Below are 72089 nucleotides of genomic sequence, written 5' to 3'. Positions count from 1 at the left end.
TTGACAAGGTAGATTGAGAGGTTGGTTCCTCTTGTGGGATAGTCCAGGACTTAGGGCATAATATCAGAGTAAGGGTTTGCACATTTAAAACAGGGATGAGGAGGAATTTCTTTTCTCAGAGAGTAGTAAATCTGTGGAACTCTTTACCGCAGAGAACTGTAGAAGCTGGGTCATTAAGTATATTCAAGGCTGAGATAGATTTTTAATCAGTAAGGGAATCAAGGGTTATGGGTAAAAGGCAGGAAAATAGAGTTGAGGATTATCAGATCAGCCATGATCTTATTGAATGACGGAGCAGACTCGATGAGCCGAATGGCCTACTTCTGCTCCTATGTCTTATGATCTTATGGACCTTGGTTCAGGAGACCAGGATATCGAATCGGTTTGGGCAGAGATGAGGAACAGTAGGGAAAGAAGTCACAAGTGGGAGTAGTCTACAGGCCCCCAAACAGTAACCACAATGTAGGACAAAGTATACAAAAGATATTGGGTGCTTGTGATAAAGGGACAGTAATAATCATGGCTGACTTTAATCTACATATAAACTGGAAAAATCAGATTGGCAGCAGCAGTCTGGATGAGGAGTTCATAGAATGCTTTTGAGATAGTATCTTAGAGCAGCACTTTCTGGAACCAGCCAGAGAGCAGGTTATATTAGACTTGGTATTGTGTAATGTGACAGGATTAATTAATGACCTCAGGGTGAAAGCACCCCCAGGAAGCAACAACCACAATATGATTGAATTTTACATCAGGATGAAAAGGAGAAGAGTGGGTCAAAGGCTAATATTTTAAAACTTAAGTGAGGGCAACTATGTGGGCATGAAAGCTGAGCTAGCTGAACTTAACTGGGATACTAGGCTAGGATCAATAAGGAAGCAATAAAGAAGTGGCAGACATTTAAGGGGATATTTCAGAATACTCAGAATAAGCATATTCCTACTATAAAGAAAAATTCTAAAGGGAGGACCCACCATCCATGGTTAGCTAAAGAAGTTAGGGAAAGCATCAAACTTAAGGAAAAAGCATATAACTGCGCAAAGATGAGTGGCACGTCAGATGATTGGTCAGAATATAAAGAATGGCAGAGAATGACTAAAAGGTTAATCAGGAGAAAGAAATAGAGCATGAGAGGAAGCTAACTAGAAATGTAAAAACTGATAGCAAGAGTTTTGACAGGTATTTAAACAGGAGAAGAGTAGGTAAACTGAGTGTTGGTCCTCCAGAGAGTGAGAATGGGGAGTTAATTATAGATAATAAGGAAATGGCAGATGAAATTAACAAATATTTTGCTTCTGTTTTTACTATCAAGAATATAAGAAACATTCTAGTAATAGCTATAAATCAGGAGGTGGAGGGGAGAGAGGAACTTGGTGAAATTACAATCACTAGAGCAAATTGATGGAGCTGAGGGCTGACACGTCTCCGGGTCCAAATGGATTTCATCCTAGGGTCTTAAAATTGGTGGCTAATGAGGTAATAGATGCGTTGGTGTTAATTTTCCAAAATTTCCTAGATTCTGGAGAGGTTCCATCAGACTGGAAATTAGCCAATACAATCCCTCTATTCAAGAAGGGAAGGAGGCAGAAAACAGGAAACTATAAGCCAGTTGGCTTGGCATCTGTCTTGGGGAAGGTGTTAGAGTTGATTATTAAAAAGGGCACTTAGAAAATTTGGACACTTAGGAGAACACAAGGTAATTGGGAAGAGTCAGCATGGTTTTGTGAAAGGGAAATCATGTTTAATCAATTCATTAGAGCTCTTCAAAGGAGTAACATGGGCCATGGATAAAGGGGAGCCAGTAAACTCACTGTACTTAGATTTCCAGAAGGCATTTCATAAGGAGCTACATCAAAGGTTATTGCAGGAAAAAGAGATCATAGTGTAAGGGGTAACACAGCATGGATAGAAGATTTGTTGGCTGGCAGAAAACAGACAGTATGGATAAATGGGCCTTTGTCTGGTTGGCAGGATGTAACTAGTGGAGCCCTGCAGGGGTCTGTGCTGGGACCTCAACATTTTACAATTTACATCAATGACTTAGTTGAGGCGAGCTAAATGGTAGCTAAATTTGCAGATGACACAAAGTTAGGTAGGAAAGTATGTCATGAAGAAGACTTGAGTTTGCAGATGGATATAGATAGGTTGAGTGAGCGGGCAAAAATCTGGCAGATGGAGTATAAGGTGGGAAAATTTGAAGTTGTTCACTTTGTCAGGAAGAATAAAAAAGCAGAGTATTACTTAAATAGAGAACGACTGCAGAATTCCAAGATGTGGAGGTGTTCTTGTGCATGAGTTACAAAAAGTAAGTACAAAATGCAGGTACAGCGTGTAATCAAGAAGGCTAATGGAATGCTATCCTTTATTATGAGAGGAATTGAACATAAAAGTAAGGATGTTATGCTTCAGTTATACAGGCCATTTGTGAGACCACATCTTGAATATTGTGTGCAGGTTTGGTCTCCTTTTTTAAGGAAGGATGAAAATGCTTTGGAGGCGGTTCAGAGGAGGTTTACTAGATTGATATCTGGAATGAGTGGGTTATCTTAAGAACATAGGTTGGACATGCTGGGCTTGTTTCTACTGCAGTTTGGAAGAGTGAGGGGTGACTTGATTGAAGTATATAAGATCCTGAATGCTCATGACATGGTGGACGTGGAAAGGATGTTTCCTCTTATGGATGAGTCCAGAACTAGGGGGCACTATTTTAAAATTAGGGGTCTCCCTTATAGGACAGAGATGAGGAGAATTTTTTTCTCTCAGAGGGTTGTGTGACTTTGGAACTCTGCCTCAGAAGGGAGTGGAAGCAGGATCACTGAATATTTTTAAGGCAGGGATAGATTCTTGTTAGGCAAAGGAATCAAAGGTTATCAGGGGTAGATGGGAATGTAGAACTCAAAACACAAACAGATCAGCCGTGATCTTATTGAATGGCCGAGCAGGTTCAAGGGGCCAAATGGCCTACTCCTGCTCCTCGTTCATATGTTCGTATGTTCTAAGTGGAAATAGCCCAGAGCAAGAATGAAGTCAAGAGCAATTGGGTGACTGGACAAGCTGCAGTTGTTCATTAAAAGCAGGAGCTCAGAATCTTGGCACTGGCAGGTTTACATTTAGAAGCCATCAGCCCCTCCTGGAATAATCTCACTCCCTCCCTAAACATTTTCCCTCATCTGTATTCCAACAAGTGTAGTCTTACCAGCAGCACATCCAAGCGCCTGGCCAAAGCAATCTCATTGCAGTCAGTCATGTGAAGGGGCATGAGTGATAGTGTGTGCCTTGAAATGGACATTGTGCTGTCCAGGGTTTCAGTGGGCTATAGATGTTGACACTGGTACCTTTAATCCACAGTCACTCACAGATCTTGCCGAATTCAACAGCAAAGCGCAAAAATGTGTCCAGTTCTGGCTGGGCCATGTATAGACTGTCCGTGGACATGATATAAAAAAAAACTCACTAGTAATCGACAGAAATTGGACGTGTGGAGTCTGATGCTCCCTCATGTCTTCTTCTTGATGTTGCATAGAGGGGACCTTCAGGGATGCTGCATTTATTGATGCCTGCATAATCATATACAGGTAGGAGATAAGGTGGAGAAGATTGTGATGGCTGCACCAGGCTTGCCTAAGGTAGGAGCTACAGTCTCATGAGCAAGGGGCAGCAGGGCTCCCTCCAAATACAAAGGAAACGCAGTGAGTAGGGTCCTCCCAAGACCAAGGGTCTACAGATCACTCATGTCTTTTTTGCAGCGAAAGACAGTGTCGCTGGCGCCTCTGCATGTCCATGGATCTGGTGGCTCACCATTTGCCAGTTGACGCTGCGGGGACTAAGAGGACATCCATTGCCAGTGGCCCTGAAAGTGATCACTGCACTGAACTTCAATGCGAGTGGCTCTTTCCAGGACACCACTGGGGACCCCTGAGGCATTTCTCAACGTTCCACCCACAGGTGAATACAGGAGATAACAGTCACCTTTTTGTCAAGGCCTACAATTACATGCACTTTGCTAGAGACCAAGCTAGCCAGAGCACCAGGCTTTGCAGCTATTCAGTTATTTCCGGATTCCCACAGGTGCAGGGTGTCATCAACTGCACTCATACATACGAGTTAGGAGCCGGAGTAGGTCACTCGGCCCCTCAAGCCTGCTCAACCATTCAATAAGAGCATGGCTAATCTGAATGTAACCTCAACCCCACATTCCTGCCTACCCTCGATAACCTTTCACCCCCTTGTTAATCAAGAATCTATCTAGCTCTGCCTTAAAAATATTCAAAGGCTGTTTCCACCGCCTATTGAAGAAGAGAGTTCCAAAGACTGAACCCTCTGTGAGAAAAAATTTCTCCTCATCTCTATCTTAAACGAGCAGCCCTTTATTTTTAAACAGTGACCCCTTGTTGTAGATTCTCCCACAAGAGGAAACATCGTCTCCACATCCACTCTGTCAAGACCTGTCAGGATCTTAAAGGTTTCAATTAAGTCGCCTCTTACTCTTCCAAATTCCAGTGGATACAAGCCTAGCCTGTCCAACCTTTCCTCATAAGACAACCCGCCCATTCCTGGTATTAGTCTAGAAAACCTTCTCATCTTTCTTTAATTAAGGAGACCAGTACAGTACACAATACTCCAGATGTGGTCTCACCAATGCCCTGTACAACTGAAGCATGTGGCCATAAGAGCTCCCTGGCAGGAACACTCCAATACACCTGATCAAACGCCTCCCACTGCAAGTTCCTCTCCAGCCCTGAGCAGATGTCCTGAAACCTGGCCCCAGGCCAGCAACACAATCTTCTGGATTCTCACTTTCTGCTGCAGAGAACAGTGTTAATCCACCTCACTATACTGTTCCATACTACGACGACATTCCTGTTTACTCCCCCTGCTTGAACGGCTTCCTGTACCATGGTGCCATGCCAGCCTTCTTATCCACCTTGCAGACCTCGCTTTTGTCCACACAGGTTGTGAGCACCTCAAACCTATTTGACAACTGCAAAGTCTGAGGGTCCTCCACTACTGTCTGCTCAGTCCCTTTACCTGCCTCACTCATGCTCACATTCTCCTGTACCTCACTGCTGACCAAAACAGACAACGCTATTCTAAGAGGTGTGACCGTCTTCTGAAACAAAGTGTCCAGGTAATTCTCTCCATCCCTTATGTTGTGCAGTGTCTGCAGTTCGCCTTTCAGATCAATAATCCTGATCCAGAATTCCTCTAGCTGCTCACATTTTCTGCAGATGTGTTTGTCTTGGATCGCCTTGGTGTCCTAAACTTCCAACATCCCACAGCTGCAACATAACACCTGCCATTGTTACTTATGTTATTTAATTAATTTAATTTAATTACTTTCTTAATTAACTTAGAGTAATCCCTATGTATGCTACAATTTACTGTGCTTATTAAATGCTAGTACCACTGACAACTAAAAGCTACACACTTCTTAACCACACAGCTATGTGTTTTAGGTGTTTATTTTAGTTATTTTATTTTAATTTTAAACCTCTCGTTCCTTTTATTTATAGATCTATCCTAACTCCCGTGTCCTAAGCTAGCTATTAACACACTGTCGCTAACACTAAGCACTAAGAACAGATCTTAAATCACTTGCCAGATACTAACCAAACAGCTAGCTTCTTTCCCTGTAGTAGATCAAGAACCAATTCCGACAGGGTGGAAAAGTTAGAAAAAGCAAAGGAGCACCTCCCTCCTAACTCCCTCAACTCACCAAACTCCCAGCACTCCATTGAGGTCGCACTCCAGAATGAAAAGCTTTTGTGTGATTTCCGCAATTTGCATGCACAATGGGCCAAAGGGCATCCAGTCATTATCATGAGTAAATTCTTGTTAATCAGTATGCCACATCTGAGATTGGAACAATGAATTAGGTCAGGTGACACATGCCATTCAAACCTCCAACCTCTGTAGGATTGAGATGTATAGTCTCAGGGATGGCATCGTAATCACTTCGATGTGCCTCAGATACAAGACTGCATCAGCAACAAGGCTAGTAAGGCAAAAGGTACTTGAGACCATTATAGTGGCTTTAGGTTGAAGATTGTGAGCTTCACTGATTTTACCCATTATTCATAATTGAATCTATAATTTCACAGAGAGAATGACAAAACAGTAATGGAGCCTGGGCTCATGCTGCCTTCTTGAGAGTTCTAGTGGAATGGAGGAGGAGAAAAAGGGACAGACGCCACTGAGCGCAGCCTCGGGACAAGGTCCTGCCTGAAGTCCAGGGGAGCCCCAGCAACAACATGAGGAGCAGGAGGATAGACCCAGACCTTGAAGATGACTTGCTAGACCAAAGGTTGACTGAAGAAGACTCTCCTATCTGTATATGAGCGAGACACAATGCCGTACATGTTTGAGCTTGTCCCAAGCTCTGGTGGAATTCATCTACCACATTCTTCAGGAGGAATTAACATCCCGTGGAGTGGGCGACCTTGAAGGTCACCGCTGCGTTCAATTTCTTTGCCTGCGAATCGATACAGGGATCCACAGGGGACCTATGCAGGATCTCGCAGTCCGCCACACATAGATGCATCAAGGTGTGTCAAAGGTGCCCTCTATAGCAAGGCTTATCAATATGTGAGATTTACAGCTACCTCAAGCTTCCCTAGAGTTCAGGGTGCAATTGACTGCACCCATGTGGCTTTGAGGGCTCCATGGCAGCAGTCCCTAATGTTTACCAACCATAAAGTGTCCCTATCAATGTCCAATGTTCAACTGGTGTGCGATCATCAGAAGGGCATAATGCACATTTGTGCCAGGTACCTTGGCAGTTCCCATGGCTTATTCCCTCACAGGTGCCTCACATATTCGAAGGTCCTGAGCATCTACAAGGTGACTGCTTAGGGATAAGGGATACCCACTCAAACGATGGCTCACGACACCCATGTGTTGGCCTCAGAGCGCCTCAAAGGAGAGGTACAATGCAGCTCATTGCTCCACATGATCTATAATAGAGTAGATCATTGGCATCCTGAATGTGCACTTCCAATGTTTAAACTGTTCATGTGGGGCTCTGCCGTAAACTCCAGATAGGGTACCCCGCATCATCAGGGGTGACTCTTGCCAGAGGGGGAATTGGAGGAGGATGAGAGCTCCTCGTAGGATGAAGAGCAGGACAGCCAGGAACCTGAAGAGGGAGATGAGGGATGATACCATCGAGGAAGTTCAACATGGAAGACATGTCCGGGACACGTTAATTGCCACCAGATTCCAGGAGGAGTAAAGTGAAGGCAAGGGGAGATAGCAACATCGCTCCTATCCTTTAATATCATTCAATTGCATTGAAAGGGATGTCCAACCAATCGTATCGAGAGCAAGTTCAGCATTCAGACTTGGACCTTCGTGCCTCATGATTCACCAGACCATGATCTCTAAGAAGGTTAGCGGTACACCCTATTTGCGCTCGCTCTGGGTAGTGAAAGTCGACACAACAGTGAGAACACTGTGTCAACTAACTTAATGCAGCCGTCGTTAGATTAATGAGAAACTACAGCGGCCAGTGAGATGAGGACATGGTTGGGGATATCACACTCCCGTCCAGGTCTTGTCCTTTGCCATCCCACTGAGGGGATACAACTGCTGCTAACCCTTCAAGGCTGCTGAGCTGTCCTGAGACAATGGTGCGTCATGAGCAAAAAGGGTTATAAATGCCTTGAGCACACATTTCCTTAAGGATTTTAACACATTTCCCTGACACCACACAAGGGTCCAGAAACTTTCTCCAGTGAGGTTGACATCACATGAATGTGAATCTCATAAAGGGAGACTATCACTGAGTGGTATGATGGCTAAACCTTGCAATAAAAGGGTGCATATGTAAAGAATCACAATGCCTTTAGTTGACCAAGCCATTCACATTAACATCAAATGTATTAACAGATGTGCAATATTAATACAGTGTTGCACACCTGTGACCCAAAAGTGAGTTCAATATTTCTTAATTTTCCTAATCCTCCCCACCACGCCTAGGTGCAGCCCTGACATCCACCGCAGAGGAGGAGGCAGCCTGCTGACTGCTAATTCTTGATGTCTGTAATGACCTTGGCGGATGTCCTCTGGTGGCCCAAGGCCTGGAGGGCCCTAACCTGATAAGGGTCTCCTGCTCAGAGACAGATGCACCCTCCTCGGCTTGAGCAGCTGAAGTGGATGGGATCACAGGCAGAGGGGATTCTAAGCAGATGGATACTCTTGGAGTGTACTGAGTGGAAGCCCCAGGGTGTCCAGCTGACGTTCATCCTCCCTGTGGGTGCCTGAGGGCCCCTCCCTGACTTCTTGAGGAGAAGGGGCACCTGGAGGAAGGTGAAGATGCCCCTCTCACCTAGACTTTGATGGTACCCAGCAGTGTGTGTGGCCATGAAGTCCAGGACCAAACGCAAATCCAGCAAAACCTGTCATCAACCTTCCCATGGTGACCTCGAGGAGCTGGCATGTCAGACACATGACAACAGACAGAACGCGGATGGACTGCTCCATCTTTCACGTGCTGAGTGACTCTCGCATCTCTGCCTGATGTTCCACTGCCTGTCTTTGCATCTCCAGCATTATCTCAGCAGCTAGTCTGACTCAAACTCAGCAGGTGCCTGATTTCCAGCAGTCCTCCAAGTTCCAGAGATCTGGGTTGTCCATGCCTCCGACTTCTGCAGAGATATGTCAGTGAGGTGTTCTCCAGAATAAAGGATCTGGGTGAATGCAGTGACAACTCTTCTTTGGTGGCTTCCTCCGCTTCCTCCTCTGAGGTGGTCTAGGGGCTGGGATTTATGTTGGCCCTCTGTCTGTGCCTAGAGCTATTGGTGTCCATAACAGAGAGAAGATAGTTTTGGTCCATGAGCAGGCATAGATTGCATGACACTTGCTGTGAATGGCAGGATGTGATGAACTCATGGAGGTGTGATCCATACTATTTTCCTGGGATAAGCCAATCTCTCCTCCCTCACAGGAGTGATCCCTGCCCTCTGCAGCCAGCTCAATGACATCCTCCTTGAATTGGTGAGGGGTGTAATGTTGGCTGTCCCTCTTCTGGCTTGGGATCTTTCCCTTCTGTTGTGGGCCAGCTTGGACTGCATGAAGACAAAAGAAAGGAATGTGATGAGAAGGGATAGAACAGAGGTTTGGAAACATCATGCCCGTTGTTTGTGGTGAGCCCTGCCCAGAAAGGGCTGAGGACGAAGTGTGTGCAACAGGTGGTGATGTGAAAATATCCGTGAGACAATCAGTGGTGATATGTATCCGCTGCTAATGTTTTGTGAGATCCCTGAAGAGAGTAGCCATTTCAGTACATGATGTCATGATGAGAGTTTGATATTGGAGGGAGTTGAAGGATGACTTACCCTGGCCGAGCAGATGAGATCATTCATCCTCTTCTTGCATTGGATGGCATTTTGGGTATGGTGACCAGCCGCGCTAACCTCCTCTGCTGTGGCCTCCCAGGCCAGAGAGGTGAGGCTGGTGTGCTTCTTTGAGCCATCTCTGGGGTAAAGGACATCCCTTTGCTGCCCTACTTCTCTGATCAAGGCCTGGAGGGTGTCATGGCAGAAGTGGGAGCAGCCTTCTTCTGCTGGCTGGCAGTCATCCCTGAGACCCTCCTGGAGACAGCTGGGCTGGAGAGCATGAAATATGTGTGCGCAAGTGGTGTTTAAATATGGTGGCTGAACCTTCGACCGCATTAGATAATGGTGGGGTGGACGAATCAGTTCCCGACCCACTATATGATTCGGAGAAATACTTGCCTATGCATAATTAATGAACTTCCGAGCACGGAATCAGGCATGATTTCCCACCATTCCAACCAGCGGGATATATGCCATGGAACCTGCCTGCCATGGCACTTAGCTTCATAAATGGAAAATTCCACCCATTATGTCTAGTCATGTTGTATCTTTAGTTGGAAGGATAAAAAGTCTGAAGTACAGCATCATTTCACTGGATTTAGAGTAATGTTACCTTTAAAATTTTATTGTTGCATGTGACCAATTGTTTTTGGTGCAGGGTAATTTTTTTTTGTGTGGCCATGCATTTGTGCAATTTAACATGGAACAAGACCTGAGCAGTATCTTCCAGGCTGCTGAGCAGCTGCGCGTGTGTGCAGTTTAACTGGAACATTGGTTTATAGCTCTGCCAATCTTTGTAAATTCTGAGAAATCTGTTGATCACTATTCAAATTTTCCACAGTCTAATCAAGATTCAAATTAGATTTGATTAGGAATTGTTGTTAATCTATCTGGAATTGTGCTGTTTCACAACACTATATTTGTTATTCTTATCACGAGCAATATGGCCAGAATTTTACCAGCCCCTACTCAATAGGCTGGGAAAAGGGAAAGCTGGGTGCAGAAGGGCGTTGGAGCTATGCCTGAAGATTCCCACTGTCATGCCAAATTGCCAGTGTTGGGAAAGCTGGCAGATTGGTAACCTGCCTGGAAGCCCATTTAACCACACAAGTGGACAATTAAGGGCCTCTTCCTGCCACAATGGACTTTTTGATTGAGATGGAGGGTCCCATGGCTACCGGAGGAGAATGCCTAGTGAAATTTGGTGGCTGCCCCATGGGCACTGGGGGAGTGTCCTCCATTTTGGGCACCCTGAGTGACCCTACTGTCACTGTGACAATCACCACCCCTGTGGCAACTGCGCCACCTACACATCATGATCATTGCCCCTCAACTGATTGCTAGAGCCTTCCAGCCTCTTCCCTATTGTCTCCCAACTCCATTTATCCATCAGCCATTGAGGTGCTCTCTCCTCCCAGCTGCAACCGCGGCACTGGTCACCGCTAATGGTGGTGCAGCTGAGCTACTGGCCCTGTGCCAGATTGGACCGGCAACTCTTGGGGACAGACCACAGGAAATATGCTTCACTGAGTCCTGTTGTTGGCTGAAGCAGGGTCGCCTCCCACTTAGGCCATGACAGTAGGACTGGAGCCTTCATGGTAAAATTCCAGACTATTTGTTCAAATTGTTTTCCAAATTTATTTTAGGTAAAATCTAAAATTTTCCATAAAATTATTGATTCTATTTTTGTCCTTTGTCTTTGTTTTTAAAGTTATCTGAACCATATACGGAATCGGTATCTGTTTAGTGGTGGTGAATACTGCATGAATGCAGAGATACGTGCAAGGCTAGGTCTGTTATTTATGTCAAAGTGGACTTTGGAAAATTTGTGTCAGATTCAGTCCGATATAGTGAAACCTCTGCTTCTGTATTGGTGAGTACAGATCATAAGAAATAGGAGCTACAGTAGCCCATTTGGCCCTTCGAACAATTTGGCTGACCTTCGAGCACAAATCCACCTTCCCTCGCTACCCCATATACTTTAATTCCCTTTGTAGACAAAAAAATATCGATCTCTATCTTGCACCCATGGATCTCTAGGGTAGGGAACTCCAAAGATGTAGAACCCTTTTGAGTGAAGAAATAGCTCACATTTCAATCCTAATGGTTGACTTCTTATTCTGATACTAACACCTCCTGTTCTAATTCCTCAGCCCTAGGTTAAACATTTCCTTACCATTTACCCTTCGAGCCCATTAAGAATTTTTAAAATTTCAATTACTTCACCTCACATTCCTCTAAATATATTTAAAAATAGAAATAGATGAAAGGAAGAGCACGTGTTTAAAAGAGCGGGAGCTACGAGTCAGATTTAGGAAGATCGGGATCTGAGAGTCAGGTGATTTAGAAAGATGAGGAGCTGAGAGTCAGAGAGGTGATTTAGAAAGATGAGCTGAGAGTCAGAGTGGTGATTTAGTAAGATCAGGATTTGAGAGTCAGAGCGATGGTTTAGAAAGATGAGAAGCTGAGAGTCAGAATGGTGATTTAGAAAGATCAGCAGTTTAGAGTCAAAGTAATGATTTGGAAAGAGCAGGAGAGCCAGAACCCAGATGAAAATCAAGGTGTACCATCACAGGAAAGCAATTAAATAATTGGTTGGTGATTATTTACTTTTTCGCTTTCTAAACTAGGACATGCATTCAAACCAATAGTTGGGAAATCAAAAATTCAATTGTGTTAAGTATAAGGGCAAGTGAATTAATAACAGGAATATTAGTACAAAGCACATATAGCTATATTAATTCAAATCTATAATTTGAAATGAATTCTGAAAGAATGAATTGAGATTTTTTTAGATCATGGATAGGCAGCGGCTCCTTGTAATTCCTCACTATGTGGGTGGGAACTTCAGGATAGCACATGTGTAATGGGAGATCACAAATGTAGGAAGTGTCTCCAGCTCCTTCAGCTCAAACTCAGAATTTCTGAGCTTGAGGGGCAGCTGGATTCACTGAGGAGCATCAAGGAGAATGGGAGTTTCCTGATTAGTACATTCTAGGTGGCAGTCACTTCACAGGCAGTGTTCAGGATAGTAGATGGGTAGCTATCCAGAAGACTAGGAAGAGGCAGCAAGTGCAGAACTCTTCGCGTTGTGTGCCATTCTCAAACTGGTACTCAGCACCAGACACTGCTGAGTGATGCCATCATGATGGTATGCAGTGCAAACCCTGGCACCAATGGGCAAGTGACCATACAGGAGGGAACAGCAAAGAGTGAGACTATTTCTGTACCCATCATCGTGAGTCCCGCATTGCGTGTTGCCTCTGGTGCCAGGATAAAGCACATGATGGATGGGCTGTACAGAGAGCCAAAATTTGAGGTACACATCAATACCAATGTCACAGAGAGGGTAGGCATTGAGGTCCTATAGTCAGATTATCAAGAACTGGGGAGGAAGTAGGACCTCAAAGGTAGTAGGCTCGCGATCATTCCCAATGCCTCGTGTTAGTGAGAGTAGAAATAGGAAGACCGGGAGGAACAATGTGTGGCTTGAGGCACGGTGCAGGAAGGAGGGCTTCATATCCTTGGGGCATTGGTTTTAGTTTTGAGACAGGAGACACCTATTTAAAGGGATGGGTTACATCTTAACAGGGCTTGACCAGTGTTCCTTTGGGGAGGTTCAACCATGTGGTTAGAGAGTGTTTACACTAAATTGTCAGGGAGATGGGCACAAGCATAAAGAAGTAAAAAAAAGGAAAAAGATGCATGAAATAAAAGTATTGGGTAGTACAAGAGAACAAAGTAGTACATTTGATAGGAGCAAATTAAGAAGAGCTACAGCTTGATTCGGTTAGATTTGAGGAGCAGGAAAGGTATGATCACACAACTGGGTGTATTCAATTGGCCTCCAAATAGTAAGAGAGAGAGATAGAAGACTAAATCTGCAGAGAAATCTCAGAAACGTGAAAGAACGATAGAGCAATGATATTGGGCGACTTAATTACCCAAATATTGATTGGGATTATTTTAGAGTAAAGGGAAAGGAGGAGGAAGAATTTCTGAAATGTGTTCAGGAGAACTTTCTTGACCAGTATTTTCTTGGTTGAACTCAGAAGCAGGCATTTCTGGATCTGGGCTGGGGAATGAAGTGGGTCAAGTAGACCAAGTGTCTGTGCATGGGAACTTGAGTAAGAGTTGTCATTTTCTCATAATGTTTAGGTTAGTAACGGAGAAGAGCGAGGAACAATCTAAAGTTGAGTTTCTAAATTGGAAAAGAGCTAACTTTAACCTAGAGAAGTGTGAGGTGATGTATTTGGGGAGGTCAAACAAGGCAAGGGAATACACAATTAATGGGAGGACGCTGAGAGGTGTAGAGGTAGTGAGGGACCTTGGAGTTAATGTCCACAGGTCCCTGAATGTAGCAGGACAGGTTGATAAGGTGGTTAAGAGACATATATAATCCTTATTAGCTGAGGCATAGACTTTAAGAGCAGGGAGGTGATGCTGGAACTATATAAAACATTAGTTAGGCCACAACCTGAGTACTGTTATGAGACAGCCTTTCGGTAAAGCTGAGTTATTTAAAAATCCCAGAGGGAAACTTTAAACAATTGTCATAACCTATATTTTTTAAGTGGTATGTTTGAGATGCAACTCTAAATTCAGGAATCAGACCACCAGTTCTCAAGAGGTTTTATATTAAACTAAATGAAACATTTTATTAATTTGCACAAGTTAAATATATACACATAGCTACAAATTACTACTATCATAAGGTTTAACAAATTCCCAAACTAATCTCCATTAAGGCAACAGAAACCTATAGACTTAACCAAACACCAGGCAAAGCATTTTAACCTCACAAACTCAAAATGAAGTTCCTTTCACTTTAGTTCCTTGCAGACACAGTGGTAGACTTACAGGCGTTGATCTTACATTGCCTCTGCCCTGAGCACAGAAAACTGCTATCCTTATACCTAGCACAGCTCATTGAATGTAAATTCTCATTGTATCACCAGCCCCTTTTAACTCCACCTCTTATAACAATAAAACCCCTTTCATAGTACCAATTTTATTAGGAATATAAACATCTTGCTTGGTCTCTGCTAGCTTAGTGCCAGATTTCATCCCACTTCTTGAATGCTCTATTCAAAAAAATGCAAATGCACTCTACCTCTCTTACATCTCAAAACTAGTACCCATCAAAGCGCCCAGGCTAGCTGGCTTTAATCCAATTAAAACACACCTACAGACTTACCCTCTATTTTTAAAAGAAAAATATTTTTCAATAATATTATATACATTAATAGCTTCATGACAGTACTGTGTGCAATTCTGGTCACCTCATTGCAGAAAGGATGTAATTTCATTAGAGTGGGTAGGGAGGACGATGTTGTCAGGGTTGGAAAATTGCAACTATGAAGAAAGATTGAATAAGCTTTGTTTTTAATTCTTCCATGGGATGTGGTTGTCACTGGCTAGGCCAGAATTTATTGCCCACCCCTAATTGCCCTTGAGAAGGTGGTGGTGAGTTGCCTACTTGAACTGCTGCAGTCCATGTGGTGTAGGTAACCCCCAGAATGTTGATAGCTGGGGATTCAGTGATGGTAATGCCATTAAATGTCAAGGGGTGATTGTTAGATTCTCTCTTGTTGGAGATAGTCATTGCCTAGCACTTGTGTGGCACAAATGTTTCTTGTCAGTTGTCAGCCCAAGCCTGGATATTGTCCAGGTTCAGCTGCATTGGACATGGACTGCTTAGGAGTCACGAATGGTACTGAACGTTGTGCAATCATTAGCGAACATCCCCATTTCTGACCTTATAATGGAGGGAAGGTCATTGATGAAGCAGCTGAAGATGCTTGAGCCTAGGGCACTACCCTGAGGAACTCCTGCAGTGATGTCCTGGAGCTGAGATGATTGACTTCCAGCAACCACAACCATCTTCATTTATGCTAAGTATGACACCAACCAGCAGAGAGTTTTCCCCCTGATTCCCATTGACTCCAATTTTCTAGGGCATAGTTGGTCAAATGCTGCCTTGATGTCAAGGGCAATCACTCTCATCTTACTTCTGGAGTTCAACTCTTTTGTCCATGTTTAAACCAAGGATGTAATGAGGTCAGGAGCTGAGTGACCCTGGCGGAACCCAAATTGAGCATCAGTGAGCAGGTTATTACTAAGCAAGTGCCGCTTGATAGCATTGTTGATGACCCCTTCCATCACTTTACTGATGATCGAGAGTAGATTGACCCTGGTGGTAGTTGGCCCAGTTGGATTTGTCCTGCTTTTTTAACTTGGCCAATTACTGCTGGTGTTGTTCTCCTTGGAACAGAGGAGGCTGAGGGAAGATTAGATTGAGATGTGCAAAATTGTGAGGGGCCTGAATAAAGTGGATGGAACTCATTAGCAGAGAGGTCAGTGACTATGGGGCATAGATTTAGGATGATTGGTAGAAGGATTAGAGGGAAGATGAGGAAAAACTTTTTCACCCAGAGGGAGGCAGGGGTCTGGAACTCACTACCTGAAAGGGTAGTAGAGCAGAAACCCTCGACTCATTTAAAAGGTGTATGGATGTGCACCTAAGTGCTGTAACCTGCAGGGCTATGGACCAAATGTTGGAAAGTGAGATTAGGCTGGGTGCCTCATTTTTCAGATGGTGCAGACACGATGGGCCAAGCAGCCTCTTTCTGTGCTGTAAACTTTCCATGATTCTGCGATTTAATGAATGAGAAGGGATCTAGCCAAGTTAAAACAGAACCCAAGAGTGATAGAGTCATTGAGTTATTATGGAATAGAAGAAGCCCACTCATCTCATTGAGTCCCTGCCAGATCTATGTAGAGCAATCCAATCAATCAGACTGATTCTCCCAATCTATCCCTGTAGCCCTGTATTTCGCTCAATTGCACATCCAATTTCCTTTTGAAATCATTCATCGTCTCCACTTCTACTACCCTTGTAAGCCGTGAGTTCCATGTAATTACCACTCACTGTTTAAAAATTTAATTCCTTACATCCCCCTGCATCTCTTAGACCCTGTACCATCAGAAAATGGGAACAGCTAATTCATTGTTTACCTTATCTAACCCTGTCATAATCTTGTACGCCTTTATCTAATTTCCCCTCAATCTCCTTTTCTCCAAGGAGAACAACCACAGCTTCTCTAACCTAACCTTGCAGCTAAAATCTCCCATCCCGGAACCATTCTGGTAAATCTCCACTGAACCCTCTTATGGATCCTCATATCCTTCCTAAAATGTGGTGACCAGAATTGGACACAATATTCTAGTTGTTGCCTAAGCAGAGCTTTGTAAAGGTTCTGCAAAGATTCCCTGGTTTTGCACTTAATACTTCTAGTTATGAAGCCCAAGATCCCTATTCTTTGTTAATCGCTCTCTCAGCAAGTCATGCTACTTTCAAAGAACTATGCCATTTAGTGTATATTGCTGCTTCTAATTCCTTCTGCCAATATGCATTGCCTCACGCTTTACTGTAATAAATTCCATTGCCGCTTATCTGCTCATTCTGCCTACCTATGTCTTCTTGTAGTTGATAGGTGTCATCCTCATTGTCAGCTACACTTTCAGGTTTGGAATCATTGGGAAATTTTGGAATTTTACTTTGTATTCCAATATCCAGGTCAACCCAACACACTGTTTTCTGTCCTTAAGATAATTTTTTATCCAAGATGACAATGACCCTCCTATTTCATAAGCCTAAATTTTGTAACTAGCCTTTTATGTGGTACTTTGTCAAACCCTTTCTTAAAATCCATTTTGACAACACCCATTGTAATCCTCTCATCAGCCTTCTCTGCTTCTTCATCTAAACATTCAATTACATTAATCAAACGCGATCTGCCTTTTACAAATCCGTGCTGGTTCTCCTTGATTAACTCAAATCTCTCAACTGCCTGTTGATATTTCCCCTGATTTCTAAAACTTTACACACCACTCATGTTAAACTGGCCTGAAGATATTAGGAATTTCCTTACACTCTTTTTTGAATAATGGTGCTACATTTGTCACTCTTCATTCTTCTGGTATCTCTCTTGCATTTAGGGAAGAATGGAAGATTATGGCAAGCCATTCCACTACCTCCAGTCTATTTAGCAACCTGTGGTGCAAGTCAACCCGACCAGGCAACTTATTGATTTCAGCATAGCCTGCCTTTCCAGTACATCCTGTCATTTTTATCCATCCCCTATCATCTCCGTTTCCTAAGTAAACACAGATAGAAGTACTAAAATATTCTAGTTTTGCCCTGCACCTCCTGGCAAGGGCCAGAGGACAAGGTTAATGCTGTGGACACATGGGTTCAAATCCTTTCCAGCAGCTGCTGGAAATTTAATTAATTAGTAAAAAAATTCAATTAATAAATCTGGAATTGAAAGCTGGTAATGGCGACTGTGAAATTATCATCCATTGTCATAAAAACCCATCTAGTTGACTAGTGTCCTTTAGGGAAGGAAATCTGCCTTACCTGTTCTGGCTTACATGTGAGCTCAGATCCACAGCAAAGTGGTTGACTCTTAACTATCCTCTGAAGTGGCCGATCAGGCCACTCAGTTGTACCAAAAAACCTTGGTTCAAAAAAGGCAGCTCGCTGTCATTCTCTCAAGGGCAATTGGGGATGGGCAACAAATGCTGGCCTTGTCAGTAATGCCCACATCCCATAAAAAGAATTTTAAAAAAGGCCCCACTCAACCTCTTAATACCCATTTACTATTTACTTGGCCACAGAAGATTTTTGGGTTCCCTTTTATGTTAACTGCTATTCTATACTCATATTATCTCGCATCCTGCCATATTTTCCTCTTCATTTCCCCTCTCAATTCCAGCCTGGTTCTCGCTTGAAGAACTCACCTGACATATCTCATACTCCCTCTTTTTTTTTGTTTCATCATAGGGTGGAATTTTCTGTGCCCATTGACGTCGGGCGCCATGGCAGGACAATATGGCAGGAAGGCCAAAAATCAGTTTCACACCGTTGTGAAACTAGTTTGCAATTGTCTGCTCCGCCTGTCAATGGCAGGCAGCCTTTCCCACTGCCAGACGCCGGGAACTTCATTTTAGTACATCTGCTTATCATTATAAGTCCTGTTTGCCGAATCATCCCCCCACACTGGATTATTTGGGCATCAGGCCGACATATTTTACAAAAGCATTTATAAGGTATGCACCTGGTGAGCTGCACTTTGAGGGGAACTCGGAGGTGAGTGCTCACTAACATTGCACAGCAGTTGTGAGGGTGGCCCGTTCGACTTTAAGGTTGAGATGCCGCGCATTCAGGTGAGTCACTTTTTTCCAGTCTGGCTGACACTGCGGTGCCAGGGCAAGGGCTGCACTGCGGTTGGGGTGAGTTGGGGGGGCAAGGCAGCAAGCTGTGAGGCGTATTGGGAGGCAAGAGCTGTACTACGTCTGAGGAGAGTTAGGGGTGCAGGGTAGCATACTGTGAGGTGAGTTGTGGGGGGTGCATGGCAGCCCGGTCTGATGGCAGTGCACAAGCACAGGTCGGGGGGAGAGGGGAATGGCCGCACATTAGGGAAACCTTATTTAAAATGACCATCCCTCTGTAGCTGGGACAGTTCAGGTGCAGCCACATTGACATGCTTGCAGCCAGGCCTCTCGTTTACCTGCCCACTCAAACAACGCAGAGGCATGAAAGTTCCACAAAATGCTTGAGAGCTTCTCACCCCTTGGGCACATACTGAAAACTAATGAGCATTTTGGTGGACTGCAGAACAATTGGACAAATGGGCAAGTTGTACAATCTCCTTGCTAAAGCTGACCATGGAGCAGTCACTGGTGGAGGTGCTCACAGCCCCTTACAATATCATCATTCAGGTTTGGACCAGCTTCCCCAATGGCCCAAGCTAACAGCGCAACCTTGCAGTATGGAGTGGGGCAGAGGTGGGTGGAGTTTCAGGTAGCCATGCAGCACATTAAACTCTGGACATCCAAGTGGTGGCCAATACTCTCTGTTATGTTAAGGGGCCTTCAGACTTAACCAAGAGAGGCTCTTAGTACACCCATGCTAACCAATGCACCTCTCTCTTTCATGCTGCAGGAACAGTACATCAGGAGCATGGAGCCTGGTGACCTAGCTGCATGCCTTATGGCTTACAGGGAGCGGAGATAATGGAGAAGAGAGCAATGAAGAACCTGGCTGGACAGAGGGAGGAGCAGCACCCTCAAGAAGAAGGGGCGTGGCTGAGGCTCCTGCGCATGCCACTGAAGAGCCACAGTGAGCCATGGCTGATCAGTGCCTAGCTAGACCCAGGGTCTATATACAATTCCTGCAGATGGCTGAGAACCAGTGTCACTGAAGACTGCACATGTCAAAGAAACTGGCCAGTCACATCTGCCACTTGCTGCAGGATTTGGCGCACGGGGACATGAAGGGCATCCACTGCCAGTAGCTGTGAAAGTGATCAAGGCGCTCAATTTTTATGCCAGTGGATGACACAAAGATTGGCCGGGTGGTTAACAGTGAGGTTGAGTGTCTTGGGCTACAGGAAGATATAGACGAGATGGTCAAATGGGCAGATAAGTGGCAGATGGAATTTAACCCTGAAAAGTGTGAGGTGATACACTTTGGAAGGAGTAATTTGACAAGGAAGTATTCAATGAACGGCATGGCACTAGGAAGTTCTGAGGAACAAAGGGACCTTGGCTTGTTAGTCCATAGATCTCTGAAGGCGGAGGGGCATGTTAGTGGGGTGGTGAAAAAGGCATATGGGACACTTGCCTTTATCAATCGAGGTATAGATTACAAAAGTAGGGAGGTCATGTTGGAGTTGTGTAGAACCTTGGTGAGGCCACAGCTGGAGTACTGTGTGCAGTTCTGGTCGCCACATTATAGGAAGAATGTGATTGCACTGGAGGGGGTGCAGAGGAGATTCACCAGGATGTTGCCTGGGATAAAACATTTAAGTTATTAAGAGAGGTTGGATAGACTTGGGTTGTTTCTGTTGGAGCGGAGAAGACTAAGGGGCGACCTGATCGAGGTGCACAAGATTATCAGAGGCACGGACAGGGTGAATAGGGAGCAGCTGTTCCCCTTTGAAGGGTCAGTCACAAGGGGATATAAGTTCAAGGTGAGGGGCAGGAGGTTTAGGGGGGAATGTGAGGAAAATCTTTTTTACCCAGAGGGTGGTGACGGTCTGGAATGCATTGCCTGGGAGGGTGATGGAGGCGAGTTGCCTCACATCCTTTAAAAAGTACCTAGATGAGCACTTGGCATGTCATAATATTCAAGGCTTTGGGCCAAGTGCTGGTAAATGGGATTAGGTAGGTAGGTCAGGTATTTCTCACGTGTCGGTGCAGTCTCGATGGGCTGAAGGGCCTCTTCTGCACTGTGTGATTCTGTGATTCGGTGGCTATTTCAGGGTTCCACAGATGATCTCTGTGGGATATCACAAGCCACCACGCACAAATGCATCCATGAGGTCACATACGCCATCTTCGCGAAGGCACTCAACTTTGTGCATTTTGCCCGAGATCAGGAAAGCCAGGAAGCAACAGTGGTGGGATTTGCACAGATCTCAGGTGTCCCACAGGTGCAGGGTGCCATAAAATGCACTCATGTGACACTCAGATCGCCGTGGCAACAAGCAGTCAACTACGCCAACCACAAGGGCTTCTTTGGTCAATGTTCAGCTGGTGTGCGATCACCAAAAACACATCCTACAGGTTTGCGCATGATTCCCAGGGAGTGTCCACGACTCCTACTTTCTCAAGGGGTCTCAGATCCCTGACGTCTTCCAGGGTTCAGAGAGGCTGCAGGGTTGGCAGGTTGCAGGCTCCTCAGGGACAAGGACTTCCCGCAGAGGACATGGCTGATGACACTAATGCGGCAGCCTCAGACCGCAGCAGAAAGAAGGTGCAACAAGACTCATGCTGGAACTCACACTTTGGTAAAGCAAACCATCGTAATGTTGAAAATGAGGTTCTGGTGTCTGGACCGGTCTGGTGGAGCCCTGCAATACAGTCCTCAGAGGGTGACACGCATCACTGCACCCTTCACAACCTGATGCTGCAAAGGGGAGAGGATTTGTCTGAGGAGTTGGAGGAGCTGCACGTCTCCTCCGATGAGAAGGATGTTGAGAGCATGAGCGTAAGAAGATCCTCGAAGGCAAGGATGGCGACGATGAGGCCATCACACTGGCCAGAGGAGGCAGGCACACTCGGGAGGCCCTCATAGCTGCTAGATTCGTGGATGATGATGGTGAAATGCTGTGAGGAGACACCATAGATCCTCACATTGTATCTGTGAACTTTTGACGCCAGTCTGGCTGAAGGCAGTGCACATATTCTCTGATGAGGCTCCTCTCATGGAGACGCAGCGGATGCCCATAATCCCTACACTCCAGGAGGATGATGACGACATGCAGTGGGGACACTCCATAGATCCTCACATAACTTCTGTGAATATCTGACTCCTGTCTGGCTGATGGCAGATCGCATGCGCTCAGTGAACAGGGTCATATCATGGAGATGTAGTAGTGCAACTTTAACTTCTCCTGACCTTATCGCTTCCTTCATGAGCTGAACCCTTCAGGACCACACTGTCACCGGATACAGATGCTGATGGGATGGGAGGCCAGCCACACCTCTAAGGTGCTGAGAGCACAGGGAGAATGACAGAAATCTGTGCTGCTGGCCCCGGACATTCTGGCAGCAATGATAAGCCCCACTAAGTGCTGGTATGACTGATGTATCCAGTGACTGTGAAGGTGCACCAGCAGTGTGCTGGGAAGGTTGTACAAAGCACAGGAAAGAGGCCCTGGACTGAGACACCTGCCTTTATCTTGTGCGGGGTCCATCTGAGTGACACAGCCACAGCTCATCAGAACATGTGGCCATAGGCAAGGAGACATTCTTGAGAGTTTATTTCTAATAGTAAACATTAACACCCATTCCCAGGCTGTGCAACTACACCTTCTTAACCTATCTAACCCTGCCACTACATCCTGGTGGTCCCGCCGATATCCACAGCGGAGGTGGAGGCAGCCTGGTGACTGCTACGTTCTGCCTGTGATGACCTTAGCGGGCTTCCTCTGGAGGGCCAAGATCTGGAGAGCCCTAGCCTGCTTTCAGAGTCCTGCTGTGTGGATTTGACACCCTCCTCGGTCTGGGGAGCTGAAGCTGCTGGGTCACAGGAAGGGGGGATTCAGATGGGCCGGGTACTTCCAGAATCACCTGGGTGGATGGCCTCGAGATGTGCACTTGCTGATCCTCCTCCCTATGGATGCCCGAGGGCCCCTGGCTGACTCCTTGAGTGGGGAAGCTGGAGTGAGATCAAGCTGCCACACACCCGTCCCACACTGATGCTGTTGGGGGCCAACTATGGCATCAGTGATGGAGTTCAGCCTATGCAGCAGTGCAGGGCAGATGTCCTGGACCAAGGTCTCCATCACAGCCGCCATCCTGCTAATGTTGACCTTGCTGCGGCGGCACGAAAGCGCGATCACCTTGGATTGAAGGTGGATGGACTCCTCCATTGTGCCTTGCAATCTGAGAAGTGCAGCTGTAATCCCTTCCTGCTGTTCCCGTGATTGTCACTGCAGCTCCAACAACTGATTGAGGACCGAGTCAAGAGGCTCATCATCTGACTCGTACTCAGCAGATCCCTTGCTTCCAGCAGACCTCTTGGGTGCCGGCGACCTCAGGTGTCCTTGCCTCTGCCTACTGTGGACAGATTGTGTGCCGTGCTCGCCAGCGTGCTGTACATGTAGGTCCCACTGAGGTGTGTGTCATTGCGCTGGTGGAGCGTGTGGGTGAGCACTGTGATGGGTCTTCGAGGGTGTTGTCCTCAGGGACCTCATCTGAGGTGCTGTTGGCACTGGTGTCGGGGCCAAGATTACCTGAGGGCAACATGGCAGATCTGCCTATGAGAGCAAGTGGAGATTATTAGTGCATGGTAGCTGCGGTACACAGAACAGTGGACTCAGAGTTGAGTTGCCAGAGGATGATCTGGTGCATGATCCTCACTTGGATGCTTGGCGCTGACCTCACCATTGCCACAGGAATGGTCCACATCCTTCCGGCCAGCTTTTACGTCTTTGAATGGAGTGGGGACCTTGATGTCCGGCTGGGACCTCTCCCATCGATTGTGTGCAATCTTGTTATGCACAAAGACAGATAGAGAGAGTGTGAGCAAGGTGCCTGGCCAAATGAGAAGGATGCCAGGTGTGCACATGTGCTGAATGGAACCATAGGCGGGATGAGGAGGTGATCTCCAGAGATGAGGCCAGATGGAGATGTGAGGGCGTGTGTGAGAGAATGAGTGGTGATATCCCTTGAGCTGGCAGTGAGTGAAATGCCAGTGAATGTGTGATGGGCTTATGAGTGTGTGAATTTAGAGCGATGAGGTGATTGACGTACCCTGATAAGATCATTCATCCTCTTTCTGAATTGGGTGGCTGACCTCTTGTGGGCAGCGTTGGCACTAACCACTGCTGCAACCGCCTCCCAAGCCAGATTGATGATGTTGCTGCCTTTCCTGCAGCCAAAGTATGAGTGGAGGACGTCATGGCAGGCCTCCACGGTTTCCAAAAGGTGTTCCCGGGACACCACACTGAATCAGGGGGCTGCAGTCTTCTTTCCTTCTTGTCTTCTGTGCAGCAGTCCTGGGCTGGGAGCACCGAGACATGTGCACGTGGCTGCACTTTAAATATGGCACCCGGTGTGAGGAAGCTATAAGGTGACGGCGTGACAGGCGAATCGGAACTGCCCACCAGCAAAATGGCATGTTTCCTGGAAATGTGTGATAAATGAGATGGGATTGGGATGAAAACCCACCATCGCGCCAGCAGGTAAAATGTTCTTTTTCTCACTTGCTATCGCACTTAGTGCAAACCTGGGATGATTCCCCCCATATTCTCTCTCTCCCTCATCATCCAAAAAGGCTTTGGTTCCCTTACCTTTTACCCTGGAATGTACCAAGCCTATACCTGCAACATCACTGCCTGAAAGATATCCATTGTTCCCTTTTAGTTCTTCCTGTCAATCTTTTGTTCCATTTTACACTGGCTGCAACCCATTGAAGTTTGCCCTTTTCCAAATTAGAAGTTCGACTTTAGATTCTTCTTTGCTCTCCTCCACTGCTAATCTCATCCTTATCATAGAATCACAAAGAGTCACAGTGCAGAAGAGGCCCTTCGGCCCATCACGTCTGCACCGACACGTGAGAAACACCTGACCTACCTACCTAATCCCATTTACCAGCACTTGGCCCATAGCCTTGAATGTTATGACATGCCAAGTGCTCATCCAGGTACTTTTTAAAGGCTGTGAGGCAACCTGCCTCCACCACCCTCCCAGGCAGTGCATTCCAGACCGTCACCACCCTCTGGGTAAAAAAGTTTTTCCTCACATCCCCCCTAAACCTCCTGCCCCTCACCTTGAACTTATGTCCCCTTGTGACTGACCCTCCAACTAAGGGGAACAGCTGCTCCCTATCCACCCTGTCCATGCCCCTCATAATCTTGTACACCTCGATCAGGTCGCCCCTCAGTCTTCTCTGCTCCAACAAAAACAACCCAAGTCTATCCAACCCCTCTTCATAGCTTAAATGTTTCATCCCAGGCAACATCCTGGTGAATCTCCTCTGCACCCCCTCCAGTGCAATCACATTCTTCCTACAATGTGGCGACCAGAACTGCACACAGTACTCCAGCTGCGGCCACACTAAGGTTCTATACAACTCCAACATGACCTCCCTACTTTTGTAATCTATGCCTCGATTGATAAAGGCAAGTGTCCCATATGCCTTTTTCACCATCCTACTAACGTGCCCCTCCGCCTTCAGAGATCTATGGACACACACGCCAAGGTCCCTTTGTTCCTCAGAACTTCCTAGTGTCATGCCGCTCATTGAATACTTCTTTGTCAAATTACTCCTTCCAAAGTGTATCACCTCACACTTTTCAGAGTTAAATTCCATCTGCCACTTATCTGCCCATTTGACCATCCCGTCTATATCTTCCTGTAGCCCAAGACACTCAACCTCACTGTTAACCACCCGGCCAGTTTTAGTGTCATCCGCAAACTTACTAATCCTACCCCCCACATAGTCATCTATGTCGTTTATATAATAGGGGACCGAGCACAGATCCCTGTTCTACGCCACTGGACACTGACTTCCAGTCACTAAAGAATCCTCTTGTCATCACCCTCTGCCACCTACAACTAAGCCAATTTTGAATCCACCTTATCAAATTACCCTGTATCCCATGTGCATTTGCCTTCTTTATAAGTCTCCCATGTGGGACCTTGTCAAAGGCTTTGCTGAAATCCATATTAACTACATCAACTGCACTACCCTCATCTACACACCTGGTCACCTCCTCAAAAAATTCAATCAAATTTGTTAGGCATGACCTCCCTCTGACAAAGCCATGCTGACTATCCCTGATCAAACTTTGCCTCTCCAAGTGGAGATAGATACTCTCCTTCAGAACTTTCTCCAATAGTTTCCCTACCACTGATGTGAGACTCACTGGCCTGTAGTTCCCTGGCTTATCTCTACAACCCTTCTTAAATAGCGGAACCACATTAGCTGTTTTCCAGTCCTCTGGCAGCTCCCCTGTGGCCCTAGAGGAATTAAAAATTTGGGTCAGAGCTCCTGCGATCTCCTCCCTTGCTTCCCTCAGCAGTCTGGGACACAAATCATCTGGACCTGGAGATTTGTCCACTTTTAAGCCTGCCAACACCTCCAATCCCTTGTCACTCCCTATATCAATTTGCTTAAGAACCTCGCATCTCTCTCCCCGAGTCCGATACCTTCATCCTCATTCTCTTGGGTGAAGACGGATGTGAAGTATTCATTCAACACTCTAGCGATGTCATCTGGCTCCACCCATAGATTGCCCCCTTGGTCCCTTATGGGCCCTACTCTTTCCCTGGTTATCCTCTTCCCATTGATATACTTAGAGAATATCTTGGGATTTTCCCTACTATTACCAGCCAGAGCTTTCTCATATCCCCTCTTTGCACTCCTAATTGTTTTCTTAAGCTCCACCCTGCACTTTCTGTACTCCACTAATGCCTCTGCTGATCTGCCCCCCTTGTACCTGCTAAAAGCCTCTCTTTTCCTTCTCATCGTAACCTGAATATCTCTGGTCATCCATGGTTCTCTGGGCTTGTTACTCCTTCCTATCACCCTAGAGGGAACATGTTGAGCCTGTACCCTCCCCATTTCCTTTTTGAACGTCCCCCACTGCTCCTCTGTAGATTTCCCCACAATTAACTGTTCCCAGTCTACCTTGGCCAGATCCTGCCTTATTTTACTAAAATCCACTCTCCCCCAATCCAAAACATTATTTTGCAACTTGTCTATTTCTTTGTCCATAACAAACTTCAACTGTACCATGTTGTGGTCACTATCACTAAAATGCTCGCCCACCACCACCTCAGCCACCTGTCCAGCTTCATTCCCCAGAATTAGGTCCAGCAATGCACCGTCCCTTGTTGGACCCTCTACATATTGACCTAAAAAGTTGTCCTGTACACATTTCAAGAAATCCACTCCATCCAATCCCTTAACACTATGTCTATCCCAATTAATGTTGAGAAAGTTGAAATCACCTAATATAATTACCCTATTGCTATTGTTGTTACACACCTCCACAAATTGTGCACATATTTGCTCCTCAATTTCCCGCTGACTATCTGGGGGTCTATAATAAACGCCTAATAATGTGGTTGCCCCTTTTTTATTCCTGAGCTCGACCCACCACAAAGTTTTATTCGATGCCCCCTCCAAGATACCATCTCTCCTTACTGCAGTAATTGACTCCTTAACTAATAATGCAATGCCTCCTCCTCTTTTACCCCCTCCCCTGTCTCGCCTGAAGATTCTATATCCCGGAATGTTGAGCTGCCAATCCTGCCCCTCCCTCAATCACTTCTCAGTGATTGCTCCTATATCACAATTCCACGTGTCAATCCTCACCCTTAACTCATCCGTTTTACCTGTAATATCCTGGCATTAAAGTAAAGGCCATCCAGCCTTGCCTTACTCCCTTGAAGCTTAATGCAGCTGTACTCCCTCTGACTTGATTGTTTTACTGTATTATGATGTGTCCCTACTCTGCTAACATTCTGTGTCCCCTCCCCCTGCCGAATTAGTTTAAACTCGTCCCAACAGCACTAGCAAACAATAGTCACTCTAACCTAAAACAAAAACAGAAAATGCAGGAAAAACTCAGCAGGACTAGCAGCATCTGTGGAGAGAGAAACAGAGTTAACATTTCGAGTCTGTATGACCCCTTATCTTAGTGTTTAAGTCACGCCGACCAAAGTGTTTCCCCACATACACTTGGCCCTCTTTGCCCACTTCATTCCCCAGCACCAGAACCAGCAATACCTCCTTCCTAGTTGGACCGAGAACATACTGGTCAAGTAAGGTCCTCTGTCACATTTCAGAAGTTACTCCCCCATTTACCCTTTACTCCAACATTATTCCAATTGATATTTGAGAAATTAAAGTCCCCAAGTATGACTTTATTGTCCATGCACATCTCAGTAATTTCCCTGTAGATTTGCCGCTCTATCTCTCTCTAACTATTCAGAGGCCTATAGTATACCCCGAGCTATGTGATCATCCGTTTTTGCTTCTCAACTCTAACCAAATAGATTCGGTCTTTGGCCCCCTCCAGGACATCTCCTATTTCCAACATTACAATGTCTTCGCTAATTTGCAATGCTACTCCCACCTCTCTTTTATTATTCTCTACCATTTTGGAATACTTTATATCGTTGAATGTTAAACGCCCAGCCTTCACCATTTTTAAGCCATGTTTGTACTATTGCCATGACATCATACTCCCACACGACTACTTGTGCTTGCAACTTATCAAACTACCATACTTCTCATATTTACATAATTGCATTGCAAACCTGTCTTTGTGTTCCTCATAGTCCATCTTAGACTGCTCTTATCTTAAATGGACTACATCCTTCTTGATTACCATGCAGAACTCTCACTCTTTTATGCATCTTATTCCTCTCTTCCATTTTGATATGTAGGTTCCCATCTCCCTGCCAATTTACTTTATGCCCTCCCAACCACACAATTGATCCTTACATGAGCACATTGGTTCTAGTCCTGTTAAGGTTAAAGCCATCTCTTTTGAATAGATGTCTCACACCCAGGACTGTTCCTAATGCTTCAAGAATCTGAAGCCCTCCCTCCTGCACTGTGCCTCAAGCCACACATTGATCCTCCCTATCTTCCTATTTATACTCTCGCTAATGTGTGATACTAGGAATAAAGGCCCTATTTTTTAACTGGATCCCCAACTTTTGAAAACCTGACCATAGAGCCTCAATACCTGCTGTCTCCATGTTGTTGATACCAACATGCACCACAACTTCTGGCTCACTCCCTTCACCCTGTAGAATATTCTGCATCCGCTCCATGGTAACCTTGGTCCCGGAGGAAACATGCAATGACAATTACAGATATGTCTGTCTGTACCCCTAACTATGGGATCTCCTATAATCAAGCTTTTTCTTGTTATATGTTGTGGTCACTTTGACAAACGGACCACAGGAGTCTCAGGTACATGTCACGATTGTTTATTCGAGCAATTGCAAGGGGAGAACCATCTCAATGCAGCTTGAGATAGCACTCTGCTAAATTACAGGTGTTCAACATATTTATACATTATGTAAGAAATGTAATTTACACTATCAAAATTAAAACAACCTCTTTTCCATGTGTAATGATTTGTATCCAAGTTATAATTCCCATATGTTTATCGACAAATTCTTAATCTTAGATAGCATCCTAGTGATTCAAAGTAATCTTCTAAACTACACTGCACTTTACAGCTCAAGCCTTGTCCCAAATTCAAATTACAGTGCTGTTGGGATGCAGATTTCCTTTCATATTTAATTCATCTCTTCAAAATAAACCCCTTTTTTATCCATTGGAACCACCTGGACCATGTGTTTATGTCTTTTGGTTTTCCTAAAATCCTTTTGATTTTCAGGTAATCTTTTTTTCCCTCAGAATTTTAGAATACCAACTCGTATGAGTTAATGCAACTCGTATGTATCAATCCCAATCAGCTTGGAAGCTGGTGATACTAGTTTGCAAGAGAGTGGTACAAAGGTTGGTTCATCTAACCCTGTTTAGCTTTATGATACCTTCAAATTGTGATTTTTTTTGCCAGAAATCTCAACTCAAACCTTATACTCAAAACTTTGGAATGTTTGAGTATACTTTTCCTTTAATCTAACATGGGGCTTTCAACCCTAAAGTGCTGAACTACACACATAAACGACAATTTACGGAAGAAAACACGTTAAAACTCACATACAAATGCTTCCTTGCACACAAACAAACATATATTTAGAGGTATGTATTTATATTCCTATATCCTTAACTTAACGACTTTGAAGTTTCGTTTAGAATATGAGAGTAGTAGTGGGGGAAATAAAAGGATCTTGAAGGCTCCACCTATAGGGATCATCCATCTGACGAAGGCTCACATTTCCCCTGCTCCTGCCTGTCACTGCTTATTAACTCCCTAGGGGTACCCCTCTTTTCTCTCTCTCTCTCTCTCTTCAGCACAAGCAGCTCTTGTAAGTTAGATCAGTTATACAAGGTAATAGTAACTATCATCCCTTTCTTTTCCTTATCCTTTTAGTTCTACCCACCACTGTTTTTGTTCTTCGGGGGTTCCCTGTGGATTTTTGTGATTAATCTTGACTGTTGTTCCGCTATGAACCTCGTAATGGAGTCCGCGGCTCCCAAGTCGAGTTCCAAAGCACTTTCCTGTTTTGCTCACATGATTCTATTTATTTGTCTCTGCACAATTACTTCATGCAGCTCTGACAATTTAGTTATTTGCAGTGCATGAGGTCTACTTGTTTCACTAGGATCTGGCCTGTGCGGCTTTGGCTAAGGTTGTATCTCAAATTGTAGCCCGCCTGCACGGCTCCGCCTCCTATTTCGGGTAATGGTCAGGCCTCCCTGCGCCACCTTTTTTCCTGTCCTGAGTCCTCCTCCTGATTCTTTGATACTCGACCGGACTGTTCTCAGGTAGGCTTATTGCACTAACTATGGGTGGTAAATAAAATATACTCACCCACTTTGCAAAGCCGTCCTGAAGATCTGATCTGAGTATCCTGGCAACTATGCCAAACTGTTGTTGTTACTTTGACAAACGGACCACAGGAGTCTCAGGCACAGGTCACGATCGTTTATTTGAGCAATTGCAAGGGGAGAACCATCTCAATGCAGCTTGAGATAGCACTCTGCTAAATTACAAGTGTTCAACATATTTATACATTATTGGTCACGTACAAGAACAGTTTCCAGACTCCGATCTCGTCAACATATAGGTTTACATTAAACAGACATCTCTGGTAACAGGTACATGCATCGTATATCCCTATTTTTCACCCAGGCAGAGACCTTCCCTCCTACCTAAACTCGGACCATCTGTTCTTCCCCTATCTGTTGAAGAGCACACTTAATCTTGGTTGTTTTCCAACCTAAGTCTCCAGTCTAACTCCCAGGACCTTGCTGGTGATTGCAAACCCTGAGGGTGTACAAAGTTTGAGAGTGTATAAGGTTCATCTAGTTTAACTGTTTAATTGTTGATTTACTGGTTTGTGCTGGCCTGCCTATAGATTCTAATTTAAGTAATTCATTCCCTTATAATGAATTCTCCCTTACCATAAATTCTCATTTACTTTCTTCCCCCTAACATTATATATCAAATAACTGAGACTTTGGTGTACAGGACACAACTTCAAATTTGTGGATTGCACAAAACTTGGAAGTATTGTGAACTGTGAGGAAGATAGTGATAAACTTCAAGAGGACATAGCGAGTTGGTGTAATGGGCAGATAAGTGGTAGATTAAATATAATTCAGAGAAGTGTGAGATAATTCATTTTAGCTGGAAGAATGAGGAGAGGCAATATAAAATAAAGAATACAATTCTAAAGGGAGTTCAGGAGCAGAGGGGTAAATATGCACAAAATATTGATGGCAGGGCAGGTTGTAGAAGCTGTTGATAAAGCAAACTGGATCCTGAACTTTGTACTCTATGTACTTTGTACTTTGTACTCTATGCTCCAATTTATAAAGAATTTTTGTTGAACCTGTATAAAACAATGGTTCGGCCTTAACTTTTTTTATTCATTCCAAACCATTGTGGGCGTCACTGGCTAGGCCAGCATTTATTGCCAACCCCTAATTGCCCTTGAGAAGATGGTGGTGAGCTGCCTTCTTGAACCACTGCAGTCCATGTGGTGTAAGTACACCCACGGTGCTGTTAGGAAGGGAGTGCCAGGTTTTTGACCCAGCAACAGTGAAGGAATAGCGATATATTTCCAAGTCAGGATGGTAGTGACTTGGAGGGGAACTTCCAGGTGGTGGTGTTCACCACTGTGTGTCAGTGGTGGAGGGAGTGAATGTTTGTTGATGGGGTGCCAATCAGGTTGGCTGCTTTGTCCTGGATAGTGTCAAGCTTCTTGAGTGTTTTTGGAGCTGCACTCATCCAGGCAAGTGGAGAATATTCCATCACACTTCTGACTTTTGCCTTGTAGATGGTGGACAGGCTTTGGGGAATCAGAAGGTGCATTGCTTGTTGCAGGATTTCTAGCCTCTGACCTGCTCTTGCAGCCACAGTATTTATATGGCTAGTCCAGCTCTATTCCTGGTCAATGGTAACTCCCCATGATATTGATAGTGGGGGATTTAGCGATGGTAATACCATTGAATGTCAAGGGGCAATGGTTAGATTCTCCCTTTTTGGAGATGTCTTTATAAATTGGGGCATAGAGTACAATGGCAAGGAATTTTTGTTAAACCTGTATAAAACAATGGTTCGGTCTTAACTTTTTTTTATTTTTATGAATGTTACTTTCCACCTGTCAGCACTTCTGCCTGAAGATTGTCACAAATGTTTCAGCTTTTCCTTTGGCACTGATGTGTTGGTCTCCCCCATCATTGAGGATGGGGATATTGGTGGAGCTTCCTCCTCCAGTGAGTTGTTTAATTGCCCACCACCATTCACAACTGGATGCGGCAGAACTGCAGAGCTTAGATCTGATCCATTGGTTGTGGAATCATTTAGCTCTGCCTATCACTTGCTGCTTATGCTGTTTGGCACACAAGTAGTCCTGTGTTGTAGGTTCACCAGGTTGACACCTCATTTTAAAATCTGCCTGGTATTGCTCCTGGCATGCCCTCCTGCACGCTTCATTGAACCAGGGTTAATCCCCTGGCTTGGTGGTAATGATAGAGTGGGGGATATGCCAGGCCATCAGGTTACAGATTGTGGTCCAGTACAATTCTGCTGCTGCTGATGGTCCACCATGTCCAGTCTTGAGTTGCTAGATCTGTTCGAAATCTATCCCATTTAGCAAGGTGGTAGTGCCGCACAATACAATGGAGGGTATCCTCAACGTGAAGATGGGACTTGTCTCCACAATGACTGTGCGGTGGTCACTCTTACTGATACTCTCAAGGACAGATGCATCTGGAATATTATGTCCAGTTCTTGCCACCACACAGGAGAGAGGGTGCAGAAAAGATTCATGAGAATGTATTCAAGGATTAGAAACTTTAGTTGCATAAATAGATTGGAGAAGCTGGAGCTGTTCTCCTTGGTGAAGAGAAGATGAAGAGGAGATTTGATATAGGTGTCCAAAATTGTGTTGTCATGGACAGAAGAGGAGAGATAAACTGAAACTCATGTACCCTTTTTCTTTACTGTCTATAGCTAATGTGGCTTTGGAGAGGAAGATATGTGAGTTCTTAGTCCCCAGAGTGGTTAACAATTTAGAAATAACAGAAGCACGCTTTTGTGGGTTTAAAACCGAGCATTATTTGTTCACACATTCACCCCAAAAATCTAAATGCTACATCATTTACACACTGAAGAATGATAAAATTAAAGAAGGTAGCACACTTCTATGAGTGTTAAACCAAAAGAATAGTTAACAGTTCACATGCTGGGTTCATGGGAGAAGAACGGTCACTGCAGGCCCTATATAGAATGGAGTCTTTTTCCATTCTTAAATTCTAGTTCAGATGGGCTTGAAAAGCTGATGTTCGATATCAGGATTATTTCAGGATTCCTTCAAAGGCCATCCTTTTCAGCAGATCACGAATCTGGTTACTTGTGCTTCTGTATCAGGAGGACCTATTTTGATATTGGTGGATGTTTGAGAGAAAGAAATAGCTATTCCATTTTTAGAATCGAGTTTCAAGTACTAATCTTAATTATGGCCCCCTCACCTGCTCTGTGCTCATACTCTTACTAATTTACTTACTACCATACTCAGATTGAAAGTTCCAATTTCCCAGCTCCTAATTTAAATGCATGCCCCAGTTTAGGGAGAGAAAAAGGGAAATGCTCACCAACCAATCACTTACCCACTTTCCTCTGATTTCATACTTTGATTTTTCTTTACTTTTCTCAAATACATTTGCTCTGTCTTCCACCAATTTTCTGTCATCACATTTAACTGTGGGTCTCTGTCACATTTCTCTCTCAGGCTTGCTTTCTCATGCTGACTCCCACTGACTTCCCATTGGCCCTTTTACCTGTGCACTTCACTCTCAGGGTCATGATAGACCCTATCATCCTATGATAGACAGGATTGACAGGAAAAATTGTAACAGAACAAATTGAGTATAGGCTAGGTTGATTCCAACAAGAGATGATGAAAGATGGTGATCCAAAGCCATGGCTTATTGGATGCCAAGGGAGATGGAGGATATCATGAAACAAAAAAAGAAGTTGCATGATGCATGTCAGGTGAATTCTTAAAGTAACTACCCAGCTAAATACATAATTTGAGAAGGTAATTGAAGAGAAAAATAAGAGAAAATGAGAATGTAATGCAGTTCACAGAAAAGGAAACCCAAAAACTTTCTATGGGCATGTAAATAGTAAGCAGGTAACATGGGGCGGGGTGGATCCTGTTATGGACAAGGAGGGTGATATACGTTTAGAGGTGCAAGCAAGGCTGGAATACTTAATGAGTGCTTTGTATTCAGTAATAAAGTGAGGAAAAGGTTGCTGACAAAGATGGTGGAGGTAAGGGAAGGTGAAAATTGATAAGCAGGATGTATTGAAAAAGCTGAAAAGAGTTGATAAGTGGCTTGGTCCAGATGTCTTGCATCCCAGGTTGCCAAAGGAAATGGAGGTAGAGATAGTGGAAGGACTTGTCATAATTTTCCAATCTTCCCTATATACGCAGGAGATGACAGAGGATCGGAAAGTAACAAATGTGGCACCCTTTTTCAAGAAAATGTTTCAGGGCATTTGCAATAACTTCAGGCTGGTCAGTTTGAATCAGTAGTGCATGAGGTTTTAGAAAACAATTTTCAGGGAAAAAAGGATCAGCGTGGAGAGGTGTGATTTAATTAAGGATAGCCAACATGGATTTGTAAAACACAAAACGTGTTTCACTAATCCAATTGGATTTTTTGGATGAAGTAATAGAATGTTGATGAAGGGAATGCAATGGATGTTGTCTGTATGGATATTAATGAAGATTTTGCCAAAAAAATTACATAAAAGGCTGGTGAACAAAATTGAGGCTTACGGAATAGGAGGGTATTGGCTTGGATAAAAAAAATGTCTTAAGACCAGAAAAGAGCTAGTCGTAGTAAATTATTATTTTTCAGACTGGAGTATGGTACGATTGGTGTTCCCCAATGGCCAGTACTAGGACCACTGGAATTTGGAGTACAGAGTAAAATTTCAAAATTTGGCAATGATATCAAACCTGGGATTACGGCAAAAACAAAAATACCTGGAAAAACTCAGCAGGTCTGACAGCATCTGCAGAGAGGAATACAGTTGACTTTTCAAGTCCATATGACCCTTCATCAGAACTGACAGTGAGGATGATACCAATCAACTGTAACAGGACAATTCTATATGATGATTAAAGTTCCTCATGATTATTATATTAGCCTTGTCACATGCACTTTTAATTTCCCGAAATTATACCCTGCCCTATAATACAACTACTGTTTGGCGGCTTAAAAATAATCCCCACCCAATGTTTTCTGTCCTTAACTGTTTCATACCTCCACTCTACTTGATTTTCTGAGCTAAGATCCTTTTTCTCTACTGTCTTTATCTCATGCTTCATACCCTGCTCTTTTTCCACTTTGCCCATCTTTTCTAAAATTTATGTATCCTGGAATACAAATTGTCATTTAGTAGTACAGAATCACAGAATCTTTACAGTGCAGAAGGAGGCCATTGGGCCCATCGAGCCTGCACTGGCTCTCTGAAAGAGCATTCATCCTCGTCCCACTCCCCTGCCTTATCCCCGTTACCCTGCACATTCTCTTTTCAGATAGCAATCCAATTCCCTTTTGAATACTTCGATCGAACCTGCCTCCACCACACTCTCAGGAAATTCATTCCACATCACTTTAACTCCTTTTGCCAATTATCTTGAATCTGTGCCTTCTCGTTCTTGATTCTCTCGAGTGGAAATAAATCACTTCACACTTCTCTGCATTCAACTTCATCTGCCACTTGTCTGCCCAGCCACCAACATGTCTATGTCCTTTTGAAGTTCAAGACTATCCTTATCGCAGTTGACATTTCTAATCTTCGTATCATCTGCAAATTTTGAAATCATGCCCTGAACACCACACTCTAGGTCATTAAGATACATATATCAAGAAGAGCAAGGGTCCCAACACTATTCCCCCTGGGGAACTCCACTACAAACCTTCTTCCATTCTGAAAAACACCATTTATCACTACTCTTTGTTTCCTGTCACTCAGCTAATTTCTTATCCAAGTACTTACTTTCCCTTTGATTCCATGAGCTAGGATTTTGCTCACAAGTCTGATGTGTGACACTGTATCAAATGCCTTTTGAAAATCCATATACACCACATCAACAGCATTGCCCTTATCAACCTTCTTCGTTACCTCCTCAAAAAACTCCAGCAAGTTAGTTAACCATGATTTTCCCTTAATGAATCCATGCTGGCTTTGTTTAATTATCCTGCACTTGTCTAAGTGATTAATACTTTTGTCCTGAGCTATAGTTTCCAGAAGTTTCCCTACCATTGAAGTCAAACTGACTGGCCTGTAGTTGCCTTTCATCCCTTTTTGAACAAGGGTGCAACATTCACAATTCTCCAGTTCTCTCGCACCACCCCTGTGTCTAAGGAAGACTGGAAGATTATCACTAGTGCCTCTGAAATTTCCACTCTCTCTTCCCTCAGTACCCTTGAATGTATCTTATCTTGGGGGAGGGAAGTGGCGGAGTGGTATTGTCACTAGACTGGTATTTCAGAGACCCAGAGTGATGCTCTGAGGACCTGGGTTCAAATCCCACCATGGCAGATGGTGAAATTTGAATTCAGTATATTTACCGACAGGTCTCTTTTTCTGCAATATCCTGGAATATTTCGTTTCCAGCCTTAGTCACTTTACAATCATGTCTCTGTATGGCTATTAGATCAAACCTATTAATTTATATCCGTGCTATTGATTTATCCAATTTGCTACAAATGCTTTGCACTTTTATGTCGCCCACGTGAGAACCTGGCGCTCCCGACGTCATGTGAAATAGAGCGTCATGACATTGGGAGGGGTTCCGAGATAGTTTCCAACTGTGTGGGTGGGCACCCAATGCCAGTGACACTAAAAGTGACTGCCATCCTCAGTTTTTATGCCTCAGGCTCCTTCCGGGGTTCTGTTGGTGATCTGTGTGGTGTACCACAATCCGCAGCACATAGCTGCATAAAGCTTGTGATGGATGCACTATTCAGTAGGATTAACATTTTATACATTTCAAGACAGATGAGGATTGCCAGGCAGAGCATTCCAGAAGATTTGCAGCTATGGCAGGCTGCCCAAGGAATCAGGGAGCTATTGATTGCACTCATGTGCCCATCAAGGCATTGCTGGAGAGCCTGGGGCTTTTGTGAATCATAAGAGCTTCCATTCGCTCAACGTCCAGCTAGTGTGTGATCGCCAACTGCAGATCCTCCAGGTTTGTGCAAGGTATCCTGGGAGTGGCCATGATTTGTATAATTCTCCATCACTCCCAAGTTCCAAGACTTTTTGTAGCCCTGCACACTTGGATGGCTGGCTGGCAAGGGATAAAGGATATCCTCTAACAAGGTGGCTAATGACACCAATCCAACATTCTTGGGAATGCCCGCGGAGGAGAGTTACAACAGAAGCCATCCATCCATGAGAGCCATCATTGAGAGGACAGTAAGCCTCCTGAAAATGAGGTTCCATGGACTAGACTGATCTGGAGGATCTCTTCAATATCCTCCGGAATGCATGTCATTCATTGTGGTTGTGTGCTATGCCCTGCACAATCTGGCGCTCTCTCGGGGAGACCACATGGAGGGTGAAGCCTGCGATGCACTTCCACAATCCGTTGAGGAAAATTCCAGCACAGACTCTGAGGAGGAACCTGCTCAGCCACAGGATCATGATGATGACCCAGCAATAAGGCAGCTTTTGTGATCCAGGGAGACCAGGCACACCTTGATTCAAAGGAGCTTCCAGCAGGCCTCCAAAGTCAACACTCCAAGTCATTGGAAAGAAGCAGTCACTTTATTGGTTAGAGCTCATGAAGCCCTCCTGACACCCTCTTTCAGTTGTGCCTCCTCCTGAAATGAACTATCAATTGCTGTTTAGCTTTGAGTTGAAGGCCTCCTATCTTACTGACACAGAAAGCACAGAAGGACACGTGACATGAGGTTACATTTGGTGTGACAGCAAAATGAAACATGAAGCTAGTGACAATGATAAAGATCTCAGCCGTGATAGCCCTTGTGTGATTATAGTGATTCAACAAACCGCTCACGAGTGCTACATCCTAGTGTTTCCCCATCGCTGGTATTGTATGATGCTGTGTGTGCCTGCATGCCATTGTAATGTAAAGATGCTGGGACTAGAGAATAGCAGCACCCATGATATGATGCATGGAGTCACATTGTAATAGACTGAGAGAACAGTCGAGAGAGAACACTCTGTAACCAACCTGCATGGAGGTAACAGCACCATCATCATGCATGCCAGTAACCCGGGATCTGTAAATAGTTAAAGGTTAACTATTCATGTTTTAATTATACAACTCTGCAAGACCTTCTCATCAATGAGCCACAACAGCCAACATCATATTACAACATGGTTGGTAGTGGTGGTTGCTTCTAAAAGATATCACATGATTTCAAACGATGAACCCAGAACAGTATCCCAAGTTTTGAAAAACTAAAAACAGCTGAAGCCTATCTGGAGAGATATGCACCTAAGAATAAAACTTGAAGAAACAGTTGAAGAAGCTTCGCTACAGACTTAGAAGTTGAGGATTCCACCAGAGTGAGTGGAAGTTTATTGCAAGACCCCTGAGTGACGCAGAGCAAAAAAGCTGCTTAGATCACGAGCAACACTACAAAACTCTCAAGACCCTGAGTGATGTTGAGTTAAGACACTTAGTTAGATCACAAGATGGTGCACAAAACTACAAATTGCAAGAACCTGAGTAATATAGTTCACAAGTTGATGAGAAAAAATAAAAGAAAAGTAGCTGTACTTATATGTTAGAATAGGTGGTGGTCCCAAGGGCTCAGCTTCCAGAGGACAGCTAAAAGAGAGCTGCAGTTGAAAAAAAACAATCCTGTAAGAGTCAAAAGTTTAAGCAGAGCCTGCAGAGTTTTTAAAAAGAGACCTACAGATTTTAATAACAAAGTGCTGTTGCTTTAAGTTGAAAAAAATAGACCCAATCAGACCGCTAGCCTGCCAAAACTCCCACAGCTTGGGACGTTCAAAAACACCATTTAGGAGTTAAAAAAGAGAATTGCCCAGAAAAGAAATGCTCCAACCTTAAAATTTAAAACAATTTTTAAAAAAAGATGACCCACGATTGCCAGGGACCCCACCAAAATCGGGAAAAGCATGAGAAACATTCAAAGAGAAACCAACAACTGCAGAAATAACCTGAGAGGAAAAAAAAGGTTACCGCACTGCCAGCTCTTAAAGTGGTAACACCATTTAGAGCTGTAACTGCAAGGAAAAAAAGGCATGGACAGAAAATTAGAAGAGCTAGATGCATTTGTGCTATGGAATGGGCTAAACCAGATCAAAGAGTGGGAGTCTTGGAGAAGACAATTTTTAGTGTACAGGAGATGTACAAGATTAAATAAGGAATCAGAAGAAGAATAAGTTGACAAGTTTTCATTCGTCCTTGGTTCATTTGCTGGTGAAGTATTCCACAGCAAAAACGTATCGATGAATACACAACATTTGGTGAGATATTAAAAGGCTTTTGACAAATATTTTAAACTCCAAGTTGTAGAGTGTGCAGACCCCAGAAGAAGGCCTAGCACACCCCCAGTAAAGCACCAAGGGCAACAAGTAACCCCCAGAGAGAGTAACTCCTAATAAAGCGCCAAGGGCAATAACAAGAGCTCCCTGAGAAAGGGCAACTCCCAACAAAGTGCCGAGGGCAACAAGAGACCCTATAGAGAGGGCAACTCCCAATGAAGTGATGAGGGAAACAAAATACCCAAGGGAGAGGGCAACAAAAGACCCCAGAGGGTGGGCAGCAAAAGACTCGAGAGCGAGAGAGACAGATGGCAGTGCAGAGTCAGCAGATAGCTATGAACGAAGGAAAGCTATCTGAGGTAACTCAAATGAAACAAAACATTCAAAAAGGAAATGAAGCTGTTCTACTGGAAAATGTTCATATCAGAGCTGAATTGGAAGATTTGAAGTGCAAGATTCAAGCTGAAATCGCATGATAAACAGAGGTCTTCAACAAACCAAGCTGTTCGAGATCTGAACAAAAAGATTTTGGAGACAACACAAAGGTACCAGCAGGAGTTAATGACCCTCAACTCCACTGTTGGCGAATCAAAGCACGAGTTGGGGAAACTCAACCAAATATACAGCAAGGCAAAACAGCAGACAGAAAAGGCACGCAAAGAAGTTGCAACCTTGAAAGACTCCTTAAAGAGTCAATATGTACCCATGGAAAAACATGAGGAGCAAAAAATGATGTTGACTATTAATTCAGAAAAAGCTGCTTTGGAATTATCAGTAGCAACGAAATGATGCACTGAAGCCTAGAGTGAGTTGATAAGAGGTCAATAAGAAACTGAACAATTGAAAGAGCAGTTGATTGTCCTTCAGGATAAAATGTAAAACAAATGTGTAACCATTCGGCAACATGAAGAAATGAAGACTGTCTGAAACAGCAGAATGAAAGCACAGCAGAAGAAACTCGAGGAGGCTCTACTGAATTACAGGAAAGCTCAAGATGAAGCAAGCGAGTTTCGCAAAGAAAGGGAAAACCTGTTGAAAGACAAAGTTTATTCTCGAGAATATTATGAAGAGAAGGAAAATGAATTTAATGTCAGTGAACAAACTGAAGAACCTGTTGGCAAAGAAAACGCAGCAATTTTCGTTATTCCAGGATGAAGCCGAAAGCTACAAGAAAGAGACTGAAGAGCTGAAGAAGCAGTTGAATGGAAAAGAAAAAGCATTGAAAGGAAAAGCTGTAGAACTTCCCAAGCTGTGAGTGGATAATGAAGCCATGAGTAGCACAATTACAGAACTGAAACAAGTTAAGACTTCACCGGAGACAGACCTGGCCAACAGTAAAACCAAAATGAAAGACAAGGGAAAAGTTATGCTGCAGACAGAGAAAGAAAAGACAGAAATAAGATCGGAAAATGTAAATCTGACCCTGAAGCTCAAGGAATTTGGAGAAGGAAAAGCATTGGATGTCTCAGACATACTGAGAGCCATTGAGCTGAATGAAAAGATGCATAAGCTTGCAAAACGATCTGAAAATAAAACAGCAAACAAATGTTTGGCTGAAATTGTGAAACAAGTGGAAATGAAGGTTCCATTTGTGCAACATATATGTCCAGCAAGAACATGGCGGACACCACAGAAAAAGAAAATTCAAGTCCACTCTAGGAATGAAAAGAGTGCACATTCCCTTCGGAAGGAATGGGACAACACCACAGCATCTGAAAAAAGCAGATTAGTTATTAATAAAGAGAAACGCAACTTGAAGGAGCACAGAAAGTGAATCAAATGAAGATAGCAAGTACCAGAGACACAGTACTACCACCATTCCTCCAAACATGACAGACCAAGATGTGGAAGAGCTGTCAAGCCTCAAGACTGTCTGAGCTTATAAAGTCAGAGGCTTGAGATGGGGGAGCAGGGATAGCAAGTAAAGATTGTATTATAGATAGTTACACTCCATTGGAAAGGAAAGTTTTCTTTGGAGAAGAAAGGGGGATGTTGTATGATGTTGTATGTGCCTGCATGCCCAAGGGTGATTGGCAGAGCAAGGGTTAATGTGGGACTGGAGAATAGCACTGCCCACAGTATGGAGTCACATGGTAATAGACTGAGTGAACAGTCTAGAGAGAACGCTCTGGAACCAGCCTGCATGGAGGTAACAGTAATCTGGGATCTGCAAATAGTTAAAGTTCAACAATAAACAGTTCATGTTTAAATATACATGTCTCAAGATCTCATCATTGAGACATCTAAAGAACCTATATTATGGCAGCTGGCAGCTGAATTGGAGGCAGGCTGCTGACCCTGATGCCCCTTTGGCCTGGATGACCTTGGTGGCCATCCTCTAGTCAGCCTTGAGGACCCCGACTGGGCAGGAGAATCCTGCACAAAGGCAGGACACTGCTTAGTCATTACAGTTTCCTCAGAGGCAACAGTGATTGGCAGAGGGGCGAGGGAACTGCTCTCATCATCAGGAGCATCCTGAGAGGAGCCCCCAGATGCATGGAGCAGCAGGTCATCTGCCAACATGAGGTTTGTTTCTGCCTCCCTGCTCAACATAGATGGACGAGCAGCTATCAGAGTCAGTGGGTGCCTCATCCATCTCTCACATTGGCAGTGACCTGCTGAGATCACTGCCAGTATGTGGGCTCGCAAGTCTGAACACAACCCCAGAAACCGTTGATTGAGCTCCTGAAGCTGGTGCTCCATGAGAGTCACCAATCACTCTGGGGAAAATGCTGTATATTCAAAGCTAAGGGTCAACACAGTGCTCATACTCCACATGGGCTCCTCCATTTTATGAACCATGACACAGAAAACTGTTCAGGAATCTCTGCCAGATCTTCACATGCATTCCACTGGTCTTCCAGCATTTGCCACCTAATGGACAACTCCAGAGGCTCATCATCTGCCTGGGGCTCAGCATTGTCCTGGTCCCCAACACTCCTCCAATTGTCAGAGGCCTGGGTACTCTCTGTCTCCAACTGCTCCTCAAGCGAATGTGACATGCCTTCCCCAGTGTATACTGCCATCTTTGCCAGAGCGCTCAAACCCACTGAAGTGCCTGTATCTGAGGTGGTGCAAGGTGCAGAGCAAGGATGTGACGCTAGTACATCTGACCATTCCTCCTCCTCCGATGTTAATGGAGGGCCTTCTGGATCATTAAGTGATCTTGAAGATGATCCCTCTGATGGAGGAAAATAAGTGTAAGTATCCATGAACATTTAAGATTCAGAGTAGATGAATTCTGCTAGATTCTGACATTGGGCATTGCGATAAACAAAGATTTCATGATGCAAGAACATTAAGGATTAGTGAATTGCACCTATTGTCCTCCATTTCTGAGACCCTCCCCCAAAATAATCTGTGTCCACTGCACCCTTACCCTCCTCTGAAACCCCAGCCTGTCCGCAACAAATGGATCTCACCCCTCGGTCATATGGAAGCTTCAAAATCTCTTCCTCCATCAGAGTCAGAAATGCAAGATTCAGCATTCCCCCACCAGTACAGCTTTGCTCGAGGACATTGTGACTCCTCCTGTGAGGACATTAGCACATTCATGAGTCACCCCTCTATATGCCAAAACATTACATCCTCCTCCTCAACATTGCTGGTTTAAGTGCCCAGCACACTGCTAGACATGCCTGCCATCCTGTTTAGTCTCAGGCAGCCTTCTTGGGGCACAGGAAGATGTTCCAACTTTAGCTCTTGGCTTTATACCAACAAGCCCCAACAAATGCAAGGCCACACATAAACATTCATTCAAGGTGAAAAAGGGCTTCATTACTCACCCTCGCAGAGCGGAGAAGGCCATTTACTCTCTTCTGGCACTGCAAACAGTTCCTTTGTACAACACCCTGGCTGCCAACTCCTGCTGCCACCTCCATCCAAGCCTCCCTGGTCAGATGTGGGGACCACCTCTTTTCGTTACGTGGCACCAGTATCTCCCGGCAAACATTCATAACATTGATGAGTACCCACAGGCGGTCATCAGAGAAGCGAGGAGCTGCTTGGCTGTGGACATTTCCACACCTTCTTCCATGGCTTGTGGTTCCAAATGACTTTGACCTATTCCATGGCCACGTTCCTCCTGTCTTTCACTCTTCGATGAAAACTTTAATTCCAAGGTCCACACAGCAATCTCTCCCAGAATTTTACATCACTTACTTACCTTCTTTCTCCTGCTTTTAAACACCCACCTGCAACTGATTGCATTGAGGCACCTGCCCTGTTCCCACCTCCTGGTGGCACAGGCCCCCTCTCAAAGTGAGTTTCGAGCTGGCCGGCTATTCATTGGCCAGCCAGCATACAATTGCTGTCGGCTGCTGGAATCAGACGGGAGCGGAATTCACATACACGTCTGGGCCCACCGATTGCACTCGCACGCTGAGCGAAAAATTCAAGCCATAATGTCTTTAGTATTGGAAGTTTTCTTATTTCCCTGATGTCACCTTGGTAACTAATGCCCTTTCTTACTCTCTCTTTTCCTTCCTGATGCACTTTGCTTACTTTTTATCCAAAATGCTTGTCCAGAGCTTTGACATTTTCCTTTTTGCTTTTGAATTTTCCCTTGTGTGAATCCTCCTACCAAGTCCCCCACTTCTTCCCACTTTATTAGCTTAAAGCCCTACTTACTGCCCTAGTTATTCGATACGCCATGACACTGGTGGGGCCCATCCATTCACTTTTTCCTCAATATTAATGCCAGTGGCCCATAAAGCAAAACCACTGCCTTCCGCACCACAATCCAGAGGCTTGAGGTTCTGCTTTTTAATTTGGCCCCTAGCTCCTCAAACTCTCTCAGCAAAAAAACATTCCTAGTTCTACCTATGTTGTTGGTTCTTAAGAACCACAACAACTATGGACAACAACAATTGGATCCTCTCTCCCCCAATTAAAATTCTTCCCTAACCGCAAGGAGATATCTTCAAGCTTGGCACTAGGCAGGCAACACCACCTTCGGAACTCCCAGTTGCAGCTGCAAGGAACTTTGTCCCCTGACTATATTGTCCCCTATCACTACCACGTTGCTTTTCACCCCCATCCACAACCACCACCACCCCCTCCCGACTTGAATGGGCTCCTGCACCATGGCGATATGGTCAAGTTTGCCCATCTACTCAGTATTCGCTGTTCTCAGCCACACAGGTAGCAAGCAACATCCATGTGGCCTTTCCATGTTTTCTAGGGTTTGAGACATGGTTCTTTGGAATATTTCCGGTGTAGAAGCAATTCTGATTGGTAACCTGTTAAAACAGTAACGGCCAAATGGCATTATCAAGGTGGTTAGCAGTCTAGATTCTTATTTACTTATTTATTTTATTCATTCACGGGGCCCGGGCTTCGCTGGCTGGGCCAGCATTTACTGCCCATTCCTAGTTGTTCTTGAAAAGGTGGTGGTGAGCTGCTTTCTTGAACTGCTGCAGTCCATGTGGTGTAGGTACACCCACAGTGCTGTTAGGAATGGAGTTCTAGGATTTTTGCCCAGCGACAGTGAAGGAATGGTGATATATTTCCAAGTCAGAATGGTGAGTGACTTGGAGGAGAACTTCCAGGTGGTGGTGTTCCTATCTATCTGCTGCCCTTGTCCTTCTAGGTGGTATTGGTTGTGGGTTTGGAAGGTGCTGCCTAAGAAGCCTTTTTGAATTCCTACAGTGAACCTTGTAGATGGTAGATATTGCTGCTGCTGTGCGTCGGTGGTGGAGGGAGTGAATGTTTGTGGATGTGGTGCCAATCAAGCGGACTGCTTTGCCGTGGATGGTGTCTAGCTTCTTGAATGTTGTGGGAGCTGCACTCATCCATGGAAGTATTCCATCACACTCCTGCCTTGTGCCTTGTAGATGGGACAAGCTTTGGGGAGTCAGGAGGTGAGTTATTCATCATACGATTCCTAGCTTTTGACCTGCTCTTGTAGCCACAGTATTTATATGGCTAGTCCAGTTCAGCTTCTAGTCAATGGTAACCCCCAGGATGTTGATAGTGGGAGATTCAGTGATGGTAGTGTCATTGAACATCAAGGGGCGATGGTTGGATTCTCTCTTGTTGAAGATGGTTATTGCCTGACACTTGTGTGGCGCAAATGTTATTTGCCACTTGTCAGCCCAAGCCTGGATATTGTCCAGGTCTTGCTGCATTTGAACATGGACTGCTTCAGTACCTGAGGAGTCGCAAATGGTGCTGAACATTGCGCAATCATCAGCGAACATCCCCACTTCTGACCTCATGATGGAAGGAAAGTCATTGATGAAGTAACTGAAGATGGTTGGGCCGAGGACACTACCCTGAGGAACTCCTGCAGCGATGTCCGGGAGCTGAGATGACTGACCTCCAAAAACCACAACCATCTTCCTTTGTACTAGGTATGACTCCAACCAGCGGAGAATTTTCCCCCGATTCCCATTGACACCAGTTTTGCTAGGGCTCCTTGATGCCACACTTGGTCAAATGCGGCCTTGATGTCAAAGGCAGTCACTCTCACCTCACCTCGGGAGTTCAGCTCTTTTGTCCATTTTTGAACCAAGGATGGAATGATGTCAGAAGCTGAGTGGCCCTGGCGGAACCCAAACTGGGCATCAGTGAGCAGGTTATTGCTAAGCAAGTGCCGTTTGATAGCACTGTTGATAACCCCTTCCATTACTTTACTGATGATGGAGAGTAGGCTGATGGGGTGGTAATTGGCCAGGTTGGATTTGTCCCGCTTTTTGTGTGCCGGACACACCTGGGCAATTTTCCACATAGCCAGGTAGATGCCAATGTCGTAGCTATATTGGAACAGCTTGGCTAGGGGCGCAGCAAGTTCTGGAGCACAAGTCTTCAGTACTATTGTCGGAATATTGTCAGGGTCCATAGCTTTTGCAGTATCCAGTGCCTTCAGCCATTTCTTGATATCACATGGGGTGAATTGAATTGGCTGAAAACTGGCATCTGTGAGGCTGGGGACCTCCAGAGGAGGCCGAGATGGATCATCTACTCGGCACTTCTGGCTGAAGATTGTTACAAATGCTTCAGCCTTATCTTTCTCACTGCTGTGCTGGGCTCCTCCATCATTAAGGGCCAGGATATTTGTGGAGCCTCCTCCTCCAGTGAGTTGTTTAATTGTCCACCACCATTCACGACTGGATGTGGCAGGACTGCAGAGCTTAGATCTGATCCATAGGTTGTGGGATCGCTTAACTTGTCTATAACTTGCTGCTTATGCTGTTTGGCACGCAAGTAGTCCTGTGTTATAGCTTCACCAGGTTGACACCTCATTTTTAGGTATGCCTGGTGCTGCTCCTCCTTCACTCTTCATTAAACCAGGGTTGATCCCCTGGCATGATGGTAATGGTAGAGTGGGGGATATGCCAGGCCATGAGGTTACAGATTGTGTTCAAGTACAATTCTGCTGCTGCTTTTGGCCCACAGCGCCTCATGGATGCCCAGTCTTGAGTTGCTAGATCTGTTCGAAATCTATACCATTTAGCATGGTGATAGTACCACACAACATGATGAAGGGTATCCTCAATGTGAAGCTGGGACTTCATCTCCATTATGACTGTGTGGTGGTCACTCCTACCGATACTGTCATGGACAGATGCATCTGTGGCAGGCAGGTTGGTGGGGATGAGGTCAAGTATGTTTTTCCCTCACCACCTGCCGCAGTCCCAGTCTAGCAGCTATGTCATTTAGGACTCAGTCAGTACTGGAGCTACCGAGCCACTCTTGGTGGTGGACATTGAAGTCCCTCACCCAGTGTACATTCTACGCCCTTGCCACCCTCAGTGCATCCTCCAAGTAATGTTCGTCAGCTGAGGGAGGGTGGTACATGGTAATCAGGTTTTCTTGTCCATGTTTGACCTGATGCCATGAGACTTCATGGGGTCCAGAGTTGATTTTGAGGACTCCCCGGGCAACTCCCTCCCGACTTTATACCACTGTGCCGCCACCTCTGCTGGTCTGTCCTTCCAGTGGGACAGGACATACCCAGGGATGGTGATGGTGGAGTCTGGGACACTATCTGTAATGTATGGTTCCGTGAGGATGTCAGGTTGTTTTTTGAGTAGTCTGTGAGACAGCTCTCCCAATTTTGGCACTAGCCCCCAGATGTTAGCAAGGAAGACGTTACAGGGTCGACAGAGCTGCAATTGCCGTTATCGTTTCCGGTGCCTAGATCGATGCCAGGTGGTCCAGCCAGTTTCATCCCTTTTTTGTGACTTTGTAGTGGTTTGTTACAACTGAGTGGCTTGCTAGGCCATTTCAGAGTCAACCATATTGCTGTGGGTCTGGAGTTACATGTAGGCATTTAGGCCAGACCAGGTAATAAGACAGGTTTCCTTCCCTAAAGGGCATTAGTGAACCAGATGGTTTTTATTTTTAATTCCAGATTTTTATTGCATTCAAATTGTACCATTTGCCATGGCGGAATTTGAACCCTGGTCCCCAGAATATTACCCTGGGTCTCTGGATTACTAGTCCAGTAACTGTCCAGAGGAAACTGCCAAAAGTCGCTGTTAGCATCTAATTTTGTGAAGAGGGTGCTTTTTGCTAACTTGGTGAGACTTTCATTCACTGATGCCATCGGGTGGATCTCACGCTCTACTGGCTTTTTTAATTGAGTCAAGCCCATGCAGATTCGAATTGAACCATTAGACTTTGGTTCCAGAACACCACTTTGTCAGTATGGTTACTGGAGGCCTGTTGTAACATGGGCTCAATCTTGCTCTTGACTTTGAACAAGAGCAGGTGAGGGACCTTACTCGCTGTGGAAAGATTGTTTCCATCGGTTGGGGAGTCAAATACATGGGGGCACAGCCTCAGGATAAAGGGCCAATTATTTAGGACTGAGATGAGGAGAAATTACTTCACTCAAAAATTCTGAATCTTTGAAATTCTCTACCCCATAGGGCTGTGAGTGTACGACTAGGATAGACAGATTTTTGTTCTCACAGGGAATTAAGGGATATGGAGAGCTGACAGGAAAATGGAGCTTAAAAAGAGATGGGATCAGCACATTGGTAAGAGAGTGTCTTAGATCAAAGGATCAAGATGTGGAATCAGTTTTGGTGGAGCTAAGAGCAGCAAGGGGCAACAAAAATTGGTGCAAGTTCTTCATAGGCCATCAAATAGCAGTGGTAATGTAGCGTACAATAGAAGTCAGAAAATCAGAGATGCATGTAATATGGGTAATACAGTAATAATGGGTGACTTCAATTTACACATAGACTAGGTTAACTAAATCAGCTCTAATGCTCTGGAGGAGGAATTCCTGAAGTGTGTACGAGATGGGTTTCTGGAGCAGTATATTGAGAAGCCAACTAGAGATCGGGTTATTTTGGATTTAGAGTTGTGTAATGAGAAAGGGATAATTATAACCTCCCAGAACCATGATAGGGTCCCCCTTGTCCTCACTTTTCACCCCACCAACCTCTGCATTCAAAGGATCATCCTCCGCCAACTCCAGCATGATTCCACCACCAAACACATCTTCTCTCCAACCCTCCCTTGTGTCCCCTTCAGGACACCCTGGTCCACTCCTCCAACCCCAATACCTCAACCCCCTCCCATGGCACCGTATCATGCAATCACAGAAGGTGCAACACCTGCCCTTTTACTTCCCCCCCCTCCTCACTGTCTAAGGGCCCAAACACTCGTTTCAAGTGAAGCAGTGCTTCACTTGCACTTCCCTCAATTTGGTCTACTGCATTCGCTACTCCCAATGCGGTCTCCTCTACATTGGAGAGAGCAAACGCAAACTGGGTGACCGTTTGCAGAACACCTTTGATCTGCCCACAAGCATGACCCAGGCCTTCCCGTCGCTTGCCATTTCAACATACCATCCTGCTCTCATGCCCACGTGCCTGTCCTTGGCCTGCTGCAATGTTCTAGTGTAGCTCAACGCAAACTGGAGGAACAGCACCTCATCTTCCGATTAGGCACTTTACAGCCTTCCAGACTTAACATTGAGTTCAACAACTTCAGACCATGAACTCTCTCCTCCATCTTCGTCCTTTTTTGATCCCCTTTTTTCTATATTTATTTTTTTTTAAATTTTTTAATATTTTTTTTTCCACTTATTTTTATTATTATTATTTTTAAAATTTATTTCCATTTTTATTCATTGTGTTATCCCCACCATTTAGCCAATTTTCAATCTTTTTTCCCACCACTGTCCCCTCCCCGACCCCATCCCCACTGGGCTTTCTGTCACTTGCTCATGTTGTTCTTTCCAGAGTGCTTACCCTGGTCTGGCTATTATCGCATTCTGCTTTCTGCTCTTAATGTCACTATTAGCACCTCCTTTAGCCAGTACCACCACCATTAACACTCCTTTGACCCTTTGTTTATGATATCATTGGCAATCTCTCCTTTGCCTCCATCTATCGCTGGCCTTCTATCCAGCTTCACCTGTTCCACCCCCCTTAAACAGTATATATTTCACCACATTTTTAGTTCTCTTTAGCTCTGAAGAAGAGTCATACGGACTCAAAACGTTAGCTCTGGCTTTCTCTCCACAGATGCTGTCAGACCTGCTGAGTTTTTCCAGCACTTTTTGTTTTTGTTTCAGATTTCCAGCATCTGCAGTATTTTGCCTTTATTATAATTATAACCTTGCTGTAAATGAGCCTCTGGGAAATAGTGACCATAATATGATAGAATTTTGTATTAAATGTGATATAGTTCATTCTGAAACTAGGGTCTTAAATCACAAAGGGAATTATGAAGGTTTGAGGGACAAGTTGGCTATGATGGATTGGGAAAATACACTAAAAAATTTGATAGTAGACTGGCAATGGCTAGTATTTAAAGAAAACTACACAGCCTATGACAGATATACATTCCTCAAAGGCACAAACACACAAAGGGAAAGGTAAATCAACCATGGTTAATGAAAGAAGTTGAAGATTGCAATACATTAAAGGAATGGCTTATAACAATTCCATAAAAAGTGGTAAGGCTGAGGATTGGAAGTAATTTATAACCTAGAAAAGGAGGACCAAGAAATTGCTTAAGAAAAGGTAAATAAAATATAAATGCAAACTAGCAAGGAACATAAAGGCCGACTGTAAAAGCTTCTCTGGGTACGTGAAAAGGAAAAGATTAGCTCCAATAAATATGGGCCCATTACAGGTGGGCACAGGAGAATTTATAGTTGAGAACAGGGAAATGGTAGAGAAACTAAACAATTACTTTGTGTTTGTCTTCATGGAACAAGATACAGAAAATCTCCCAGAAATACTAGGCGACCAAGGGACTTGTAAAACTGAGGAACTAACAGAAATTAGTATTAGTGAAGAGGTAGTACTTGAAAACTTAACTGGGTTGAGGGTTGATAAATCATCTGAATCAGATGACCTTCATCCCAGAGTGTTGAAGGAGTTTGCAAGAGAGATTGTGGGTGCATTGGTGGTTATCTTGCACAATTTTATAGATCCTGCAAAGGTTCCTGTGGACTGAAAAGTAGTAAATGTAACCCCACTATTTAAGAAGGGAAGAAGAGGGAGGATGGAGAACTATAGACCTGTTAGTTTGACATCAGTAGCAGGGAAAATGTTAGAATTTATTTTCAAGGATATGATAACTGGACATTTAGAAAAGAATGGTAAAAATGGGCAGAGCCAATATGGAATTATGAAAGGGAAATCAAACTTACAGAATACTGAAAGGTCTGGATAGAGTGGACGTGGGGAAGATGTTTCCATTAGTAGGAGAGACTAGGACCTGAGGGCACAGCCTCAGAATAAAGGGAAGACCTTTTAGAACAGAGATAAGGAGAAACTCCTTTAGCCAGAGTGTGGTGAATCTATGGAATTCATTGCCACAGAAGGCTGTGGAGGCCAGGTCATTGAGTGTATTTAAAACCAAGATAGATAGGTTCTTGATTGGTAAGGGGATCAAAGATTACGGGGAGAAGGCAGGAGAATGGGGTTGAGAAACTTATCAGCCATGATTGAATGGCAGAGCAGACTCAATGGGTCGAATGGCCTAATTTCTGCTCCTATGTCTTATGGTCTTATGGTCTAAACTTGGAGCTTTTTGAGGATATTACTTGTAGCATTGATAAAGGAGAACCAGTGGATGTGGTGTATTTGGATTTTCAGAAGCCTTTTGATGAGGTCCCACACTGGAGGTTCGTAGATAAGCTTAGAGCACATAGGATTAGGGGAAATATACTATTATGAATTGAGAATTGGTTAACAGACAGAAAGCAGTGAGTAGGAATAAACAGGTCATTCTCAGAATGGCAGGTTGTTACTAGTGGAGTACTGCAAGGATCAGTGCTAGGTCCACAGCTGTTCAGAATCTATATAAATGATTTGGATGTGGGAACCAATTGTAATATTTCCAAATTTGCTGATGACACCAAACTGGGTGGGAGTATAAGTTGTGAGGGGGATGCAAGGAGGCTTCAAGAGGACTTGGACAGGCAAAGTGAATGGGCTAGAACATGGCAGATGGAATATAATGTGATTAAGTGTGAAGTTATTCAATTTGGTAGAAAAAATAAGAAGGCAGAGTATTTCTTAAATGGTGAGAGGTTGGGAAGTGCAGGTGTCCAAATGGACCTGGGAGTCCTTGTTCATGAGTCACTAAAAGTTAGCATGCAGGTGTAGCAAGTAATTAGGAAGGTAAATGGTTTGTTGGCCTTCATTACGAGGGGATTTGAGTACAGGAATAAGGATGTCTTGCTGCAGTTATATAGAACCTTGGTGAGACCTCACCTCACAGTTTTGGTCCCCTTATCTAAGGAAAGATATACTTGCCATAGAAGGAGTATAACAGAGGTTCACCAGATTAATATCTGGGATGGTGGGATTGTCTTATGAACAGAGATTGGGGAGACTGGGTCTGTATTCCCTCGAGTTTCGAAGAATGGGGGGTGACCTCATTGAAATTGGCAAAATTGTTATGATCCCAGCTGAGATTACCCCTGGACAAGCCTGATCCCAGAGTGGAACCCAGCTTGATAGACCCTAACTTTTATTTGTTTGTTTAAATACATGGAGAGTAGTACTGAACAGAGTCACAGAAGTTAGCTGATGAACTTTTAACAAAAGAATAAAACATATATTAAACAAGAAAAGATGAATTATATTACAATACTCCTTTACCCACAACTATACCTTTACAGATATATTCAGGTTTGTAAGGATAACACAAATTACAAAAGATATCATACTCTAATGTTCACAGTAAGTACACAATCCATGTAAACCAATAGACACCCTGTGATCAGACACATCATACTCAGAAACCAAGTGACAGATGCCACCTTAGTCAGATGCGATGAAACACCCCTCGACTCCCCCCAGATGCTTGTCACACTGTGAGCCAATCAGTCTCACTGAACTCCGTCTTTCACACAAGGGTTTCCAATCTCCACTTTCTGAAAGCTCACTTTGGAATCTTCTCCCAAACTGATGCTTTCTCTCAGGTGCCTTCTGCAAGGGTTCACTTCCAGGATTTCAAACTCTCCTTCCGATGTTCTTCTTCCCTGGGTCACCACATGCATTCAAGCTGTCTTCCATGCACTGTCTCTCACCGACTCAGCCATCAACAGTACTACTGCTCCACATGCCCATAGCAAAGGGTTACAGACCTTCAGTTGTCTCTTTGGATCTTCTTGCTTTTCGCAAGCTGTTCTCACTTTAAATCTGCTGTCTGCAGCTTTTGTCTCTTTAAATCTGAAGCTTGGAGCCTTTCTCTTTGCCCCTCGCTCTTAACTTCACTTAACAGGACCTTTTCGAGGTTCCTGTCCTTCCTTTGACTAGGAGGTCTGCTTGGGATTTCCCCGTTTCTGTCTCACTCCTTTGGCCTTGGAATATTTTGGTTCTTTTGGGAAATCTGCAGCTCCCTCCCCCTGGGGTCTTGGCTGCAAAGTGAAACTTAAAACTGCTGTTTCTTTAGTTTTTCTGTGTGTCTGTGGGAGGGCCCTGCTATTCTGGACCCCTGTTGCCAGGCAACAGCCCAATTCTTCTACTCTTGTTTGTTTAACTGAGCAGCAACAGTTGTAAAAAACCTCATTAGAAATGCAGGCACCTTTATAGAGTGAAACTAAAATTCCATTTGACCTTTCTTAACTCACAAATACAGAAATACAAATCAACCTTAAATTTTAAAGCTAAAACTCATGCCTAACACCCACAAATGCCAATATAACTTACTTAAACTATCTTTATTTTCTAAAACCTATCCCTTTGGAGGAAAGAAAACTTCACAACAATGAAGGTTTCTTTACAATGGCCTCACACAAACTTAACATCATAAACCTCTAACAATAGCTTCTTACATGCTTTACAAATATACTTTCCACCCCATTTCACAATTACATATTATATTGTACAATTATGAAAACATACTTAAACAAAGTCCAAGTCCTCTTATCCCCAGTTCCCAGATAGTTTGTTCCAACACTTCAATTCTTTTGCATAATCCATGAACTTTATCATGTCTCTCTTCTTACAGGTTTTGAATGGTCTTTTGCAAACTGTCCACTTGCCTGGATTCCAATTGCTGTACTTTGTATATTAGCATGGCAAGCACTTACAATTCAGTGGCTCTTGTCATTGACCTTTCCAGGCCATTTTGCGCTTCCAGTCCTTTTTGTTGGCACTTCTTGATTTCCAATTCTGTAGGCACCTTAGTTGTTTTCATATTGTCTATTACTGAGGTTGATATATCAGTAATTTTACTTGGATCAGCTCTTTGCTCAACTGGACCACAATTCATCAAAGAGTTTTTATTCACAGGAACAACTTTCGAACTGTGACACTCCATACCACACATCTTCTCCTTCATCCTCTATAGGTTGCATTGAAGTTTGAGAATCTCATTACTCTTTTCCTGACGAAGCTCTAACAGTTCATTAGTCTTGGTTTTTAATTCTGCATTCAACCAATTATTCTGATTTACCAACAATTCCCTTTCTTGTTCAAGGCATTTTCCCTGAAATTTAATAGCAACTTCCGATACTTGAAGTTCAGCAAATTTTAACTGAAGATTGACCTTTGTTAAGTTTGCTTCTACAAGTTTATCATTTAGATATTTCAAGTCCTCAGTCAAGTGTTCTACTTTCTGTGACTGATTCTCAATTACTCTCACCAATTCTTTTCTTTCATTAGCAAACTCCTCTTTCATACATGCAAGTTGGTTCTCTACGTTAATCAGGCTTTCCTTCAATTGCTTGTTATTGGCAATAAGTGTTTCATTGTTGGCCACAGTAGTTTTCTGAAGTTGGTTAAGATCAGCATGATCAACCACCTGATGCAATACAGTCATTGCCACATTACTGTCTCCACCAGCCAAATCATTACCCAGAATAAAATCCACCCCTTCAATAGGTGATTTAAGAATAATTCCCACCGTAACAATTCCATTTGCAAAATGACTTTGTAAGTTAACTTGACAAAAAGAAACAGGTTTATAAATTTCATTAATATCCTCTATCAATACTTATTCTTTCATAAAACTACCTGGAACACAAATATCATCAGCCACCATCAATGATTGATCTGCCTCTGTATCTCTCAAAATTTTAATCTATTTACTTATTTTGTTGGAGGAGTAAGGGAACACTTCTCCCAAACATCCAGACCCTCTGGTAGCCTGAGTAACAAGTAATCAAAGAAGAATTCTCTGGACTGTCCCAAACCGTATGCCCTTTCTAGTTCTGAGGGAACACGTTTCACCTGTACCACTGCTACAGTTTTAACAACCATTTCCTTTTCTGATGCAACCTTTCCTGAGGATTCTCTAGGCATTCCTACTACTGCATTAGGACTACCATTTAATTTCCAGCAATCTGCCATGACATGTCCTACTTTGTTACAATGAAAACATTTAGGCTTTCGAATGTCATGCCAACATTACTACCTTCCTTTCTGGTCTGAGGAGAAGTTGCCTGGGAATTCCCAACTGTCCCTTTTCTTCCCTGGCTACTTTCCCTCCTTTCACCTTACCATCCTTTATCCTTCTCAGGTTTATGGGAATACGGGAAAAGGGTTTAAATTTATGGACCAGTTCATAATCATCAGCCTTCTCTGCTGTTTGCTGTTTAACCTTCTGGTCTTCAACATGGGTTCTAACTACAAGAGGAAGTGAATCTTTAAATTCTTCCAAGAGAATTATTCCCCCAAGAGCTTCATATGTCAACTCTACCTTTGATGCCCATACCAACGGTCAAAACTACTCTGCTTTACCCTTTCAAAATCAATATAGGTCTGCCCAGGTTGTTTCCTTATATTTTGAAATTTCTGCCTGTATGCCTCAGGAACATATGCATATGCACTCAAGATAGCCTTTTTCACAGCATCATAATCCACCTCTTCTGAAAGGGGTATGCTATTTAAGATTGAGATGAAGAGGAATTTTTTCACCCAGAGAGTGGTGAAATTTTGGAATTCTCCATCCCAGAAGGCTGTGGAAGCTCAGTCATTGAGCATGTTCAAAACAGAATTTGATAGATTTGTGAAGGCCAATGACATCAAGGGATATGGAGAGAGTGCAGGAAAGTGGTGTTGAGGTAAAGGATCAAATTAAAAGGCGGAGTAGACTCGATGGGCCGAATGGCCTACTTCTTCTCCTATGTCTTATGGTCTTATGGTCTTTGTCCTTGTACCTCAATCTTGCCAAGTGTTGACCTATTACTTTCAGTGTAGTCTTTCCAATACCTTGTAACTGGATGGATGATGGCCGTGATGTGATATTTTTAAGCCACTTTAATTCATCAGATAATACTGAAACACTTGTGCCTGTATTTAGCTTAAATTCTGTGGGGTGACCATCCACTTCTAATTTAATGCTGCTGTAATTATTTTCTGGTTCATTAACTTCCCTTGGGAAAGTTAGTTGTTTTTTCTGTCTCTCTTCCACTTCTTGTATTTAATTTAACCTTGTTATTTTCTCTTTCTTCTTGTGGGCTACTTGTATTTTGTATCGGCAGACAATTTTAAAATGTCCAAACTTTCCACAGTTGTGGTACTCTGCACCCCTGCTGGGTATTCTTCTTGCTTGTGGAGAGTTTTCCCACCACACCAAGTATTTCAAGATGGCAGTTGACATTCTTTTTTCCGATTTCATGGGCTTTCACTTCACTGCACTTTCTCTTTTCTGTCTGACATATTGAATGGCTCTACTCTCTCTTTTTCAAGGGACATCACTTTCCCCATGAACAACTGCTCTATTTTGCTTTCTAAGCTCGATTTGTCGCACTATTTGCACTGCCTTTGCAAGAGTTGAATCTTCTGTCCTTTGTAAGAGATCTGACAAAGTTTCAACTCAGACCCCAACAATTAGACAATCGCATATTAATTCATCTCGGAGGTCCCGTAGTCGCAATTTTCTGCTAGCCCATATAGGTCATTTATGAATGAATCCATGCATGCACCTGGTTTTTGTTTCCTGTTATTAAATTTTGATCGTTTGATAATCAAATTTTTTCGAGCGCTGAAGTGTGAATTGAATGTTTAGAGGATTTTACCTTGAAAGTTTGAAACTTCATCGACTTCATGTTCCTTCTTGTGCAAACCTAAAACTGTTCTGTATCTGGAAACTCACTTTCTTCAGTTGTCCCAGTGCTGAGCCTGTTTATGGGGCTTCAGTTCTTGGGAAAGGCTCTGGGAGTGGCAATGTAGACCCATGCTTATGTTAAACTCTGGATCATTTGCTGCTTCAGTAGTTTAACTTGTGGAATGTGACCTGTACTCACGCTGCCTGGACTCCAGGTCTGCACCCACAATGCTTTAAGTTCTCAGGTGAGTCTTCAATCTTTTCTCTTATTATCCTCATTCAAAGGATTAGTAGGTCTGTCAGGTCTGCAATATTCACATGGAGTTTTTCTGGGTCTTTACGCTCACTGCCATCATGTTTTGTCTTGAGTTTAGGGGTTTCTTTAGGGTTTGCCTGTTTCCATAAGAAAGACTGTAATTCGTAAAACCTATGTACATCTCAATATTCTAAAGAAGGTAGTACTTCTGCTCCCCTCCAGATCTAATCCACTTAATCATGTGGCAGTGCATCATAGTTACAACAGTAGTTATATCAGTTTCAGGTGTTCCTGATCTTAACTCTTTACTGAAACTGAATGGTACAATTCTAATGGAGGGTGCAGGGACAGCAACACCTGGGGTATATGTGCAGAAATCATTGAAGGTTGTTGGACAGGATGAGAAAATGGTTGGATAGTCAGAGGGAACCCTGGGCTTTACAAACAAAGGCATAGAGTACAAAGGCAAGAAAGTTATGATGAAGCTTTATAAAACACTAGTTTGGCCTCAAATGCAGTTTTTCAAATTTTGGAGGCTACACTTTAGGAGTGTGGTGAAAGCTTTAGAGAGGGTGCAGAAAAGATTTACAAGAATGGTTCCAGGGATGAGGGACTTAATTTACATGGATAGATTGGAGAAGCTGGGCTGTTCTCCTTGGAGAGGAAAAGGTTGAGAGGAGAATAGATAAAAGTGTTCAAAATCATGAGGGGCCTGGCCAGAATACATGGGGAAAATATGTTCCCATTGGTGGAAGGGTTGAGAACCAGAGGATACCAATTTAAGGTGAATGGCAAAAAGGACCAAAGGTGACATGAGAATTTTTTATGTAGCAGATGGTTAGGATCTGGCATACACTGCCTGAGAGGGTGGTGAAGGCAGATTAATTAATGGCAGTTAAAAGGGAATTTGATTGGCAACTGGAGAGAAACGATTTGTAAGGCCATGGGGAAAGGGTGGGAGAGTAGAACTAGCTAAACTGCTCTTACTGAGTGTTGGTACAAACTCGATAGGCTGAATGGCCTGTCTTGTTATCATTGTTATCATTTTATGAATATATTGTGTACATTGAATATATTAACTCAAACCACAAAGAAAAATTCTGAGCTTGGATTAATCATAGAACATTTACAACACAAAAGGAGGCCATTCAGCCCAGCATGACCATGCCAGTTTATTAAATAGCTTACCACTGATTGTTGCAGGAAGAGAATACCTACAGTTCTGACAGGTGATCTTTAAAGCAAACAAAATTAAACATTTAAAATAAATCATATGGCAATTATCATCAATAATGACTGAGGATTTCCCAATTTATTTTAATTTTTAAAAAAATTTAAAATGTATTTATAAATTTATTTGAAGTGTTCTGTACCAATGAAGTTGTTGGAGGATGAACATGGTATTCCAACTCAAACAATAAATAGTCACAACTTGCAAAAGAGATCTTTTAAAATGAACTAACAAGTAAATGGCTATAGAATTCCCACAAATATTATCTTAAGTAATTTAACTTTTTGTTTTTAATTTTTTTTCCAACAATTGCAGGGGTCCAAGATACTGTACTAATCAAGGATTTCCCTTAAGACAAGCTGGGATTATACTGAAAGATTGGGAAGACCGTCAGCTGAGACCTAAATCTGATGTAGGCCTATTTGCTAAAACTACTACCTCACTGCCAATTCATGCCAAGCGAGATTGCACTCCAAAAGAGGTTGGTATCATATTAGGCTTGCAGCATTCAGCAATTTCCAGAAGTTATTTTTATAAACATTATCGGCTTAACTATTTCTAATATGCATCTACCAATCCTTCTGGTTCAAAACTGTTCATATGAGAAGAGTTGGTAGTGACACAAATATCACAAATATTTGTACTTCCACTGGAGGAAGGCTGCAGCCAGTCAGCAGCAAAGAAAACGTGATAAGCAAACTTTACTAGTTCCCTCCAATTTTCTCCACCAGTTTTGTCCTCTATTATTCAGACATTGAGCCTGAAATTTTGAAATTTTTTTGGTGCAGTAATGGTTGAGTTGTGACATAGGGGACCAAAATTATGCTGAACCACACTCATTTCAAAATACATTCTAAACTCAGGTAGAAATAGCTGCTGACAAAAGATTCACCTCCCAAAATTTTGGAAGTACAAAAATGATATATAATGGCATTGCTTTCTTTGACCCATCTCTCCTCCATCCCATGTATTTCCCAGATGATCAAAAGTTTGCCATTTACACCCCCTTGTTTCTGCCAATATGTGTCTCCATTGTGCTGTCTCTGTCGAAGACCTTAAATAGAGAAAGAAGGTAGATTGAGGAATAGGTGCACTGATTGCTCCTCATGGACTTAGGACATCTCAACTATGAAAGAATATTGAATAATAGGGCTCAAAGAGTTATAAGTGTTTTAGACTGTTCAATTTAACTGCTGCTGTCCTAGAAATACCACCATTTAGGTCAGAATTGCACCCTGACATAAGTTGAGTCTGTAGTAAAGAGAGTAAATTACCTTCATGATTTGTTAAATCAGAAAATGCCTGAGTTCACAGGCTTTTGAACATCCAAAAATGTTGTTTAAAATGTAACTTTTAACTGAAGTGGCAAGAAAAATAATTTTTCAACTGCATAACTAAGAAAGAATTCTGCAAGCTTACTTTCATATATTGCAAGACTATACTCGCAAAGTATTTATTTTACTGTAAAGCACTTTGAACACCCTGACGACATGAAAATGCAAGCCTTTCTTTTGTCCCTTTATTTAAGTAATTTCAGACAGAGAAATCTTTTCCATCTCATCCTCCTGTCATGTTATGCGTCCTCAATGGATATTCACACCTGCTACAGGTAATGCTGCATTGAGGTTTATCCATCTTGGATTCTGGCACTAAGGATGACAATGTACCTTGCTATCTATATCGAGGTCTCTGAGATGGTCCTCACTGTGTGTGATAATCATCTTCCATACTTGTTTTCAGAGAACATCCCAGAGACCTGAGTCCGTGGCCTGAGAAGCCAGGGGTTGACTTCTACAGAGCTCTGCTCTCCACTGTTAGATCCCGTTTCACCTCTGTCTTCTTTGGCAGTGTGAGTGTAATGAATGAAAATATGTCGCATGCACAAAGTAACTACAAGAAAGGGTTAGGGTCAGGTGGCATGCAACTTATTTTGGCTGCTTTAGTATGGTTGTTAAACTTCTTGTTGCACTTAAAAGACCCAGATGCAAGAAGTAGGAACTTGGTTCAGCAGCTATGTTGCTTTATAAAATGTGTTTAGCCATGCTTGGTAGGGCTTTGCACCTGCCATTGCAGGTAGTAGTACTGAAGATGTGTGCTCCAGAACCAGCTGTGCCCCTAGCCAAGCTGTTCCAGTACAGCTACTACAGTGGCATCTACCTGGAAATGTGGAAAACTGCCCAGGGACATCCCATCCACACAAAGAAGGACAAAGCCAAACTGGCCAATTACCGCCCCATCAGTCTATCCTTGATTTCAAGCAAAGTGATCGAGAGGGTCGTTGACAGTGCTATCAAGTGGCACTTATACAACAATAACCTGCTCATCGATGTTCAGTTTGGGATCTGCCAGGGCCACTCAGCTCCTGACTTTATTACAGCCTTGGGTCTAAAGGAGTTGAATTCCAGCTGTAAGGTGAAAGCAAATGCAGCAATTGACTGAGTGTTCCATCAATGAGCCCAAGCAAAATTGACGTCAGTGGGAATCAGGGAGAAAACTTTGCATTAGTTGGAGTCATACTTAGAACCATAGAAAGGTTACAGCACAGAAGGAGGCCATTCGGCCCATCTTGTCCATGCCAGCCCAAGGACACCCAGGTGCCCTTTCTAATCCCACCTCCCTGCACCCGGCCCATAGCCCTGCAGCTTACAGCACTCTAGGTGCAGATCTAGGTACTTTTTAAAAGAGTTTAAAGTTTCTGCCTCTACCACCAACTTGGGCAGCGAATTCCAGACACCCACTACCCTCTGCATAAAAAAGTTCTTCCTCATGTCCCCCCTACACCTTCTGCCACTTATCTTGAATCTATGTCCCCTGGTTCTAGAATTCTCCATCAAGGGAAACAATTTTATCCTGTCCACTCTATCTATTCCCCTCATAATTTTGTACACCTCAATCAAGTCACCTCTCAGCCATCTTTGTTCTAAGGAGAATAACCCCAACCTATCCAATCTCTCCTCGTAGCTACACTTTTCTAACCCTGGCAACATTCTTGTAAACCTCCTCTGCACTCTCTCCAGAGCTATTACGTCCTTCGTGTAATGTGGTGACCAGAACTGCACACAATACTCCTCACCAGTGTTTTATACAATTGTGGCCTCACCAGTGTTTTATACAATTCCAACATTATATCCTTACTTTTATATTCTATACCTCTGCCAATGAAGGAGACCATTCCATATGCCTTCTTTACAACCTTGTCTACTTGAACTGCTGCTTTCATGGACCTGTGTACTTGTACGCCAAGATCTCTCACTTCATCTACCCCATTTATTTTGTAATCCCTGTACCTGTTTGACCTTCCTAAATGTGTGATCTCACACTTCTCTATGTTAAAATCCATCTGCCACTTTACCGCCCACTCCACCAACCCATCTATATCATTTTGGAGATAATGGCTATCCTCTACACTATCCACTACTCAGCCAATCTTTGTGTCATCTGCAAATTTCCCAATCGTGCTCCCCACGTTCACATCCAAATCGTTAATATATAACACAAACAGCAAGGGTCCCAACACCGAGCCCTATGGAACACCACTGGAGACAACTTTCCATTCGCAAGGGCATCCATCAATCATTACCCTTTGTTTCCTGTTACAATGCCAACCTTTTATCCAGTTTGCAACATCACCCTGAATCCCATGGGCTTTTACTTTCCTGACCAATCTGCCATGTGGGACCTTGTCAAATGCCTTGCTAAAATCCATGTACACAACATCCACTGCACTACCTTCATCAACCCTTCTTGTCATTTCCTCAGAGAATTCAATCAAATTTGTGAGGCAAGACCTTCCTTTAACAAATCCATGCTGACCATCCCTGACTAGTCCATGCCTTTCCACATGACAGTTAATCCTATCTCTCAGGATTGATTTTACTAATTTGCTCACCACCGATGTAAGACTAACTGGCCTATAATTGTTTGGCATTTCCTTCGATCCCTTTTTAAACAATGGAACTACGTTTGCATTTCTCCAGTCCTCTGGTACCTCCCCTGTATCTAGTGAAGATTGGAAAATCATCCTCAGAGCATCTAATATCTCCTCCTTGACTTCTTTCAGCAGCCTCGGAAACAATCTATCTGGCCCTGGCGACTTATCAACTTTCAAGGATTTCAACCCTTTGAGTACTTCCTCTCTGTTAGCACAAAGGAAGATGTTTGTGGTTGTTGGAGGTCAATCATCTCAACCCCAGGACATTGCTGCAGGAGTTCCTCAAGGGGAGTGTTGTAGGACCAAGCATCTTCAGCTGCTTCACCTTCCCTCCAGTGTAAAGTCAAAAATGGGGAAGTTCACTGATGATCACATACTGTTCAGTACCATCCATGCCTCCGCAGACACTGAAGCAGTCCATACTGTCATGCAGCAAGACCTGGACAACATTAAGTCTTGGATTTAAGTGTTAAGTGTTAAGTGTTGTATAATGTCTTTCCACACTAATACAAATGAAGCTGAAGTCAGGCATAGAGATTGAACACAGATCTCTAATGGAGGCTTCTTACTTCTGCTCCATGTGCTGCTCACTGTGCAGGTTATCTAACTAAGATGGCTGCTGCATCAAGTCATCACTTCTTGTGATGACATAACTATTTATACATTCATATATTTCAATGAGTATACTTTACATATTCACAAGCACATTATCACAACTTCCCCTTTTCTGGAATAAAAAAAATCAAATAGTCCAACATGAATATGTACATGAGCAAGTAACCTGTATGGAATAACAGTTGGCAACTATAACACAATTTAACATGGAAAATTCAGCTCATATCAAGGACATGTAGAATATTACTTTTTGAGGTGATTATGTATGCTTTGTAGTCTCGGAAGAGTACCGGTCATCGGCTGACTTGACCAGACCTTGTAACCACTATATGTGGGGTGTGATTTTAAACCATCTGCTTCTTTACTCTGGGGATTGCATTCGGGCAGACCATGTACAGCTGTTCGGTGTGTTGCTCCTTGTCTTAGTCTGCAAAACATACATGCTTGCGTGTAGGTGATGTTGTTTGGTTACCTTGTGCATGGCTAACAAAGAGTTCCCTGAAGTGAGAGTACTGCCTTAACAGTGGTGTGTGATCATCTGACTGTGTCATTCATGTTGTAGCTTATTCCCTATGATTTTGTCAAAGGCAATTCTGTAGTTCTGTTATTTATTTAGAAAACTGGGGTGTGAAAGGGAGAGGGGAGAAAGACAACTGGCAAAAACTTGTGTGAATTTTGTGTAAACAAATCGTAATCCTTTTTTATAAAGATCATGTTTATGATTTCACTGCACAATGCAAGAAGGAAACATTTCCTTGCATATTTGATTTTTTAAGAGTAAATGAATAAGACCTTATTTGTAGAATAGCAGTTTGAAGCAGTGTACAGGATATTCAGTGCTCACAAGTAATTTGAAGAAAATAATCTTGGACTTTTCTATCTCATGGTGCATAGCAGTTACATTTTCATGCATATTGTCCTTTACTGCAAAGAAAAAAAGATGAATGAAGGTATTTACAGGACTAATGTTGGAAGGAAACTACTTTCTAACCATCTCAAGGAAATAATATGATACAGTCGGTTGCATGTGATGGATGAAACACATGTAATTAATCGAGTGAAGGACATCAAGTGAAGTCATCTCCCAAGACTTTAAAGACATGGAAATTGTCATGTTTTTATAATATAATGGCACCAATTACTCATAAGGGATTGTGTAAACACATATGGGTTCAGTTATTTAAATGAGGCACATGAGAACATATATACATGAATAGAAAGCTTGAAGATATCAGCAGCAGAGATGTGTGTCCTGTTCTCTGCTCACAGGCCAAGATGAAACTGAGATTAGATCACATGACAAACTTCCCAGGCTGAATTTTCCCCCTGTTGGGGGGGAAGTTGATGGGCGGGCGCATACGGGCGTGCTTCTGATCAGTGCGCCGCCAGTTTACATGGGCGGGCCAATTAAGGCACACTGATGACACACTTCAGACTATTGAACACCAATCTTTCATTACGTGCCACTTGCATCAATAAATGCAGATTATGATCATTTTCTTGCTATGTTTTACCCATAACAGTAATGTTATCGACAATACAGATGCATCCTGACGCAGTGCATGTAATGCGATCCATGTGAGCTTGAAAGAGACCCTGGCTAGTTGTTGAAAATAGTATCGTCTGAATGGGCTACAAACTGTTGTAAGCTCTTGGGACTTCTCCGCAAGATGTAGTGACCAGTAGACAGGTTTGGCATCTAGCTTCAAGAAAAATTTTGCAACCACAAATGTAGGTATTTTGTAAGGACAACGTCTCAAAGCTGTGTTGAAATGCATACTCTCAATGACCTGGCCTTCTTTATGACACGTGTAAAAGAGGGGGAACGGAGTGGCTGTATGAAGAGCGGAGCGGAGTTTACCTGTGAGGGTGCCAGTTCTCACCCAGACACTCGGTGGCGTTGGAATTCGAAAGGAGTGACATCAGGACAAGGGAGAGAGCTTATTGGTAGGTAGTGGGTAAGTTGTTTTTTTTTCCACTTTAAAACGACATCACAGAAGGTCAGAGTCTCAGCATTTTTTTTAAGAAAAACTAAATGGTTTTCTACTTGGCTTAAATTTAAAGAAATAGTCTTTCAATTAAAAACAAAGAAAAAGTTTGGCAAGGGGGCTCAGTCCTGTGTGTTGTACGGCCTGCAGAAGTGGGAATTCTTAGACACTCCTTGCAATCTGGATGACCACATGTGCAGGAAGTGGCCACCAAATTGACCTGCTCGAACAATGGGTTTCGGAAGTTGAGACCCAGCTGGAGACGCAGCAGCGCATCCGCGAGGCTGAGGGTTACGTGGATAGCACATTTTTAGATGTGGTCACTCTACAGCTTAAGGAAGTGCAGTCAGAGAGGGAATAGGTGACCACCAGTCAGAAGAAGGGAGGCAGGCAGGTAGTCAGGAAAGCCCCAGAGTGCATCTCACTCAAGAACCATTTTTCTGTGTTGGAAAATGTTGAGGGTGAAGCTTGCTCTGGAGAGTGCAGCCAGAGCCAAGTTCACGCCACTGTGGGTGGCTCAGCTGCACAAGGGAGAGGAGTAAGAGTGCAATAATGGTAGGAGACTGAATAGTGAGGGGTGTAGACAGGCACTTCTGCGGCCGCAGATGGTGTGTTGCCTCCCTGGTACCAGGGTCAAGGATGTCACAGAACGGCTGCAGGACATTCTGAAGGGGGAGGGCAAACAGTCAGAGGTTGTGGTTCATATTGGTACCAACAACATAGGTAGAAAGAGGGATGAGGTCCTGCAACAAGAATTTAGGGAGCTAGGTAGCAGATTAAAAAGCAGGACCTCAAAAGTTGTAATCTCTGGATTACTCCATGTGCCATGTCTAGTGAGTATAGGAATAGGAGGATAGAGAAGATGAACGTGTGGCTGAAGAGATGGAGCAGGAGGGAGGCCTTTAGTTTCTTGGATCACTGGGTCTGTCTCTGGCGAAGGTGGTGCCTATGCAAGTCGGACAGGTTGCACCTGAACTGGAACAGGACCAACATCCTTACGGGGAAGTTTGCCAGTGCTGTTGGGGGGCATTTTAACTAATTTGGCAAGTGGAGCTGCAGTAGGAGGCGTTGCACAGCCAAATAAAGAAGAGAAACTAAGTCAGTCTGGAAGACAGAGCAAATATAGACCTGTTAAGGCACAAGGGAACAATCCAAGTCTTGACTGCATTTATTTAACACAAAGAGTCTTACAAGTAAGGTAGATGAATTGAGGGGTTGATTAATACATGGGAATATGATATTGTTGCTATCACAGAGGCATGGTTGAGGAATGGGCAGGACTGGCAGCTCAATATTCCAGGGTATAGAATCTTCAGGCACGATGGGTTGGGGGGTGGGGGGGGGGGGGGGGGGGGTGGCGCAATGGGCTTTAAAAGAGAAGGTGGCATTGCACTATTGACCAAGGAGTCAATTACTGCAATAAGGAGGGATGGTATCTTAGAAGGTTCCTCAAATGAGGCCATATGGGTAGAACTTAAAAACAAAAAGGGAGAAGTCACTTTGCTGGGAGTGTACTATAGGCTTCCAAACAGTCAGGAGGAGATAGAGGAGCAGATATGTAGACAAATCTCAGAGAAGTGTAAAAATTATAAGGTGATAATAGTAGGGGTTTTCAACTTCCCCAATATTAACTGGGATAGTCTTAGTGTGAAAGACTTAGAGGGGGCAGAATTCTTAAAATGCATTCAGGAGAGCTTTTTGAGCCAGCATGTAGAAAGTCCTACTAGAGAAGGGGCAGTACTGGACCTAATCTTAGGGAATGAAGCCAGGCAAGTGTTAGAAGTGTCAGTGGGGGACCATTTCAGGGATAATGACCTTAACTCTAAGATTTAAGGTAGTTATGGAAAAGGACATAGATGGACTGGAAATAAAGGTCCTGAATTGGGGGAATGCCGATTTCAGTATGATAAGAGAGGAAAAAAACAAAAAGCTAAAAGCTACTACGGATGCTGGAAATCCAAAACAAAAACAGAATTACCTGGAAAAACTCAGCAGGTCTGGCAGCATCGGCGGAGAAGAAATCAGTTAACGTTTCGAGCCTTCATGGCCCTTCGGCAGAACTGAAGCATAGTTAGGAGAGAGGTGAATTATAAGCTGGTCTAAGGTGGGGGGCGGGGGGGGAGAGAAGTTGAGGGTGGGGTGGTTGTAGGGATAAGCAAGCAGTGATAGGAGCAGATAATCAAAAGATGTCACAGACAAAAGGATCAAAGAGGTGTTGAAGGTGGTGATATTATCTAAGAAAAGTGCTAATTAAGAATGGATGGCAGGATACTCAAGGTACAGCTCTAGTGGGGGTGGGGTGGAAAGACTAACAAAGTGTTAGTTGTAGATTTAAAAATAATGGAAATAGGTGGGAAAAGAAAAATCTATATAAATTATTGGAAAAAACAAAAGGGAGGTGGAAGAAACGGGGTAGGGATGGGGGGAGGGGGAGTTTAAGATCTAAAGTTGTTGAATTCAATATTCAGCCCAGAAGGCTGTAAAGTGCCTAGTCAGAAGATGAGGTGCTGTTCCTCCAGTTTGCGTTGGGCTTCACTGGAACAATGCAGCAAGCCAAGGACAGACATGTGGGCAAGAGAACAGGGTGGAGTGTTAAAATGGCAAGCGACAGGGAGGTTTGGGTCTTTCTTGCGGACAGACCGCAGGTGTTCTGCAAAGCGGTGGCCCAGTTTGCGTTTGGTCTCTCCAATGTAGAGGAGACCGCATTGGGAGCAACGAATGCAGTAGACTAAGTTAGGGGAAATGCAAGTGAAATGCTGCTTCACTTGAAAGGAGTGTTTGGGCCCTTGGACTATGAGGAGAGAGGAAGTGAAGGGGCAGGTGTTGCATCTTCTGCGTGGGCATGGGGAGGTGCCATAGGTGGGGGTTGAGGAGTAGGGGGTGATGGAGGAGTGGACCAGGGTGTCCCGGAGGGAACGATCCCTTCGGAATGCCGCCAGGTGGGGTGAAGGGAAGATGTGTTTGGTGGTAGCATCATGCTGGAGTTGGCGGAAATGGCGGAGGATGATCCTTTGAATGCGGAGGCTGGTGGGGTGATAAGTGAGGACAAGGGGGACCCTATCATGTTTCTGGGAGGGAGGAGAAGGCGTGAGGGCGGATGCGCGGGAGATGGGCCGGACACGGTTGAGGGCCCTGTCAACGACCGTGGGTGGAAAACCTCGGTTAAGGAAGGAGGAGGACATGTCAGAGGAACTGTTTTTGAAGGTAGCGTCATCAGAACAGATGCGACGGAGGCGAAGGAACTGAGAGAATGGGATGGAGGATAAGAGAGGATCTGGCCAAAGTGGACTGGGAGCAGCTATTTGTAGGAAAGTCTACATCAGACCAGTGGGAATCATTCAAAAAGGAAATAGTGAGAGATCAGGACCATGTTCCCCTAAAGGTGAAGGGTAGGACCAACAAGCCCAGGGAACCCTGGATGTCAAGGGATATAGAGGATTGGATAAGGGAAAAAAGGAGGCTTATGGCAGATACAGAGGGCTGAAAACAGTAGGAGCCCGAGAGGAGTATAGAAAGCGGAGGAGGTACTTAAAAAAGTAATTAGAAGAGTGAAGAGGGGGCATGAAAAAGCACTGGCGGGCAAGATAAAGGAAAATCCCAAGGCATTTTATAAATTTATTAAGGGCAAGAGGATAACCAGGGAAAGAGTGGGGCCCATTTGCGACCAAAGTGAAATTCTGTGCATGTAGCCAAAGGACATAGGTGAGGTTTTAAATGATTACTTTTCACCTGTGTTCACAATGGAGAAGGACGATGTAGGTGTAGAAATCAGGGAGGGGGACTGTGATGTATTTGAACAAATTAGCATTGAAAGGGAGGAAGTATTAGTGGTTTTAGCGAGCTTAAAAGCAGATAAATCCCCAGGCCCAGATGAGATGTATCTGTGAGGCAAGGATTGCAGGGGCCCTGACGCTAATTTTCAAATCCTCTCTGGCCACAGAAGAGGTGCCAGAGTACTGGAGGACAGCAAATGTGGTACCATTATTCAAGAAGGGTAGTAGGAATAAACCAAGGCCAGCATCTTCCGGTCGGCGAGCAGTGGCAGTGGCAGGGCCCGCTTAAAATGATGCGGGGTGATGTCGGACGTGCATCCCGACATCACCCCGCGTCAGACATTTGTAGAATTTGCAAGAGGAAAAGAAATGCTATGGGTTTCGATCACTGAAATTCGAGAAAACTTTTGAGCATGTGAGGGAAATGGAAGAATTTCAGAATGGCATTCCAATAACAATTAAGACTAACTTAGATGAGCATCAAGTACCAAAATTACGAGAAGTAGCAGTTTTAGCAGATAGCTATGATATCTCACACAGACATTTACATGGGAGGAAATGGTTGTATGAGACTCAACAGGAAAATTGGAGAAGATCTGATAATGAAAGAGATAATAGTTCTAGAGAACAACCAGAGGATGCCAAAATAATAAAGAAGATAGGCTAGAACCCCAAAGTGATGTAAAGAAAATGGTCTGCTTCCATTGCAATAAACCTGAACGTATTAAATTTAATTGCTAGAGATTAAATGGGAGACCTATTGCAGTAGTAGGAATGCCTAAGAAATTCACAGGAAAGGTTGCACCAGAAAAGGAAATGGTTATTAAAACTGTAGCAGTGGTACAGGTGAAGTGCGTTCCCTCAGAACCTACAGGAAAGGGGGAAATGATTCAGGATAGGCCAGAAAAGTCAACTTACAAAGTGACTTTGTAAGTGGAATTGTTATGGTAGGAATTATTTCTAAATCATCAACTGAAGGGGTAGATTTTATTCTGGGTAATGATTTGGTTTAAGGAAACAATAATGTCGCAATGACTGTATTGCAGCAGGTGGTTGATCATTTTGACTTCAGCCAACTCCTGAAACTACTGTGTCCAAAAATGAGATGCTCACTGCAGATAACAAGCAATTGAAGGAAAACCTGATCAATGTAGAAAACCAACTTTCATGTACAAGGAAGGAGTTTACTAATGAAAAACGGGAATTGAGAAAAATTGGGAATCAGTAGAAAACTTGACTGAGGACTTGAAATGTTTAAATGATAAACTTGTAGAAGCAAATTTAACAAAGGTCAATCTTCAGCTAAAACATAATGAACTTCAAGCATCTGTAGTCTGTATGGAAAATTGAGGCAAATGCCTTGAACAAGAAATGGGATTGTTGGTAAATCAGAAGAATTGGCTGAATGCAGAATTAAAAACCAAAACTAAAAAACTAAAACAGGAAAGGTGACCAAACCATGGCTTTCAAAGGAAATTAGAGATAGTATTAGATGCAAGGAAGAGGCATATAAATTGGCCAGAAAAAACAGACCTGAGGATTGGGAGCAGTTAAGAATTCAGCAAAGGAGGACCAAGGGATTGATTAAGAAGGGGAAAATAGAGTACGAGAGTAAGTTTGCGGGGAGCATAAAAACTGACTGTAAAAGTTCCTATAGGTATGTGAAGAGAAAAAGATTGGTGAAGTCAGTCAGAAACAGGGGAATTTATAATGAGGAACAAAGAAATGGCTGACCAACTAAATAAATACTTTGGTTCTGTCTTCACAAAGGAGGACATAAATAACATACCATAAAAGTTGGGGAACACAGGGTTTAGTGAGAGGGAGGAACTGAAAGAAATCGGTATTAGTAGGGAAATGGTGTTGGGGAAATTGATGGGATTGAAGGCCAATAAATCCCCAGGGCCTGACAATCTACATCCCAGAGTACTTAAGGAAGTGGCCCTAGAAATAATGGATGCATTGGTGGTCATCTTCCGAGATTCCATAGACTCTGGGTCAGTTCCTACAGATTGGAGGGTAGCTAATGTAACCCCATTATTTAAAAAGGGAGGTAGAGAGAAAACAGGGAATTATATACCAGTCAGCCTGACGTCGGTAGTGGGGAAAATTCTAGAGTCCATTATAAAAGATTTAATAGCTGAGCACTTGGAAAACAGTGGCAGAATCGGACAGAGTCAGCATGGACTTACGAAAGGAAAACCATGCTTGACAAATCTACTGGAATTTTTCGAGAATGTAACTGGTAGAGTTGATGTGGAGGAGCCAGTGGATGTGATTTATTTGGACTTTCAGAAGGCTTTCGACAAAGTCCCACATAAGAGATTGGCGTGTAAAATTAAAGCGCATGGGATTGGGGGTTGTGTATTGAGATGGATAGAAAACTGGTTGGCAGACAGGAAACAAAGAGTAGTGTTGTGGTAACTTTGACAAACGGACCACAGGAAGCTCAGGTACAGGTCATGATCGTTTATTCGAGCAATTGCAAGGAGAGAACCATCTCAAGGCTGCTTGAGATAGCACTCTGCTAAATTACAAGTATTCAGCATATTTATACTTTACTGATCACGTACATCTCTGGCATCAGGTACATCCCACTTTTCACCCAGGCAGAGACCTTCCTAAGCTATCCTATATAAGCTGGGATCATCTGTCCTTCCCCTATCTGTTGAACAGCACACTTAATCTTAGTTGTTTTCCAACCTAAGTCTCCAATCTGACTCCCAGGAGACCCAATGTATCTTATTTTTTATTCCTTCATGTCCAGTCTACCTCCCAGTACCTTGCTGGTGATTGCAAGTCCTGCGGGTGTACAAAGTTCATCTGGTTTAACTATTTAACTGTTGATTTACTGGTGTGCGCTGGCCTACCTGTAGATTCTAATTTAAGTAATTCATTCCCTTAGAATGAATTCTCCCTTACCATAAATTCTCACTTACAATCTTCCCCCTAACAGTAGTAATAAACGGGTCTTTTTCTGAATGGCAGGCAGTGACTAGTGGGGTACAGCAGGGATCGGTGCTGGGATCCCACCTATTCACAATATATATTAATGATTTAGATGAGGGAACAAAATGTAATATCTCTAAATTAGCAGTTGACACAAAGCTGGGTGGGAGGGTGAGCTGTGAGGAGGATGCAGAGATGCTTCAGTGTGACTTGGACAAGCTGAGCAAGTGGGCAAATGCATGGCAGATGCAGTATAATGTGGATAAATGTGAGGTTATCCACTTTGGT

The sequence above is a fragment of the Cetorhinus maximus genome, chromosome 4 (genome assembly GCF_964194155.1).
Source record: "Cetorhinus maximus chromosome 4, sCetMax3.hap1.1, whole genome shotgun sequence".
Taxonomy (NCBI): domain Eukaryota; kingdom Metazoa; phylum Chordata; class Chondrichthyes; order Lamniformes; family Cetorhinidae; genus Cetorhinus; species Cetorhinus maximus.
This window is presented reverse-complemented; position numbering follows the sequence as displayed.